Consider the following 70388-nt stretch of genomic DNA (forward strand, 5'->3'; position numbering starts at 1 on the left):
CAAGGGAGAGACTCAAGACTGATGCACAGGACTCTTAGTCTAGGACCCTTCTACTTCCCTCCTGGCTTCTCCCTCACTGTGAAGTAAAAGCAGGAAGCCTTTTTTTGGCCGGGGCGGTGTCCCTCATCTTTGAGCCATATGTGAGCCCACCCTCCCCTCCCCTGCACCATTGGCTTTTCATGTCCTGTAAGTCTTGGGCCTCAGTGGCCACAAAGAACATATGCTTTCCTCCCAACCAGGGAGAGGGAGGAAGGAGGTAAGAAGATCCTCTTCATCTCTCCCCACTGAAAAGAGTAAAAGAGCTAAATTCCCAGCATGGGCAGTGACCAGGAGCTTTTGAGAGAGCCTGTGCATGTGCCCCTGTCCCTGGTGCTGAAAGATGTCTGGCCCCTGCGTGGTGGTCCCTCAACCCCAGACCTGGCTGGAAGGACCGCTGCAGAATCTCCTAAGGAGAGTCCATCAGTACTGTGACCCCCAGGCCTTTCATCTCACCTGCTCACTCAGAATCTCCTGAGATAAGTACCTAGCTTCCTCATGTTTGGAAATCTTCCGAGGGGTGGCTTGGGACCCCACTACCTTGGGGAGCATTTGTGTATCCCAACCCCAGTCTGCTTCTCCCACGGATCATTGTTTTTCAGTGATATTATTTCCTGAAAACAATTTGTGATTTTGATACTCTCACAGGAAATATAAATCATTTTATATGTTTTGTATCAATGGAGCAGATTTTATGGGTGGTTGGCAGTTCTATTATTTTTACAGCAGTAGCGATTTTTTTCCACTGTTGGAGCTTGAGAGTGGATAGTCCCTCCTGATTCCATATTTGCACTGCTCTGAAGTCCACTCCATTCTTTCCCTCAGCCTGCAGGCCTGGCAATTTAGGGCGCTAGAGCAGTTTTAATTATGTTTCTGTGTTCTCTGTCCCCATGTTGTAATGCTCCAGGCATCGATGAGATGCCTCTGTTGCTGTATTTACTCTTTTCAAATCTTTCTCTTTCCCTCTGGGACCCCAAGGATAATCCTCAGTGGAGAAGCAGGTGCAGTGGACATTCTACCCAGAAAGATGCAGGCAGGGGCCAGATAGCTTCACCAGCCTCTGATGACACCCTTGGGCTCTAATGCTGGTGGGGAGTTTGGATCTGACCCTTGAAGCCTCATCACCTCTGATTTCCCTGATGCCAGAGCAGCTAGTGGTCACAATTACAGGCTTTGGAGTCGGATCTGGATTCAAAGTCTGGTTCTGTCTTTGGCTAGCCATGTGATCTGGGACAAGTTGCTTCCATTTCCTGGGCCTCAGTTGCCTAATGTGTGAAATGTAGACAGTGCTACCCATGTCCCAGCAGGTTGGTGTAGAGATATGGGAGAAAATGGACATCAAAGTGTCATCCTTTACATCACCATAAGTTATTCTCATCATACATACGAATCTCTATCCAGGTGATGGCAGCAATTTTAAGGAGGGCTTTTGTATGTTAACACGATATTCTTGGTGTCCTGCAAACTTCCACTTCCGTCCCCTCCCCTGGAAATCAAGTTCTAAGAATGAAGTTGAAAGTAGATGTTTAGGGGCGCCTGGGTGGCGCAGCCGGTTAAGCGTCCGACTTCAGCCAGGTCACGATCTCGCGGTCCGTGAGTTCGAGCCCCGCGTCGGGCTCTGGGCTGATGGCTCAGAGCCTGGAGCCTGTTTCCAATTCTGTGTCTCCCTCTCTCTCTGCCCCTCCCCCATTCATGCTCTGTCTCTCTCTGTCCCAAAAATAAATAAACATTGAAAAAAAAATTAAAAAAAAAAAAAAGAAAGTAGATGTTTGGGGTCATGGAAGGGTGGGGGTGTGCGTCCAGAGCAGAGTATTGCTCACTGTCCCCTCTAAGGCATCTTCTCAGGGTGCATCTACAGGGCAGTCCAATCCAGAGGAAGAAAAGAAGCTGTCCCAGGGGTTGGAGAAGGTCACTGAGTCTTCCCAGGTCCCAGGTGTGGAAGCCTTGGGCCAGTGTGGGCTTGGAGCTGCTCAGGTCTTAGGGTTGGGCTCAGGGGAGAGAACCAAAAGTCATAAACTGGGGGCCCCTTTACCCCCCTTGCACAAATGGGAAAATGGAGGCCCAAAGGCAACAAGCAGCTTGCTCAGGGCCACAGGGTTAGTTGGCAGCAGAACCAATGGAAAGAAGCTGGTGTCCTTTTCATTACCCCACGTGGCCTCCTGGACACAGCACGGAGTGCAGCCGCTGAGTCTGTGTAGAGTAAAAAAGACAAGACTCCCGAAGTCCTGGGTTGGTTTCTGGGGAGGTGGGTTGGATTGGCTCTGTGTGACCTCAGGGAGAATCAGTAAATTTAGGTGCTGGGAACATAGATTTTGGCATCAGACAGACTGAAATGTGAACTCAGGCTCTGCTGTCCTCCACTTCTGTGAGCTTGGCCTCTGAGAGACCCAGTCTGTTCACCTGTGCAGTGGGACTAAAGGGAAATACTACATTAGTGATGTTGTGAGTCAATAAAACAGCCAGTGGCAATGCGTGTGATGATGCGCTTTGCTCCTTTTCCAAATGATACTTGAGTTCTCTGTCTGTGCATATGCTAAGATGCTGCGTGCAAGTGAAGAGGTTATGGTGTGGTCAGAAACAGCTGAAATTGTGTGTGTGGCCGTCCAAAGATGGAAGGAGCTGCCTCATCACTGGAGGTGAGCAAGCCCCTGGTGGGGATACCACCGAGACGATTCAGGCATCTGCTAGAGAAACGAACCAGCGCCTCTGATGTTCTGTGATGCCCACTCTCCCCCTTCTCAATTCCCTGGCTCCTGCTCACCAGGGGCCTCTGTTTTCCAAAGCAGCAAGCAGCCTGCATGGTAATTACTTTTGGACTTATTAAGCATAATTATCCCCTAATCGCATACAACCAGTAATTACTGTGGCTGTTACCAGGGGCCTACCCAGGCAGTACCGCCCGCAGCCCTGGGGTCCAACACCCAGCTGGGGCTTGAGGTGGTGCCGGTGCCCCCTGCCACAGGGTCTGGGGGGGGGACCTTGCCTGCCACAGGGCTGCTACACCCCCCACTGGGTGCTCCTTCAGCCTGGGCACCAGGCTGGTGAAGAGTTGCTCACGTCCGACAGCCCTCGGACCACTCCAAGCTCCAGCCTGGCCAAGTGCTCCCCACCCTGTTTCGCTTGTCTGATGCCACCCTGCCTCCGCCATGCTGTTCCCTCCTCCAGGGGCTCTCTTTTCCCCGTGCACTCCTCTTCCTTCCCTCCAACCACCCACCCTCTCTTCTTCCCTTCCTTCAAATATTTTTGAGTCTCTTTTATTCTTGGTACTAAAGATACAGCAGCAGTGTTGGGGGCGGGGGACAAAACCCATGCTTTCATGGAGCTTACTATTTGGGAGAGAGAGAGAGACAAAGAAGAAAATGGGTAAGTCATGTTATTAGAAGAGGTTGAGCACTGGAGGTTGAAGGAATAGAAAGCAGAATGATGACGATGTAGAGGAGGGAGGGGTTAGAGAAATTCATAGCTTTAATAGGATGGCCCTGGGTTGGCCTCATGGAGAATGGGACACTTGAACAAAGACTTGAAGTAGGTGATGGGTTCACCTATGATGATGTGTGGGGAGAGAATGTTCTAGGAAGACGGAGCAGCTAGTGTGAAAACTCAAAGGTGGGAACAGCCGAGGGGTGTAGGGTGGCTAGAGCAGGGGATGGGGGGGCGGAGCAGGTCAGCGCCAAAAGGGAACAGTGGCCGGTAGGGTCTGGTGGGCCCTTTAAGGATGTTGGTTTTCCTCTGCATGAAATATCTGAGCAGAGGAGGGGCTTAATGTGACTAGTATTTCTGTGTCTCTACTCTGTCCATAGAGAGACAATGGGGAGCCCAGTAAGCCTGAGCTGTTGCAGCAGCCCAGGTGGGAAATGGCTTGGCCATGGAGCTGGGAGGAGTGGAAGGATTCCAGAGATGTTTTCAAGGCCGAGAGGACAGGATTTCCTAATAGGAGGGGAGAGAGGCATCAATGATGCAGGTTTTTGGCCTCAACAACTGGAAGGAGGGAGTTGCCACTTACCAAACGGGAAACAGGAGGGTGAAGCAGGTTTGGGAGGAGGGCGGGTGCTGGGCTGGGGGCACGTTAAGGTCTTGGATGCCCGAGAGAGGTGCTAGTCTGTGGTTCAGAGGAGGCAGGTCTGGCTGGAGCGCACATGAGGGAGCCTTCCACACAGGGACAACATGTAAAGCATCTAGAGTGAAGGCACTCATCTAGTGAGCCAGTGGGGACAGGTAAGGAGAGGCCCATGTCCCAGCCCTGGGGTCTCCCAGGGTTAAGGGATGGGGGGAGGTGAAGAGCGGGCAAAGAAGCAGAGACACCGGAGGAGAAACCCAGGAGGAAGTGTGTCAGCAGGAGGGAGGGAGCTCTCTCCTGTGTTATCCTGGGACACCAGATTCTGCCTCTTCTACTGTCCTCACTCCGCTCTTCGGATTTATCCCTCTCCTTCCCAGCCCCCCACTCACGTTTTCTCTCTCCCCGCGGCCTTTTTTGTCTTCCTCCCAGTCTCTCTCCCTTGGGCTCCTTCTCTGGGCCTCAGCTTCCAGGCCCAGCCCCGCCGCGGGTGAGGCCCCTGGGGCTCAGGGCACCTGCCAATGTCCTGGGGTCTTGGGAGCAGCTTGCGGGCCTCGGGGCTGCACCTCCTGCCCACATAAAGCGTTCTATTTATTTACATGCCGTTCAGACTATTATTTATTGAGGTAACACTGTCAGCTATGCGCGCGCTGATTGTTCTTAATGTGCCCCCACCCCCACCTCGGGTTCACAAGGCGACATCCTCGTGGCGGCAGAGCCAGCGCGGTTCGGCGCGGGGAAACCGAGGCCCGAGCGCGCAGAGGGTGCGGGGAGAGCGGGTGACCTCGGGGTGCGCGCCGGAGGCACAGAGGGTGCTGGGAGCGCGCAGTCGGAAAGGTGGGGGATGCGGGGGCGCGGGCTGGGGGTCGCGGAGCTCCCGCCAGGAGAGCGACACCGAGTCTTGGAGCGGGTGGGGGACCCCGAGCACGAGGGGGCGGTTCCGGGGGACTCGGGTGCGGCTCTCGGAACGGATGGGGGACATCAGGACGGAGGGGAGGTGCAGGGGACCCAGGTGGGGGTTTTGGAGCGGATGGGGGACCCCGAGAGCGGGGCCTGGCGGGAGTGAGGTTGGGACGCACGGCGCTGGGGCCCCGCGAGGTTCGCCTGCCTTGTGGGCGGACAGACGGACGACCGCTGGGCCCCGGGAGGGGACCGTCGCCTCCCCCCACCCCACCCGCGTAGGCGGCGGCCTCGCCTCGCCCGGTTCTCCCGACGTCAGCAGCGGCCGCGGGAGCCAGAGGGAGCGGTTTAATTGGCAGGATTTTGGGTTAAGGACAGATGTGGCTTCGCCGGGTTTGGAGGCAGGGCGCGCGGGGGCGGGGAGGGTGCTGGGCGGATGGGGGGGAGGGGAGCGGGGAAAACAGATTGAGAGAGACCCAGGCTAGGCGCCCCTAGAAAGAGGGGACAAAGGCAGAGTTGAGGGGGTGTGGGAAACAGTGGGAGCGAGAAGCGGATGAAGGCGTGCGACAAATACAGCTGGGGAAGAACAGAGGCGACACGGAGGCCGCAGAGACCGCCAGGAGAGGGCGCTGGCGGGCTGGCTTCTAACGCCCGCCCCGCTTCTTGCCTGGGACCACCCCCTCCCTGTATTAGCCCAGGCCCATCCCAGGCAGCTTGGGACATTTATTCATTTAATTTTATTACTGGTATTGTGGGTACAGGGCCTGCCAACTCCCAAGCCTTGTTGGTGTCACCCTGAAAGTTCTCTCCGGGCTGGGAATCGCAGCTTAAGAAAACCAAGGGAACTGTGCCCTGCGCCTCCCGCCCTTCTCCCCCCCCCTTCTCCCCCCCACCCCCCAACTCTGTAAAAGCTGACTTGGGGTGGACTGCGCAGGGGCCCCTGGGTCCCCCTTCCGAGCCGCACAGGGACAAGCACGTTTCTTCCTGCCAACACCGTGGAGGGAAGGATGGTGATTTTCCAGATAGGCACACCGGGGCTGGGAGAGGTGAGGTGAATCGCCCAGCCAGTGACAGGAGACAGGCTGGCTGGAGAGGCCGGCCCAGAAACTCACACTTTTTCCACTACTCGGGGCCAAACCTTTCATTGATGGTGGTTGTAATTTCATCGGGCCTCCGGCCCTGAGGGACAGTGTTGTGGTGGCCTGGAACTGCACCCAGTGGGTCTGCGGGGTTGGTGGCTGTTCTGCACATTCTCTGGGTTCCCAGAGCGCGTGTCTCCACCCCTGAGCCAGGCGTGGTGGCACAGGACTCTGCCACCTGCATGCTGGGGCCTTGTGGCCCGAGGGAAGAGTCCTTGTCTCCAGGAGAGCTGACAACCTCTGGGCAATCCCCACACCCCTCTCATCCTGGAATGTTCTGAAGCCTGGAACCAGGATGGTAAAGTCACCAGCCTCAGAGTCGGAGGGAACCTTGTCCAGTCTTCCTCCCTCATTCCCTGAATGAGGAAACTGAGGCCCAGAGTCTGTGTGCTTGGCGTGACCTGGGCCTTCACAGCAGGACTTTTGGGGTGTGTGAACCGTGCCCCCCATCTCCTTATTTCAGCATGGGGGGGGGGCTGGGTTTCACCACAAAGTGGGGGAGGGCAGCAAGATTTGTTTTGTGTGCTCCAGCCTTCTTTCCAGCTCTTGTTCCCGGTCACCTAGTGCTCTCTGCTGCCCCAGGACTCGAACTGCCCTGGGATAGTAGCCTTCTGCCCACCCTGGAGCTCCCCTTTCCCTAATAACGCTTCATTTTTCTGCCTTATCACCTTTTGCCTTAATGTATATTTACTTGATTTTGTGTTTCTTGTCTGTCTCTCTCCACTAGAACATCAGCCCCACGAGTGTAGCATTATGGGTGAAATTGTGTCCCTCCACCCAAATCCATTTGTTGAACTCTTAACCCCCAGGACTCAGAATGTGACCGTATTTGGAGATAGGATCTTTCCAGAGGCAATCAAGTTAAAATGAGGTCATTGTGGAGGGCCCTGATCCACCAATATGACTGAGGTCCTTATTAAAGGGAAATTTGGAAGGGTGCCTGGGTGGCTCAGTCGGTTAGGCATCTGACTCTTGATTTTGGCTTAGGTCATGATCTCACAGTCGTGGGATCGAGCCGCACCTGGGGCTCCATGGAGCCTGTTTAAGATTCTCTCTTCCTCTCTCTCTGCCTCCCCCTCTTATGCTCTGTCTCAAAATAAATAAATAAATGTTAAAAAAAAGGGGGGGGAATTTGAAGACAGACACATCACAGGGAGACGGCCATGTGAAGATAGGTTCTAGGGCCACAAGCCAAGGAAGCACCAGAAGCCGGGAGAGGAGCCTGGAATAGACCCTTTCCTTGTAGTCCTCAGAAGGAGCCAGCCCTGCCAGCACCTTGAACTTGGACTTCCAGCCTCCAAAACAGGAGACATGAAATGTTCTGGTCAGTGCCTGTGGATACAGGCAGAGGCTACTGGGCTCACTATGTGGCCCCGGGCTGGAACGAGTTACCCTGGCTTGTGACACGCAGTGATGAGGGCCAAATTCTGGGTGACCGCACAGACGGAACGGGGGACCCCTCAGAGGCAGAGCCGACATGTGGTACAAACAGGGAGTCTGGTGTCTTCAATCCTTTCCAATCTCACCTGCCTGCTTTCTGTTCTTTTCCCGAATAGTATCTTTCCTCTGATCAAACCCATCTTTCTCCCACCCAGTGTGCAAAGCTCTCTGATCTCCCCTTAGGGGAGGAGGGAGGAGGGCTGTCTTCAGACTGATGATTGCCTGGGGACAGAGACTTAAGACAGGTGTCACTGGAGGTGCACAAGAGTTACCTCAGAGAGTGAAGGGTCTGATGGGGGAGACAACCCCTGGTCAGATGGAGGACGTAAGGCCTGTGGCCTCAAAGACCCTCCAGTCTGATGGGAGCTACACAGCCTTGCCCCGGAAGAGATCTGCAAATATGGTTGGGAGCCCCCGGTCTGATGGGGGAGACAGAACACACATATGTATACACTAGTAAATATCCCGTAAGAAGCTGCTGCTGTGGGAAGACCTGGGAAGGCTTCCCGAAGGAGGTGGGTTCTCGCGGAGTCTGCAAAAGGAGGGGTGCTAATATGGCGGACAGGAGGAACAATGGGCAGAGCAAGGAAGCCCAAGTGGTCCCCTTTCCAGTTCCCGGGAGCTGGCCCAGCGTCTGGACTCACGGGTGAGTACGTGACCGGCGCAGCCTTTCAGTGGGCTTCCTAGCTATCACGAATCACCCATTTTTAGCAGGGAAAAGAGGCTGTTGACAGGGGACGGGAATAGCTTCTGAAGCCTCTCTCCATCCCTGCCCCTGCTGCCCCTCCTCTCCCGGAATGTTTCTGCGGGGCCCGGGTCTGGAAGGCAGGGCACGCCCACAGCGCCCTCTGCTGGAAGGCACCTGAACAGCTCTGCAGGCTCCGCGCGCCGAGGCGTTTGTGCCAACAGCCCGGGGTCCCTGCTCTGCGGCAGCCCCAGATTCCAAAGCCAGGAGTGAAGGATAGGACCTCGGTTAGTGCCTGGGAGGGTCCATATCTGCGACCTGGAAGATCTTGGAGTTTAAGAGTAGTGGAGGGGTGGTCAGTTCTGCTTGGAGTGGCCGAGGGAGCGATGGTAGACAACTCCCCCCACCCACCCCAGATCACACCGGGAGGCTCAGGAGCTCTGAGTATCTAGGGACCCTCCTCCCCCCAGGCTAGGAGAGGGCCATCGCCCAACAGATTACCCATGTCTCATTATATCAAAGAGGATGTGTCCCTTTCTTTCTCCAACCGCGGGTGTGGGGTGGCTAGACTTTGGGTGGGTGGTCTTTGGGAGATTCTAGGTGAGGCTGAGAATGAGGGTGGCTGGTGCTGGGGGGCAGAACAAGAGAGCTTGGCAGAGCTAGGCCGGGACTCACCGTGATGTGTTCTCCCCATTTCAGGCCAGGATTAAGACTAATCAAGCCTAATGGAGCTCAAGTTTCCCAGGGGGTCAGTAGTGCCTTGGAGAGGACTGGCAGCTACAGGACAGAGGACCTAGGGGGCCGAGGGACCTGAACCACTGGGCTCTCTTCATTGTCTCCGTCCACCGAGTTCCTGGAGAGAACCCAGGGGTCCTGAGTTTCTGCTTTCTTGAGTATGTTTTTCATAGCATGAGGAGTTAGGAGACCCTTACTGCCATCCCAGCAGGACACACATACACACACACACACTGGCTTTTACAGAATGCACAACCGGAGAAGAAAGCAAAGAAGCAAGTTTCATACAAAATGGAGTAGTGCCTGCTCACATATTAGTGAGATGCTAAAGGAACCTCAGGTCGAAGCTGCTGGGGGCTCAGAGAAAGGGCTTGTCTATGTCAGCGAAGGCCCATTACTCATCTGAAAGTCATCCAAGAGGGCCATGCTTGTGAGCAGTATTTCTGTTAGCTTTTGTAGTCTCAGCCTGTTGGCTTCTCAGATTGTTCCTATTAGGGGCTGTTAGCATGTCACGGCCATGTTTCCGGCCCCTTAGGAATTCCTGTTTTAATCAACCGTCCTCCCTGGAGGCTGCAAAGGCATGACCGATGCAAGGATACGATGTAAGCTGCTAACGGATTTCCAGATGACTCAGGTTGGCTTTGGGGGTCCGTTTGTATGGGCTCTCAGGCAAGACGGTGGCTGGCGATGATTTTCGAAGAAATATATTTGTGATCGCTAATTGCTTCTGGGGAAAATCCGAAACGTGGACGTCAGCTGTGCAGAACGACTGTAGCAGGTGCTGTCAGCACCTTGCATTGTATCCCCATGGCTGGTTTTCAGCTCCGGGGCACGGGGGCTAGACACGTGCCAATACCTGTACTTCTTTGACTGGAGGCTTTCTCTAGTTGCAGAAGTGAGCCCAGCTCGGCCACCCATGGCAGGCCAGACGTGCCAAGGAAAGAATGCCTGGGAGTGACCCTCAACCAGTGACCGAGTGGAGCTGGAGCCTGCGCTCACGCCTTCCTTCTCTGTGAGCTTTGAGATGGGCATGTACTTTGGTTTCCAGAGCCCTGTGGGATGAAAGCCCACACTCATAGTAGTAACCTGCTCACAGCATTCCCTTTGTCGGTGTTTTGTGTTGCGATTTCACTTCCTCACTTGCCTAAGGGTGTGTTTCCCGGGATCATACGATTACCCTATTTGCACTGAATCCTTATCTCAGGCTCCTCTTCTGGCTGAACTACTGTGACCAACTTGTCCCGATTTCCCCGGGGTTGTCCCAGTTTTAAAAGTGAAAGCCCCACATCCTGAGACTGCCCCACACTTCAGTTCCAGGCAAACAGGGACACTTGATCAAGGGGGATCCCAAACCAAGACAGATGTGACCACACTAAGCAAGGCAGACAGAGCACTGAACCACGAGTTTGAAAGCCCAGTATCGGTTTCGAGAACAAAAGAACAGACACGAGTATAATTTTGCCATGTCGTCGGGTTCATTAGTTTTTATGAGCTAAATGCCTATAAGAGAACAGTAGCCACCATTTACAAATAAGCCATTCCTTTGAAGACAGACACGGTCATACAGCCCGAGAGCGTGGTTTGCTAATTATTGGTGGACATAAGACGGCTGACATCCAGGACTCCCACAGTGTTGACATGACCGGCTACTGGGAAAAAGGCAACGTGTATTCCGAGGACAAGAAGTATCACAGGCACCGTGGGGACATTACAGATGAGCAGGCAAGGGGATGGGGCAGCACGGTGTAGGCACTTAAGGCTCCGAGGGGGACAAGCACCGGCCATGCCACTTGAGCCAAAGCCACCTGGGCAAATAGTGAAACTACACGGCGTGTGTCACCACATTCGACCACATTGAGGCAAGGCGCTTTGCCTCGGGAAGCGGCTGTAAGCTCAAGGCAGCTGGCTCCGAGCCAAGGAGGTTTGCAGCATGAACAGGAGAAATCCCACTTTGGCGGGTAACCTGGGAGGCAGTGCTGTTGAGAGGCCAAAGTCAACAGGCTGGGGGCCGGGTGAACACGCAGGTCAGGGGGCTCCACCGGAGGGGGGCTGGGAGCCTGGCTGGGAGATGCAGCCAAGCTCCTGACCTTAGGACAGATCTCTGAAGATCAGATTATCCAGCTGCAAAATGCCACACACGCCCCTGCCCTGGTTATTTTTGTACTGGAGCTGTGGCGCGTGCTCCGGCTGAGGAATGCGCCCGTTTGGTTGGGGGGGGGGGTTGTTGATTTCCCTGGTCCCTGCTAGTTGGTGGCAAGAAGAAAAAGATCTCCCACGGGTCATGAACACAACCCATTCCTGGTAGCAATGCCCTTCTCTTTCCCTTCCCAAAGCCCTAGGATACAGGATGCGTTTGTGTCTGGGGGCCACTTGGGGATGCTCCAGGACGCAAGTAGGGGACAGCAGCATTTGGACCCTGCAACAGCAGGTGCTGTGTCACAGGCTCTAGTGGGCCAGGTGAACGGGGTGGCCGGTCACACAGATCAGGGGAGACCCATTTCCTCGCTTCCTTTCACCGGGAGTCCCTGCCAAGAAAGAGAGAAGGTTCCCCTCCTAGAGAGCAGGTGAAACCCCCACCCCCACCCCACCCCCACCCCCAGCAGGTAGCTTTGGAACTAGCTACTCCATTCATCCATCACAGCACCACAGGCCAGTAGATGTCGTTTGTCCACAGGCAGGGGAAGGACTGGGCAACCGCAAATGTGTTGTTGGCTGGAAACCAATGCTTCTTCTCAAATCCAGTGCAGGTCTGCCTAAGTGCGGGGCCCAGTTTTCCCCAGGATCCGGAGTTGATCTCCTCTGCGGAGGGAGGACTCTGGGTGTGGCGGGAGGTTGGCTCCTCGGGACACTTTTGTGGCGGGGACTTCCCTGCTCCACCTGGCCAAGGAGGCTCACTGCAGGTGCTCCCGCGAGAGTGCCACGCTGCCTCCATTCTGGCTACACCATACACGCGCTGCTGCGGGCAGCTCTATCGTGCCATCCGTGTCAGAAAGCTCAGGGGCTGGCCTTCGGTGCAAATGATGCCCAGACAGCACAGTCTGAGGCCACACCTGCACATGACAGAACCACAGGCCGGGGATGTCGCAGCTCAGGCAGCTTAAGACACAGCGTCCCCCAGGGGTGGGGAAATGGTTCACGGAGGAGACATTCTTCAAATACTTCTCGCCAAGCTCCAAAAGCACAGGACTACCGCCCGACATGTTCACTATGCCGCCCGGGGTGCCTGGCATCCAGAAGGATATCTTTGAATATCAGTGTCTGCAAACCCCTGAGGGAGATCTCCACCAGAATGTTCCCAGCTGAATAACCCAGGGGACAGCAACCTTCCAAATCACCTCATTGGAGCCTGACAATACATATTTACATATTCATGACTCTGAGTCGGTCTTGACCTAAAGAGATCTGTTTTCCTAGTGTTTCCCCAACATATTTGCCTGCCCTGACAGTTTCTCATGAATTGCTAATTCACATATCCACCAAGGGATAGTGTTGGAAATGCTGATGGAGCGTGACCTCCTCATTCTACAACAGACGAAACAGGGCCCAGAGAAAGCAAGCAACTTGCCGGAAGTCACACAGCACACTGGTGGAGTTTAGACCAGCACTGAAATCCCCCACTCTCCCTCAGCGTTCTCCCCACTGAAGCGTCCAGCCTTCGCTGGTCAGTACCACTAGGCATTTGTCGTCTCCTGATTCCCCAGCCAGGCAGGGCATAAACGTTTCTTTCCGTGACCTAGAATGCAAGGGTTAGTTTAACAAAGGATCCAGGTTAATCCAAGTTAATCCCAAGTGCAGGGATGATGTTTCCCTCCTTGAGAATTTCTGGAACCGTCTTAGCTTCAGCACCTGTGCTAATTACCTAACGTTCTTAACTTTTCCTTAAAGCGAGTCCCTTCGGTTCTCTGCTTGGCAATCCTAGGGGCAGATTCTAGAGAAACATGCCATCTCAATACCTCTGAAGGTTTTAAAAAAAATGTCTTATCCAGATGTCCCTCAGAGCCCTTGGGTTATTTGCAATCAATGAGAGTTTGTCCCTCTGCACCTTTGGGTGCTGGGCAGGAGAGCCAGGGGGTCAGAGGTCAGCAATTTGCTTATGCATCAAAATTGCCTGCAGCCCTAGCAGCCGCTGGAGGAGCAGGAACTGAGGACATTCCCTGGAGAAGGGGGTGGTCCACCCACCACCTTGCTGGGTGCTCGGTTACCCCTTTCAGTTCCACACTGGGCCACCTCGAACCTGTTCATTGTCCACACTGAGCCTGGAGGCCCAGAATCAGGTGACTCACGAGGCCAGACAGCCCAGTCCAACCTCACTGTGTAAGAGGAGAGAGGAGGCCCAGGAAGCCCACGCCACTGGCTCAAAATCACACAGATAATGAGAGCAAGTCCACGGTCGCTAAGAGGGAAACATCTCAGAGGCAGAAAATCTGGGAACGTCCGAGCACGGGGGAGCCTCCCAGCTCCAGGGCACCCAGCACGGGGAAGCTGTTGCCCAAACCGGTGCCAGGAGTTCGCACTCTCAGCCTGACTGTTGTTTCCATTCATGGTGAGCCAAAGGGGGATGTCACACTCCTCTCTCCTGACCCTGAAGCTGGGCTGCTGGCTGCCGGCTGAAGAACCACTACTTTTGGGCGGGGGTGTGTGTAGGGAGATAACACTGTCCTTACACCTGCTTGAGGCCTTGGGCACGAGAGCCTAAGACCCTTGTCCCTCTCAGTGGCACTGATTTTAAGCCAACACCCCAGACGGTCACCCTGCCCCAGCTGGGGTCGTGGTGGCCACGGTGTTGGTGACTGCCCAGCTTGGTTCCCCCCCAGAGGGTGATTCGGAAGCAGAACAGTGGGCCAGGCAGCAGGTGGGACTTTATATGAAGCCTCCAGCCCCCTCCCTCCCCTGGGGATAGATCCATTGCCTGCTTTTTGGAGCCTCAGCAGAAGGCCAGGGCAGAGCTCTGCTCAAGGGCGGGCTGCACAAGGGGCACATCCAGTGGGAACTCCTCTTCTCCATGCCCGAAGGGCATTCCGCTGGACACCCTCTCTCCCTCAGCCCCTGCTGCAGACCGGGTGTTTCTGGAGGCTTTGTGAGGCCGGGACTTGTGCCAGAGCCCATGGCTCCTTTCCTCCACAGGTCAGTTTGCTCCGTGGGGACCTCCAGACCTCCCTGAGGGGGCTTTGTGCCGGGGCCATGGGGCCTGAAGGGACGGCTGATGGAGACATTAAGGCCTTAGGGAGGGGGGCCTGTGGGTTCAGCCTGGGGTCTCAAGCTGGTAGACTTCCAAGGGAGTCTTCGGGGCAGAGATGACGGGGACCAGCCCCCAGGGAACCTGAGGCGGCCACAGGCCCGCCACCACATGGTGTCACAGGTGGGCCCAAGACAGGGAAGTCCCCAGGGGCTGTCTGCTTTACAATTCAAGCCTTCCCTGTCTTTGAATTAATCTCCCCTCCCCGCTGGAGCTGCTGGCCCCAAAGGCATGGCAGCTGAGCACTGGTTCTCTGTGCAAAGGGGGCTCCTCTCCCCCACAGTGGTGTGGCTGGAAAGGGTCCCCACTGCCCCCCAGTGCAGCCAACACGGGGGTCCCTCTAGCCCCTCAGGGCAAGCTGAGTCCGCCTTGCACAATTCTGGAAAGTGTGCAAATGACTTCAGGGGTCGCCTGGTTTCTCCTCTGACTTCTGCCAGCATGTCTATTCTTTTGGGACTATTTTTGCCCACAATGAAGCTTCGTTTCAACACGTCAGCTCATAGGGGGTCTCCCCTTATCTTCCCCGCCTCCTCTCCTTAGATAGGAAGTCACAGTAAATCTGCAAACTAAAAAAGACCAAGGGCTTCCTAGCCCAGGGAAAAGGCCCCGGACGGACTCTTTTGTAACGTGTTGGGAAGGATGGTTCTCCGGTCGGTTTGTAGGTGGGATTTTGGGATTTAGGGGTCCTGGACCGTCACTGTGGAGCGAGCAGAGGTGGTCTCCTCGTGCCTAGGTGAGGCTCGCAGTTCTGGTTACTGGCAGCCTTTGGGTTCACTCATCCACCCTTTTATTTGGGGGGGGGGTTTGCCCACGTGACTCTCCTCCAGGAGAACTTGGGTTTAAACTGTATTTTCTCTCTCCCCACCCACGGCTCCCTGGATGTCCAGCAGAAAGGAACCTCCAGAGCTTCTAGAGATCTAGTCCACCTCCCTCACCTCACACGCTTATTTTACAGGTGGGGAAACTGAGGCCCAGACAGGGGGTAGGGGCCGGCCTAAAGTTGCACAGCTAGGTGGTAGCAAAGTTGGGATTGAACTCAGACCTCCCGGCTGCCAGTCCAGGGCTCTTTCTAGCAGCCAATATATTGGCTGTAGCTTCAAAATCTCCCCCCCACCCAGGCCCAAATGGTCCCCTCCCTCTCCTCCCACCCCCCCACCCCCCACTACACATAATTCGGGTTATAGCAAAGCATATCGAACTCCAGATTCTCGTCCCAATGCCGCAGGAGCACGAACAGCTGGCGGGCGGCCGCCTTGAGCGTGCCCCGCGTGCGGCCCTCGGGCACCTCCTGCTGTTCCAGCCACGAGTTGGCTTTGGCGGCCACCAGCTCCCACTCTACAAAGTAGGAGGCCGAGCTGTGCTCCAGCCACGCCAGCGCCACCACCGTAGCCCAAAGCTTCCCTGTGTGTTCGATCGCAGCCCTGGTCTCCCAGCCTGGCTTGCCTCCCGCCGGAGGCTCTGGGGAGAAGCCATCACAGGAGGGGTGCCGGGCCGAGGGGCCGGCAGTGCACAGCTGGGGACTTGGGGTCTTGGGCTCGGGCTGGCGGGTGAGGGGCACTCGGTGGCAGGTGAAGGGTGAGGTCCACTTGAGCTTCTCCATGGGGACGTGGATGGCCTCGCAGAAGGCTTGGTTGAGCAGGAAGGCTCCGGAGGCCAGCTGCAGAGACACCTGTGTGGGGGGGAGCCCCTCAGTGGGCCTCAAACTTTTCAGCCTGTGCAGCCCCGGGCCGGGCAAAAGCCTGGGTCCACACCGCCCACCCGTTCATCCCCCCCAGCCTGCCCCTCCTGCCTGGGAGACCTGAGGGGTACCCAGGCCAATTAAGCCTCTCAGGATTGCCTGGTTCCTGGTCTGTGTCCCCACAAGACACTTAGTGCCATGAACTTAGGGACTCTGTTCATCCAGTTCAAGGTTGTCTCCCGGGGTCTAGCACTGTGCCTGGCTCAACAAACAAATACCGTAAGCACAGTGCTGTGCTGCTCAGGATATTTGGAAATTCAAAGTGACACTATGCCTCGGGAGTGTAGGGACTGGGGCTGTGCGGTGAAAAGCTCACACCGCGTCCGTCTCCCAGCACCCTCTGATCCCCAGATGTGCTGGCACCAGGCCCCTTTGTTCCTCAATTCAGAGACGCCCCCGCCAGACCTGGGCACCTCACCCTGCCCGCAGCACGCCGGGCTGTCTGCAGAGCCGCTTACTAAACACACCGCGTGTCCCTGGGGTGTTAATGTTACTCACTTGTGAGCTATTCCAAGGCTTATTTTTATGTCTTGAAAAATAAACACACATAGGTGGTGGAGTAGAATGCAAAATTCCTGTGAATTTTTAAAGCAAAGACAGCGGATTGCAAAGAATGTTCACGATGTTGGTGCTGGATTCGAGCGACACTCTGAGGCCCCAGGCTCTTTCCCTGTTGGCTACTTGGGTGGGAAGGTGTAGGTCTTCTTCCCTTTGTGAAGAGGGAGGGGTGGGCAGGAGGCTCACAGGAAGGCCCCTCGGGGAGTGTGGGGGGCTGAGGTCTGGGGTCTGGGGTCACTCACCAGCGGAATGTAGTCGAAGTTCTGGCTCCCTGGGGTTGGCTCCGGAGCCTTGGTCAGTGGCTTGCTCAGGAAGCCCTTGGCTGCTCGAGTCAGCAGCCTGGACTTGTGCAGATTCAGCCTGTGTGGGGGGAACCGGGGACAGGTGGCCGTAGCTGCCCCCATGGTGTCCCTGGGAATCTCCCCCCTCCCCCCGTGCTCACTCAGCAGCTTCTGAAAGTCAGGGCCAGAGAGAATGTGACAGATGGCTTCCTCCGACCTCCTCATTTGACAGCTGGGGAAACTGAGGCCCAGGGAGGGAGGTTTGCATTTCCCGAGACATTCAGTGAGTTAGCGGCAGCCTGGACGAGGAACGTCCCATATTCTTTTTCTGACCCTCTTCTGATCATGTATTCCTTTCAGCCCCGGGGGTCAGAGAGTCTTGGGGCAGCCCTCCCAGGGGATTTGCACCTGCACAGAGACCATGGACGTGTGGGGGCTTCTGCTGTGTGGTGATGGGAAGATGGTGATATTTCTGGATAGGGAGCCTCCTGGATCCCTTTCGGATTGTTCGTTTTTGTCTAAATGTCAGGCTGGGCCTGCTTTCTGCCTTTCACGCTAGGGGTGGCCCCAGGGCAGCTGATCCCACGTACCTGGATCCAAAGAGACTCTCTGAGGCCTTCAAGGAAGACAGGGTATTGGTGGCCAGACTGCGCAGGGGACCTGGAGAGCCACAGAATGACAGTTGGGGCCTGACAGATGACCCTGTCCAATGGCTCACTCCCCAGCTGGGAAACAGCAACCCAGAACGGGGCAGGGTCCTGCCTAGGTCCCTAGGGATCCAAGCTGATCATTAGGCTGTTTTTATTTATTAAAAAAATTTTTTTTTAATGTTTATCTTTATTTTTGAGACAGAGAGAGACAGAGCATGAGCGGGGGAGAGGCAGAGAGAGAGGGAGACACAGAATCTGAAGCAGGCTCCAGGCTCTGAGCTGTCAGCACAGAGCCTGATGCGGGGCTTGAACTCACAGACCACGAGATCATGACCTGAGCTGAAGTCGGACGCTCAAACGACTGAGCCACCCAGGCACCCCTCATTAGGCTGTTTTTGACCCAGGTGGTGTGGGGAAGGGTGAAACGTGTGTCCACATATAAGAAATAGGCCTCCAAGTTTCCTTGGCTGGCGGCCACTGGTATCTTCTGGAAGGTTACCCGTGGGGGCAGTGACAGTTTCTCATCAGCCCCCCTCACCCACGAGTGGGGATACTGAGCTTCCTTCCCTGGAATATTGCTGGAGGATTCTAAGCAGAGTTAGGTGCTAGAATGCTCCCTCCGCTGGGAATTGGGAGGTCTGATTCCAGGCCTCGTGTTGTCACTAACTTGCTGTGTGACCTTGGGGAAGTCACTTCCCCTCTCTGAATCTTAGTTTCCATGTCTTTCAATTAAGGATACTCCTATTTATCTCACACAGGGGCATTTTGAGGAATAAATAAACCACCAAAGACTTTGTTGGGCTAACACTCTCCTGGCTCAAGGATCAATCACTCCACTCTCTTAATGAAAGAGTCAGCTGACTGCCTACTCACCTTCCGAAGCAGCATGCTTCTCGCGGCCCAGGGATGTGGTCTCTCTGAAGGGCGCACTGGGGCTTTCCTCCACATCTACAACAGAGGAACCAGTGAGGCCTGAGCCCCCTGGGCCCTCCCTTTCCCCACCTCTCCTGCCCCCCAAGGAAAGCGAGGGCAAGAATTCACAGTCCCTGGGGGGTAAGTTGGACGAGCAAGGCCAGGGTTTCCATCCCTGTTTTACGGTCCTTCGTCTTCCAAAGATAACACCATTGCTCCACCGTAAGAGTCAGAGAAGCCTGGGTTCAAATCCCAACTCACCCATTGACTAGCTGTGTGACCTTGGGAAAGTTACTTCCTTTATAAACTGAGGTCGCAAATTGAGGATAATAGTATCTACCTCGCAGTGTTGTCTTAGGGATTAAGGGAGACAATACACAGATGACGGTGCCGGGTGCTTGGCCCACGGTAAGTGCTCAATAAAGCCCTGAACTCAGACCCAGCAGAGAAATGCAAGCAGGCCGGGGGCCTGAGGGTGGGAGGGCGAGGTGGGCATTCGCTCACCAGGTCTGTGCCTCACTGAGAAGGGGCTCCTGCCAGCTCTCCAGGAGGCACGAGAACATGGCACTAACTTGGCAGAGGGCTCTGAGCCTCCGTTTCCCCATCTGTAAAATGGGGATAATAATCGAACATAGCTGGTTCAAAATGCATACTCACGGTGCTTATTCTTATGATTGTTTCAAGGGCTGGACAGCGATGGGCAATATACCATAAGGGAATTTCCAAAATATGGAAAAAGCTTCATGCATAAATGTTTATCAAAGCCTCTATGTCCCCTAGGAGGCCATTAGTGGCTCTGTGAGGGCCAGGAAGAACCGTTTATCGCTGGGGGTGCGGGAATAGCACAACAGTGCACCAGTGACTGAACGCCTGAGTGACGGAGGCAACACGGCAGTTAGCCTCATGGCTCTGGAGCCAGACGCTGCCTGGGTTCAAGTCCCGGCTCTACCAGCTGTGTGACATTGAGTAAGTCACTCAACTCCTCTGAGCCTCAGTCTCCTCATTTCTCAATGAGGAACAGAAACTGTGTCAGATAATTAGAACCGTGGCCAGCACACAGAAAGTTCTCAGGAAATGTCAGCCATTGGCATCCTTGGGGAGGGAAAGGGCTTGGGATAGAGTCAGAGTGTAGAAGTTATAGACACTTGGGTGTGAATCAGAGGTCAACTGAAAAGAAGGTATTTGTGGGGCGCCTGATGGCTCAGCCAGTTAAGCGTCTGATTCTGGATTTTGGCTCCAGTCACGATCTCCCAGTTCATGGGATCGAGCCCCACATCCAGCTCTGTGCTGACAGCATGGAGCCTGCTTGGGAGTGTCTCTCTCTCTCTCTCTCTCTCTCTCTCTCTCTCCCCCCCTGCCCCTCTCCTGCTCACGCTCTGTCTCTCTCTCTCTCAGAAATAAACTTAAAAACATATAAAATTAAAAAAAAAAAGAGAAAAGAAGGGATCTGTGATTTTGAAGGAAGCCGTGGGCCACCAAGAACTGAGCTACGGAGAAATGAAAAGGTAGACAGAAATTTCCTCTAGACTGGAAGCCCGGCTTGGTTCAGGGGTTACAGCATGCTCCCCCCAGTTTTGGAGGCAATGTCTGTAAGGACTTTCTAGTCTCTCAGGTAAAAAACAATCAGGATCTGGGTGCCTGGCCTAGTGGTCAGGAGGGACTTCTGACGTCCTTCCCATGCACAGAAGAAGGCAGGAGATCCTCACTGAACGTGAGAGGGCACGAAGGAAAGGGTTAGGACCAGTGCAGCAGTTAGGCTGTCTTTGGAGGGACCAAAGGACGCACGTACATTCAAGACACGCAGGGTGAAAGCGATCCCGTGAATTAGTGCAAGGTCACAAAAGGGTCGAATCATGAGTGTTTAAGGACCCAAGCTGTAGGCACAAGGAAATCAGGCGAAGGCGGAAAGGAAGCTTTGGGAATCCTGACAGAAGCAGATGGTAGGACCCAACCAGATGAAACTGCCTCTTTGTTCCTGGCTTTCCCCCTGGTTTGTTAGCTGTCTTGGCATTTGCTGCCTGGGAGGACTCGGGAGACTGGAGTCAGAGAACAGCCACCGGCTTGGCAAACCGTGAAGGGGGAGACGTGGAGGGATGGCGCGGGCATGCAGGTGCCCCGCAGCTCGCTCCGCGAGGCTGTGTTGATGGTGGCATGCTTGGGCCATGCTGAGCCTCGGGGAGCCCGGGAGACCTGGCCTCACCCAGGCCCTGTGAGGACCCAGAGTGCAGACTCAGAGACTGGCCTCCGCGGCCTTGGACACGGGGCCCAGGCTTCAGAGCACGCCTGAGGCAGCTCTTACTCAGGTTCTGGAATTTGCCATCTCCTGCTGCCGAGTATTCCCCGAGGAGGGTCTGGGACCGTCTGAAGCCGGCAGAGGTTCCCCTCCACTGTCGGGTCAGGACCTGAGAGCTGACCATCCGCCATGCAGCACCTTCACAAGGACAAGGAGAAGGGGGTCAGATGGGTGCCGTTGTGTCAGTCCTTGGCCTCTCCCCCGAGGCTAGCGGGAATGATTCTGGCTTCAGTCTGTCACTTATCCAAAGGCAGAGAGACATTTTACAAGGCAAGACCGTGAGCTTTGGAGCCAGAATGACCTGGATTTGAACCTCAGCCCCATCTCTTAGCAGCTGGATGGGGTGCTCACCACTCTGTGCCTCAGTTTTCTTATCTAGAAAATGGGGATAATAACCTTGCTGGGTACATGCTATTGCTGAGCTAGCGTTCAGAAAGCAGCAATGTTTTCTAGTTAGTTAAAAGGCTGGTTTTCTCAGGAACACCCCATTTTCCTTCTCTCTTAGTTTACTGTCCCAGAGACTGAGGTCCCAGTTCCCCTCCCACAGGGAAGGCCCCTGAAGTCCTAGGGCCCCACCAACGGGGGATGGGTAGAAGACAGATGAAACTATAGCACCCTCGAGTATGTTTTGGGGAACCCCACTTTTGGAGAACACTGGTCTGTAAATTATGTCTTAAAAAATACCAAGGAGTTTTTTGGGGAGGTAAATTTAGAAGATGCAAACTGCAGTCCATTCTCTGAGCCTCCTGATGTAGATTAACGTACTAAAAAAGGCTCTGACAAGTTCTGCAATCAAAAGTTCCGAGCTTAATCCAGTGGTTCCTAAATGTAGTTCCTAACTAGTACTTCCTAGTTTTGTGCTGAATGGCCATGAACGGCACATGGAACTAGGGTACTGATTTCCTGGAGCACACTTTGGGAGGTACTGATCCAGGTCTTAAGGGGCTGGGGGACTTGGGTTAAGACGTGGGCCAGGTCCCCAAACCTTACAGGCTGTGGGCTACAGACACTAGGAGGACAGTCTGAGATGGGAGGGGAGGGAGAGACATCCTGAATGTCATCCAGGATGACAAAAGCCCGGTGAATGAGAATGCCCAGTGGAGGAACAGCCTGGGCTTCTGGCCAGAACCTGAAATGAGACATCTGAAAGAGGGAACGGGTCATTGATTATTTTGGTACCACAGATGAAAAACAGCAGGGGGAGTAGGGTGGGGGGGGGGTGCACAGGAGAAATGAGGAGAGGCACATTTTGTTTTCAAACATTCTTTCAGGAGGTTTGCTAAAGGAAACAAAAAAGAAAGAAAAAAAGAAAATGGAGGTGCAGCGGACGGGAAAATGAAATATAGGAAAGAAAAAGTACATATGGTTTATGCCCCTATGGAGAGTAACTCACCAAAAAAAAAAAAAAACAAAAAAACAAAAAAACAAAAACCAAAAACCAAAAAACCTAGAATAATTCCCCGAAGAGAGAATCTTTCCTTGTCTATGAGCCTGGCAGCGTTGGGGAAGGGAGATTTCTGAACAACCTCTGGGCAGGGTCAGTTTTGCACAATACGTCACAGTTTTCAACGGGCAGAACTTTGGATGTGCACTCTTACTTCTGAGAGTTAATTGGCCCCAAGGAGATAACCAGACAGGGGCATAAAGATGTTTTTTGCACCGTAATTTACAATAATCAAAAGGGGGTTAAACTGAAGGTCTAATAACACAGGGCTGGTGAAATAGGTTCTGATAAACCTTAAGAGGCGGCGGAGAGGAGCAGGAGGGAACACACGCTGGAGGCAGATCGCTGGGATTCAAAGCCTGGCTCTGCCCCTCCCTGCTGTGTGACCTTGGGCAAGTAACTTAACTCCCTCTGCCTCTGTCTTCCCATCTGTAAAGTGGGGGGGGGGGCTCATAACAGCATCTGGTTTGCAGCGCTGTTTTGAGAATTAAGTCATTTGCTGTAAAGTGCTTTGGGACGCTGTCTAACTGGCTGTTACAATGATGAAAGTAGAAAACCCTGCAGGTATTAAAATGGTGATATAGATTCAGCTTCGTGGAAAGATATTTTCTACACCCATAGTTTGGAAAATGTAGCGCATATTGGTATGATCCAATTCATGAAAAAATTATCTGTCTTTTGATTTCTCTACATGTAGATATTCATAGAAGTCTGGAAGGATGGTCACACCAAGGAAGTAATTAGTACTCATTTCTGGAGGACTGTCAGTTCCAAGCACTTTTATTTATTTTAGGTCTTTCTGTATTTTGGAACTTTCTCCAGTGAGCACACATTGTTCCAGTTGGAAAAATACAATAAAATCATATTCACTTGGTGGGAAAAAGGGAGTGGGGTGGTTTCATGGCCTTCTGCAGAGCAGTGGGAAGGGGGCTCATGCGCCTCCCACCCTATGGTGACCAAGTCATCTGCCAGGGGCCCCTTTTGCTTCTAGGTCATTCCTTGTACTCCTCTCGGTAGGCCTATGCTCCTTTGTGTCTCAGTTCCCCTCTGCCAGCCAAGGGGGGCACTGCTTGTTCCTCAGGCATGCCCCAGCTACCCATCCACCTTACCAGAGTTGGGGTACCCCACCACGGTGGGCAGGTACCGGCTCTCGCTCACGTCCACAGGAACAAAGGCCGTGTATTTGCTGATGATGTTGCAGGCCTTGCTGGTGTGCACAGCGTTTACCTGGTAGCGGCGGCTGGACCCTGCAGAGGGAGAAGTTGGGGGTCAATGTGCAGGCTCGGAAAGTCCCCCTTGACCCAGAAGTTCTGGAAGCTAAAAGAAGGGCTAGACCAGTGGTCCTCATCTTTGGGATTAAATACGCCTTTAAGGGGTGCCTGGGTGGCTCAGTTGGTTAAGCGTCTGACTCTTGATCTCAGCTCAGGTCATGATCTCAACGGCTGCGTGGGTTTGAGCCCCTCATCGGGCTCTGTGCTGGCAGCGTGGAGTCTGCTTGGGATTCTCCCCCTCTCCTCGCTCTCTGCCCCTCCCCCACTCGGACTGCTTCTCTCAAAATAAATAAGTAAACTTTAAATAAATGAATAAATAAATAAGCCCTTAAAATTGAGGGGATGCCTTGACCTTAGCCCCCACCCCAGATTATTAACCTCTGTCATCATTTCCTAAAAGGACATTTTAATGTCAAAGAGCTAAGACGTCTTAAGACAAAAAAGATAGTTACACTCCTTAAATAATTTCAGCATTATTAAAAAAATCCTCTAGGGGCTCCTGTCTGGTTTGGTCTACTGAGCATGTGACTCTTGATCTTCGGGTTGTGAGTTCAAGCCCCACGTTGGGTGTAGGGATTACTTAAAAATAAAATCTCAAAAAAAAACCCAAAACCTTTCAGTTGTCTGTATTTTCCATTTTCATTTTGCAGCTATCTGGTAAAAACTTTGTAGCAGGACTCTTTGCAGGTTCCCTGACTGGGTGGGGACCCCTGGTCTGGCCCATTGGGACAATCTTGCCAAGAAGAATGAAAACCAGAGAGGGAGAGGGGCGAACACAGGGTCACACAGCGAGTTAGTGATGGATCTGAATCCAAGATGGTCTGACCCCAAAGCCCCAAGCCCTTTCCATGGAACAGGTGAGCAGTCTCTGGCTTGCTGCCTCCAGAGGGCTGTCTGTGTGAGGATCCAAGGAGATAAAAGGAGTACAAGTGGTTCGTAAACTGTAAGGTGAGGTGCTCATGGAAAGAAAACGATGATATATATTAAACGAAAGTACAAATAATATAAAATATAAGCAATACATTACTGTATAAACAAAGCATGAACCTATAAACAAGTACTATTCTCTATATCTATATCTATCTATTCTCTTAAGTGTGCACCACCCTGATCCCAGGAGTCACCATCTTAGGAAAGTTTGTCCCACTTCCTGAGCTAAATTAGCTCCCCTCCCATCCCGTTATAGGATTTCTTGGATCCCTGTATTTCTTAATAGCACTTAGGACAAATGCACTCAATTAATTGTGTGTATAATTATTTGATTGATGTCGGCTTCCTGGCTAGTCCTTGTCAATCAAGCACTCGTAAGTAAGGGTAGGAATTGTGGTGGTCATCGCACTGTTCAGCTTCGAGCCTGGCCCCCCGCTGATCCAAAATCAATAAAATGGCCTTGATGAGTGAGGGAGTGGACCGACTGGGTTTGGGGGGGGGGGGTTTCCCTAAGAAGGTGCGTCCCAGGGGAGCGGGTCAGGTGGGACAGGGCTGGCTCCATCGTTCTGTCTCTGGAGCCCTACAGGGGGCGCTGTAAGGGGAAGCCGTGGGGAGTGAGAGGGAATGCGGGACCTGTAGTACAGGGGAAGAAGGAAAGAGAGGAAAGGACGGATCACCGGAGGGGGTGAGAGGGGTGGAGGAGTCCCTGGGGAGGAGAAGGTGGCTGGGGGATGGGGGCTGATCAGGAGAGGATGGAACACCTGGCTGTGTGTGTGGGCGGGGGGAGGTGGAGGGAGGGCTGGGGGGTTGGGGGAGAGGAGAGGCACTTGGAGGCTGCAGTGTAGGGAGAAGAGGTGGAGCATAGACAATGGCAGCTGTGGGAAGATGGAAAGAGCTGAAGCCAGGGGAAGGGAGCAATCTCCGGGTGGGTGGGCCGGGAGGGCGACGGGGCATTGGGCGGGGCTGTGGGGAGGGGGCCGAACGCGGCAGCTGGGAGGGGGAGGATCATGGTGGGAAGCGTGGGATGGGCATTGGGCGGGGCTGCGGGGAGGGGGCGGATCATGGTGGGAGGAGTGGGATGGGCATTGGGCGGGGCTGCGGGGAGGGGGCGGATCATGGTGGGAGGAGTGGGATGGGCATTGGGCGGGGCTGCGGGGAGGGGGCGGATCATAGTGGGAAGAGTGGGATGGGCATTGGGCGGGGCTGAGAGGAGGGGCTCCGGGAGGGCAATAGGAGTACGCAGGCCGTGGGGCTCACCTTGCTCGATCTCGTTCTCGCGCTCCGCCAGCTGCTCGAAGTCGCGGATGATGGCGCGGGCCGCCAGGTGGTGGAAGGTCTCGCTCCACAGGTCGGCCTCGTGTGCCCCTCCCCTCTCCGGGCCGGGGGGCCCCAGCTCAAAGCTCACTTCCCACTGCAAACGTTGGCTGTCGCGCAGGCCCTTGACCACGGCCTTGCCCAGCACCGGGCCTGGGGTAGGGGGCCTGCTGGGACTGACCCGATCCTCGGACTCGGCCAGGGGTTCCCAGTCCGAGGACGTCTCGGTCTCGAAGGTGGAAGGGTGATGGGACGGTTCTGCGAGTGGAGGGACAAGCAGGTGGTGCTCTGGGCTGGGGCACGGAGGGTCAATCCCTAGGGACATCATTCCTCCCCAGGGCGCAGACATCCCTAAGCAAGTACTGTCTTCCCCCGACCCTCCCCACCTCAAGGAACACAGGATTCCTTCCCTAGGACAGCTGGAGGGTATGGCTTCTCCCCAAAATGGGGCAGACCCACCTCCCAGGAATCCAGTACTTGAGGTGGCCAGATAGAATGGTGTGGGGACACTTGGGCGCAAGAATGCAGCCTCAGGGACATCTGGGATCCTCACAGCCAGCCCAAGGGCTAGGTTGATTGGGAGAGTGGAGGTTCTCTGGCAGGGATGGGCAATAAGGGATCCTTCTCCCTCAAGAGCACAGAGGAAGGCATTTGCCATCAGTCCTATCATCTGAAGGTGAAGGATTCCTTCCTGTCCCCAGTCAGGTCCTGGACCCTGCAGGCACTTACCCAGGTCCCCAGGGCTACGGCTGTCTGAAGCAGGCTTCAGGTTAAACCCAAGATCGGGCTCTTTCATGGGGCTCCAGGTCTGGGTCTCCTGGCTGGAGGGCAGGCTGGGCTGGCAGCCTTGGGGCAGCAGAGACGGCCTGCGGGCACCTGGGCCGCGGAGTTTGGGGCCCTGGCTCAGGTCTGGACCGCTGTTGAGCAAGGGCTAGGAGTGCAAGAGGGAAGGGAGGAGGCTGAGCTCCGGGTGGCTGCCCTCTTCCCTCCACCCCTAGCCACAGCTCTTTCCCTGGGCACTTCAGCTCCTGCGGTTCCCAAGGACACATAACCTACTCTCTACTACCCATGAGGAACCATCAACACAAACAATCCCAAAGCATGGATAAAGCCCAAAGCATGGAAAACCATGGAAAATCACATACCATGGATAATATTCTAAATCCACTTTTTTTTTTTTTTTTGCCACAAAGTTTAAAACTTTGTGTGTGTGTTGGGAGGAGGCTAAAATTATCAGCGTTTTCCTTATGTCTTCTCATATGTCATGCTTAAAAGGTCTTTCCCACTCAAAAAAACTCTTCTGGAATTTTTATGATTTATTTTTGTTTGCTTAAATCTTTGATTCACATGAAATTTATTTTGGTGTCAAGAAATAGAAACCAGCCTTTTCCTTGATTTTCTGAGTAGTACAGATCTCAACACTGCTTCCTGAATATGGTCCATTCATTCAGTTTCTAGGGTTTATCAGTTCCCTGCCTCTCTCCTGTCAAAGCTCTCATGTACATTTGGTTTTATTTCTGGACTTTCTCTTCTGTTTTGTGCGTTTAATCTGTCTGTTCTTGTGCTGGTACAAAAAAAAAACATCAAAAGGCAAGGGATAAACTGGGAAATATATTTGCAACATGCATGACAAAGATCATTTTCAAGAAAAAGCGCTTGTAAATCACTGGGGCAGGAGGGCAGAGGTAGAATGTGGGTTCAGGGTATCTACAGGCAATTCAAAATGTGTCAAATAAACCCATGAAGAAATTTTCTGCTTCATGAGCATTGCTCTAAATTAAAATAAGTTATGATTTTTTTCCGTTTTCCAGATTGGCAAATACTTAAACATTTGATGACACACATTGTGGCTAATTGGGGAGACAGGGTAGGGTCTCTCTCTTGGACTGTCGATGTGGGCGTAAGCTGGTGCACGCCTGTGGGAGGAACCTTTAGCAGTGTGCTATCAACATGAAATGTGCACAGGCTCCTTTGACCCAACAATTCCATTTTCAGAAATTTAATTCTGTGGAATACACAAGGATGCAGATATCTACGTGCACGTACTGTAGATTTGTTGCAGTATTGTTTGTAAAAGTGAAAAATCTGGACCCTGCAAAAACGTGCATCAATAGGGGTTGACAAATAAGTTATTATGGTAGATCCATACAACGGAACGCCACACAACCCAGAAATCAAAGTGGCAGATCTCTTCCTACCAACGTGGGAAGCTGTCCGAGATCAAACATATTTTAAAAAAGTAACTTGCAACTGTTTGGTATTTTGATTGTGGAGATAGTTACAGGACTATGCGTTTGTCAAAAGTCACAGAACAATTCACCAAGAAGAGGAATTTTACTGTATACAGAAAAGTGAATTAAAAAGGGGCACCTGGATGGCTCCTCCAGTTAAACGCCCGACTTCGGCTTGACTCATGATTTCACTGCTCCTAAGTTTAAGCACCATGTTGGGCTCTCTGCTGTCAGCACAGAGCCCGCTTCAGATCCTCTGTCCCCACCCCCTCTCCTCCACTCGTTCTCTCTCTCTTTCTGCCTCAAAATAAATAAATAAACTTAAAAAAAAAGACATTAGCAAAGTAAATCAGAGATTTATTTATGGACTTTGGAGAGATCCAATAATAGTTGGATAGATTGGAGATTTATAATGTGATTCTTCAAAACGTGTGTGTGTGTGTGTGTGTGTGTGTGTGTGTGTGTGTGTGTCTTTGTAGTATTTCTGAAAGGAAACACTGAAAATCCAGTGGGTTTGGGCACAGGGAAGGGGTGATGTTAGTTTTACTTTATACCTGACTGCACTGTTTGAGGGTTTTTATTGTAAACTCTGAATGTGTAGTACTTCTGTAATTAAAGAGTATTAATTAAAAATGAATTTTGTGCCTCCGGGAAACTTGCTATGCTTGGTAGGGGGAGCGGATTGGGAGGGGCCAAAGGCACTTACAAGGTGAAATAGAGAAAGTGCCTCTTAGGTTTTAAGGTCAACAGTTAACCATGGAATCTTCCTCATCTCTATCAAGTATTTACTGAGAAGAGGACTGTGCCTCTCCATTAGATGGGGACTCCTTAGGGCAGGGGCCGGGGTCCTCCTTCCCATCTCCTCTGGGGCTGGGGACAGTACAAAGGTGTGGGAGAAGGAAAAGACCGTCGTCATTGTTAGGATGTCCCTGATGGGAGCTGGTACCCAGCCAGGGCTGCTGGGTCCCAAGGGATCCTTAGTCCCCCTCTCCCATGACAGACTGGGATTCCCCTCACCCCTGCCCCAACATCACAGCCACAGCAAGAAACAGACGCTGCTACAGCTTCCATGGTAACAGATTGGTCTAAGATGCAGTCCTTCACCCAGCCAGAGGCTGCAGGGAGTATGTACTTGTGTGTGCTTGCATATGCATGTGTGTGCGTTTGTACCAGCGTGTTGGGGAGAGTCAGACTGGAGAAGCCAAGCAGGGGCTCAGGGAGAGACGAGCAAAGATGGGCCAGAAGCAAGCAGGAGGGAGCAGATGCTAAGCTGCCCAGAGCTCTCACCAGGTAGAGGTGCATCTAAGGGACACCTACTGCATACCAGCTGCTGCTCCAGGGCACTTCATCTCTTATCAGCCGTTGCCTGCAAGAGCCTTCCACTACAGTTGGCTCTCAAAAAAAATCTGTTGATGACTGTTATTAGCTCAATCATCTGCACAAGCGATTCTCCCCATTTCACAGAAGGGAAAATCAGGGCTCAGAGAGGGTAAGCAACATGCTTAAGGAGCAGAATCTGCCTGAGTCCAAGAGTAGTGTCTTCCAACTGGCTAAGCACAGAGAAGGGCCTAGGTGGCCGAGTCTCTGCCCCGGGGGGGAGGGCAGGAGCTTACGGAAGGGCGGGGATGGAGGGGGCAGTGGGTGGCATGGGAGAAGTTAACGGCTGCTTTTATGGAACCAGGACCTAATGATGACAAAGCTACATGAAACCCATTCCTAAGAAAATGGGAGAAAGGCATGCAGATAATAAGAAACCCCAATCTGGTTTAGGACAGTGTTTCTCTGGTGACTCTACCCTCTTCCCCAGGGGGATTTGGCAGTGACTGCTTTTGGTTATGGTGATTGGGGGTGCATTGCAGTTGGTAGAGGCCAGGGCTGCTGCCAAACATTCTACAAAACACAGGACAGCGCCTGCCACAAAGAATTATCGTGTCACAGTGCTGAGGCGGAGACACACTGGTCTAGCTGAATGGCGGGCGACTGGTCCTGCTCTGGCTCTAACTCTGCGATGATCTCTGCCAGGGGTAAATGTGCAAACCTTGGGATTTGCAGAAGGTGCAGTGCGATGGAGGGAGGGAAGCAGGGGCTTTGTAGGGAGAGGGTCCTGGGTCGCAGTCCCCCGATTGCCTATGTGACCCTGGATAAGTCACTTTACCTTTCTGGCCCTCAATTTCCACATCTGTACAGAGTGGGGGCGGTCAGCTCCCCCACCCGCTTCGATGCTCCCTGCTGGCTGGGAGGTGTTTGTGTGCATGGAATGAGTGATGTCACTGGCCAATGGGTACCATTATTAGAAAGGGGGTCAGGCAGGTGAAGATCCAGAAAAATGAAGAGGAAGTGACTTGTTTGGCAGAATAGGATGTGGCAGAAAAGGCCCCATCCTTGTGGCTGAAGCAGGACACACAGCTCTCTCCCCATCTATGGTCTCCCCCAGCTCCAACTTGCCCTGCTCGGTACCTGCAGATCAATCTGCCACCACGAGGCCTCTGTGCTGGTCTGGTTGGTGAGGTCCTGCGGCTTGGCTTTCCGCAGCGGGTATCTCCTGGCAGGCACTGTGGGGTCGCTGGCTGTGGTGGCCCTTGGGGAAGGCTTGTGGTTGGTGATCTGGTTGGTGCTATATGCCCGCCGTCGCTGGGAGAAGTCCAGACCTGGGTAGGGTGGTGACAGGGGAGCCATCAGGGTGGAGAACAGTGGGGAAGGAGAGAGGGGCTTGTATGCTCCTTTCCTGCTTGGAAACGTCTTGCATTTTCTACCTCTTGCCTGGTGAAAGATTTGCAGGTGTCTCGGCTCACCTGGCATTTAAAGCCTTGCCTAATCTGGTCCCAATCCATCTACCCAGCTGTCCTTTCTGCTCCTTTTTCAATGTATTATGTGCTCCAAATATACCAGATGAGCAATCAGTTGTGTATGTGTTTTCTAGGTGTCACACTTCCACATCTCAGGTCCATTTCTGCTGCCTGGAATCTTCTCTCTTCCCGTTTCTAAGAATCAGTGCCCTCATTATGTCTTTGTTGATATCCTCTACCGATGTGTCTTTCCTTGGGACCCTCACAGCTTGTTAAACTTTCCTGTGGTCCCTGTCACTCTGCTTCTATCAGAGTTAGGGCCAATTGTATCTGTTTCACTAGGCAGAGAGCTTCTGAAGGACAGGAGTCCGCATCTGGGGTATCTTTGCTTCCCAGATCTGTGTTGGGTAGCCTAGCCTTGGTAGGTGATCCCTTCTCTTTCTCTGCCCCTCGTGTGATTCTCTCTCTCTCCACCCTTGCTCACTTGAGCCCCCCCACCAAAGTAAGTAAGTAAGTAAATAAATAAATACCTAGGACCAGAAATTAACACCATAAAGAAGCTTTGGGTCCAGACAGCTCTCAGACCCTTTGTCTGTACCCTCCCCCTCTTTCAAGTTTCATGATTTGGCCAAATTGCTTAAAGTCGCCAAGCCTCCGTTTCATCATCTGCAGATAGGGAGAGCAGTACTCATCTGCACAGCTGCAGTGAGATTGTTTGTATAAAACAGCTTAGCACATAGTAACTGCTCAGTAAAATGTAGCAACCATGGCCTCCCTGGAAGAGAGAGTGGAGCACAGTCTAACCAAGATTGGCGATGGAGTCTCCGGTGGATGGCTGGGCATCTTTGGGCTGCCTTGGGCTGCAGGGTGCACCCATGCCCCTGACACAGTCCCTGCTGTCTGGGCTGGGCCCCTCGTCCTGTGAGTGGTAGAAGACAGAGCTGCTGGACTCTTGAGAGTGCAACATGCTGTATCGTCTCCTTTTGTCCTGGAGGGAGGGAGAGAGAAGAGGGCAGAGAGTGAGACTAGGTGTCGGAAAGAACATGTGCAGGGCAGCAAGCATGTGACAGGAGGTGACAGACATTCAATCTTTGAAGATCTGGAATAACAGGAAAGCTTTTTGCTTGCTTGATTTGTTTAGGCAGACTTCTGTTTAAGAGATGGTGAATGGCATTGACTCTCCATATCATTTATACTATTTATATTTTTAATTATCTTATTTATTGAAACATGTTTAAAAATGTCGTTCTAAATGCCACTGCTGTCTCCAAATAGGTCATCAAAATTAACAGAATGAACCATCTGTTCCTTCCATTCCATTCTCCATGACATAAATATATATATAAAACATAAGGGCTTTGGAGGGTTACTTTTATTCTACCAAAGCTGGACTGTATTACTTACATTTATCAGTATCTTGAATTTTGCACTTAAAACATTTTGGAAATCCTGCATATCAACTATTCTTTTTAACAATTGACTGAATAAATATTCTCCCACCCCTTATTTTTAAGCATTCACTTTGTGGCCATTTATTTTTGCCGCCATAAAAAATTGCTACGGTGAATCCTTGGGCACGAATCCATTACATCACTTTTATTTCTATGTGTTAGATTCTTAGGAGGGATTTCTGGGCTGAAAAGTTATGTATTTCAAATTTCATTAGTTATTTCTAGATTGCTTTCCAGGGGGAAAAGTCATGTTTCCACCACGATATACAAGGGTACCCTTACCCAACAGCCTTGGTAAGAGTGGGAGAAAACTTTGCCATTCTCATGAGTAAGGAAAGGGAAGGGATTTGATGGTCCCTTCTAGTGGTAGGGTCTGCTGGTGATCTGCTGCCTGCAGACCTCCGAGAAGGGTCTATACTGTTCAAAGACTGACCAACTTCTCCCTGCATTTGAATGCCCTGCTCTCCACAACACATTAACCATTACCCTGACCACGATTCTTAGGAGATTCTATAACATTCTAAAATCTGGAAATTGTACATAAAATTCTAACTTCTCTTGTAAGACTGAAAACACATTTAACACAGAGCCCACATTCCTGCATGGGAACAGTTTGTTAGAACTGGGTAGGGACCATCCAATTTAGATGGGTGCATGCTGTCCAATTTGCCATATTCCTTATCACTCCTTATAGCCTTTCTATGGACTCAGTGATCACTGCTATCCTTCATGGCATTTTCCCTTTTATTTTTATAAGTTAATTTCAATCATTTTATACCTGCACAATCCCTCTAGGCAATGAGTTTGTGACTCCTGCTTAAAAATAAAACAAGAGGACAAATCCTTCAAGCAGGAGAGGAGAGACTCACTAAAGAGGGAAGATGGATGGGGAAATAGCTTCTCGGGCAATCTCCCACGTTTTAACATGAACTCCACCTTCCTTATAGACATTCCTCACTTTTATCTCACATCTGTCACCACATACAAGAGAATTATCCATGTAAATAAAACACAAACTCATCTGAGGAGACATGACCTGAATAGAGTGTTTGGGGAAAGAAACCTGAACGCAGTTATTCTGAAATGAATTGTTTATCAAAATCACCTTGAGGAGATTATATAAAATATAGGTTCCTAGGCCTTACCCTCAAAGACTTCGATTCAGTAGGCCCAGGTTGGAGGTTGGAGTCTGCATTTTAAGCACGTTACCCCAAGTTTTCTGCTGCAGGGGATCTTAAGAACCACGTATCGCGATGATAGCACTTAGCCAAGCAATGTCATCATGACCACATGCCCTTGGCCTGGCCACCATGCCCCACAACTGTAAACATCAGATCCAATTAGTTCCTAGTTCCCAGTAGTCTTTCCAGCTAAGGATGGCTTTGTGGGCAAGGTTCTGGAATGTCTAAGATACTTACATATCTGGGATGGGAGATGTATAAGGAGGCATCACACACAATGCCATACCCCACCAGCCGCTCTCCAGGGAAGAGGCAGCTGGTGCTGACAGGCGAGATTAGGACCTCGGTGGTCTCAGGGAAGACCCACTCCACAGTTACATCACTCAGGACTGGGGCCATAGCCTTCTTCAGGGATTTGATCATCTGTTGGGCAGAGTCAGAACACAGGTTGGAGGCATGCGTGAGCGGGGACATGCACATAGGAGGAACACCCACAAGATCGTGTGGGTATGAACACGAGAGGGTGTGAGCAGAGAAGACACAGTGGGCTTTGGGGTGGCTTGTCCAACAGTGAGCATGCCTCTGAGCTTCTTAAACTACCAGAATGCTCCTCTAAGCCTAGCATATTATAATGGGAAAACCCAAGACCCAAAGTAAGGTTGTGACTAGCCCAGGGCCCACAGGAAGCTTGTGTCAAAGCGTGGACTGGAGAGTGATCTTGAGCAAGTTAATTTGCCTCCCTGGGCCTCAGTTTCCCCACTGGTAAAGTGAGTTAGTAATTTTCAACTCTCAACGTCATTGGGAGGATTAGCCGAGATACTGGATTTGAAGTAGCTGCCTCATGATAAATGTTCAATACATGTCATCTGTGGGGGTGGCCTGGGTGACTCAGTCAGTTGAACATCTGCCTTCAGCTCAGGTCATGATCTTGCAGTTTGTAAGTTCGAGCCCTGTGTTGAGCTCAGAGCCTGGAGCCTGCTTTGGAATCTGGGATTCCCTCTCTCTTTGCCCCTCCCTCACTCACACTTTGTATCTCTCTGTCTCTCAAAAAGTAAATAAATGTTAAAAAAAATTTTTTTTAAATGGAAAAAGTTTCCATGCTCCCGGATAGGAAGAACAAATATTGTTAAAACGTCGATACTATCCAAAGCAATCTATATATTCAATGCAATCCCTATCAAAATAACACCGGCATTCTTCACAGAGCTAGAACAAATAATCCTAAAATTTGTATGGAACCAGAAAAGACCCCGAATAGCCAAAGCAGTCTTGAAAAAGAAAACCAAAGCAGGAGGCATCACAATCCCAGACTTCAAGCTATACTACAAAGCTGTAACCATCAAGACAGCATGGTACTGGCATAAGAACAGACACTCAGATCATTGGAACAGAATAGAGAACCCAGAAATGGACCCACAAACATACGACCTACTAATCTTTGACAAAGCAGGAAAGAATATCCATTGGAGTAAAGACAGTCTCTTCAGCAAATGGTGCTGGGAAAACTGGACAGCGACATGCAGAAGAATGAACCTGGACCACTTTCTTACGCCAGACACAAAAATAAACTCAAAATGGATGAAAGACCTAAACGTAAGACAGGAAGCCATCAAAATCCACGAGGAGAAAGCAGGCAAAAACGTCTTTGATCTTGGCCGCAGCAACTTCTTACTCAACACGTCTCCGGAGGCAAGGGAAACAAAAGCAAAAATGAACTACTGGGACCTCATCAAAATAAAAAGCTTCTGCACAGCGAAGGAAACAATCAGCAAAACTAAAAGGCAACCGACAGAATGGGAGAAGATATTTGCAAATGACATGTGAGATAAAGGGTTAGTATCCAAAATCTATAAAGAACTTATCAAACTCAGCACCCCAAAAACAAATAATCCAGTGAAGAAATGGGCAAAAGACATGAATAGACACTTCTCCAAGGAAGACATCCAGATGGCCAACCGACACATGAAAAAATGCTCAACATCACTCATCATCAGGGAAATACAAATCAAAACCACAATGAGATACCACCTTACACCTGTCAGAATGGCTAACATTCACAACTCGGGCAACAACAGATGTTGGCGAGGATGCGGAGAGAGAGGATCTCTTTTGCATTGTTGGTGGCAATGCAAGCTGGTGCAGCCACTCTGGAAAACAGTATGGAGATTCCTCAAAAAACTAAAAATAGAACTACCCTACGACCCAGCAATTGCACTACTAGGCATTTATCCAAGGGATACAGGTGTGCTGTTTCGAAGGGACACATGTACCCCCGTGTTTATAGCAGCACTATCAACAATAGCCAAAGTATGGAAAGAGCCCAAATGTCCATTGATGGATGAATGGATAAAGAAAATGTGGTATATATATACAATGGAGTATTACTCGGCAATCAAAAAGAATGAAAAGTTGCCATTTGCAACTAGGTGGATGGAACTGGAGGGGATTACGCTAAGTGAAATTAGTCAGAGACAGACAAAAATCATATGACTTCACTCATATGAGGACTTTAAGAGACAAAACAGATGAACATAAGGGAAGGGAAACAAAAATAGTATAAAAATGGGGAGGGGGACAAAACAGAAGAGACTCATAAATATGGAGAACAAACAGAGGGTTGCTGGAGGAGTTGTGGGAGGGGGGAAGGGCTAAATGGGTAAGGGGCACTAAGGAATCTACTTCTGAAATCATTGTTGCACTATATGCTCACTAATTTGGATGTAAATTAAAAAAAATTAAAAAACAAACAAACAAAAACGACAGCTGTGGTTTAGCACCAGCTAGGCTGATTTCTTCAAAGGTACTGCAAAGCTGGAGAAAAATGATTTGGGGATTGTGGCAGCCAAAAAGGTGCACTCCCAGATCTCCCTCGGAGGAAGACTGTGTTCTTTGCAGCAAGGCATGCAGTTAGGTGATAGTCTCCAGATGTAATGCTCCAGCTTCTGAGCCAAGACCACACTTCTGCCTGGAAGCCCCGAGGCAATGGCTGAGCAGGGCGGACCTGATGTTTCAGCCTAATCTGACTACCTAATGGGAGATCTTTGCTCCAGAGCTCTCCATTGGGTCCTTGCTGAGACCTTGCCAGACCTGCAGTCAGGCTCTCCCTTCTCCATGCTGCTTCCCTTCCCCCCTTTCACAGGCATGCAAATGCATCATGGGCTGAAGAGTGCTCCTTCCTGCTTCTTCCTCTTTCCTCTTTCATAGATATTATCCCCCAGTGAACCTCTTGCACTCTTAACTCCAGAGCTGTCCCTGGTTCCTGGAGGACCTGGGCTGACACAGGGTTTTTCTAAGGGTTGAGTTATTTGTGCCTACTGTGCAGAAAATGGAGAGAAGACTATAATCCCCTTGATTTCTGGGTCCTTTAGATTTTTTCTGAGCCACCATTTGTCACCATCAGGAATGTGGTCAGAAATGACCCCAAAGACAACTCGTAACCATAGAGGCAGTGACTCTTTCAGAAGCCCCTCTCCTGCTCAGCCAGGGGACGGAGCACGTAGATCCGGTGACTGGAGACCAGTGGATCTAGTGTCCTGGACTAGCTCCAGAAGGTGCCTGCTCTGTGGCCTCCACCTCTCTGATCCTCACTGGGGCATAGTGTGGCCTAGCGGGGAGCTCAGACCTGGATGAAATGAAGTTCCAGCTCCACCCCTGAGGTACCAGCACCAGAAGAGACTGAGCCCCTGTCGCCCACCTTGGGTTGCAGCCGTTCTCCCTCCATCAGAAACTCAGCACTGCCCTTGGACACAGTTGCCAACCCTTTCACCAGTCTGTGGCACACGTTGGGTCCAATTCCAAAGCTATAGCACCTGGGAGAAGGGGAGGAGAGAGGCTGCTACTTCTGGTCCTCTGTGCCACCTTTGTCCCTTTGGTGGGGAAAGGGACAGAGCATGAGCCGGCAGAGCTATCTCAGAGCTGGTCCTAACATCAGGCAGAGGGTGAAGGTGAAGGAAGAGGGCCAGCAGCAGGCACTCACATTCACAATAGCCCATCAACCCCCACCCCAGGACAGAGTCAAAGCAGCAGGAAGGACTTCCTCTGACGAAGCTGCCCTTTGGAAGCAGAGGTGTGGGCGTCTCATTCCATCTGAACTCTTGAGGCAAAAAGGCAAACTCTGAAGTCAGCTACACCACCCTGGACGCAAAGCACTGTAGGAATTGGGAGTTCTCTCCTCCCCTTCTGGCACTTTCCATGATGCCCTGGTTCAGCCACCCCCAGCCCAGGGCCACCCAGGATAACCAAGCCCTAGACCTTCAGCCTGTGCCCACCTGGTGGAGAAGGCATGGTTTCGCACCAGTTCTAGCACCTTCCCGGTGTTGTTGATGGCACCGTCCGTGATCAGGAAGAGAATCCGTGGGTGGCCTCGGTGCACTGGCTGCCGGATGATCCACTTGAGCGGGGAGAGGATATTGGTGCCACCCATGTCGGCCCGCATTCTCTGGATGTTATCACAGGCCATGGCCACGCTCTCCTGCAGGGAAGTGCCACAGGCAGGGAAGGTAGTCCCCAGGATCACCATATGGCTCTGAGACTCCAAGCCCCCTGGAGGATAAGCCCTTTGTTTCCCTAGATCTTAGTTGGGTCTCGCTGGATTGACTCATATTCCCAATTTCAACCCTGTCTGTGCACAGGAGGAATAGATGGCGACTCATTTGGGGTGATTCTGCCCAATAACACCCCCTACCAGTGCCCTAATGCTGTTGATGGTGTGTTCACTTACCTTTGTCTTTTCTTTGTTCCTCATTAAAAATATAAACACCCCTTAAAAGGTAGCACATCAAGCTCCAACTGCTCAGCACACATGAGGTGTCCTTTTCTGATGAACAAGGCAGGAGGTGTAGTGATATAAGAACATTACACTAGAAATCTCAAGACTTGAGTCCTGGCCTGCCTGGGATGCTAACTCCCTATGGTGCTTTGAGGAAATCAAAGTACCCCGATGTGGGCTTCAGATCCCCCTTCCCCTGGATCAATACTGTGAAACTCAACTGGCCAAGGACTGCTGTACCAGATGGATGTCACTGCAGCAGGAACAGATTCTCACTGGACATCAGATGTCCTGCTCCCGATTCACGAAGATGCTCTTTCAACTCCCATGATTGGGGTAACAGCATATAGCAAAAGTCTTGAAATGTATATGTCCCTTTTGAGCCAACAGAACTAAGGATTTATCCTAAGGGAATCATTAAGGATGGGTACAGAGTCTTTGCTACAAAGATGACTGAGTAGAAAAATAAATGGAAGCAATTTAAATGCCCAACTGTAGGGATATAGTTAAGTAAGTCCCGATTTACCTGTGTAGTGAAATACTAGGCAGCCATTTACATTATGCTGCAGATTAATATTTACTGGCACGGAAATATGCTTATGATAGGCTGTTGTGTTGTGGCAGGTCTAATCCTATCTTTATTAAAAATGTGTGTAAATACATAGAACAAGGTCTGGAAGGCTTTATACTAAGCCTATAACAGTGGACTTTCTTTCTTCTTTTTTTTTTGTGATGTGATCATGGGAGATTTAAATTTTTTTCTTTTTGATTATCCAGATTTAGAAATTGTGGGACAATCAATATATAACTTTTAAAAAATATTTTAAAAACCCATAAAGTTATTTTTCACTGAAAAATGTTCTTCCTTCCTCTCTCCTCTCCCTCCCTTACTTTCTTCCTGTTCCTAGGTCTGGATAGGATATGCTCCAATTTTGAACATACTGCTGGGGCCCCAGCCCTCTTGTTCTAAATTGTAGTTTGAACCTTGTGAGTTCTATTCTTAGCCCACCTCCCCACCTATTCACTCCACAGTCCCCTTTCCATTCCCTCCTTTAGCTCAACCTTGCATGGGTCCATCGTTCTCTTGAAACAGAGGCTTCAGTGAGTGGCAGGCCTAGGATATATCTTATCTCCACCCCTTCCTTGTATCCCCTCTTTGTGCACACCTACACTTTGCCTAAAACATTCCTTATTCTAAAGAGGAGACAGGGCGCCTGGGTGGCTCAGTCAGTTGAGGGTCCAGCTCTTGATTTTGGCTCAGGTCATCTCAGGTCATGATCTCATGGTTGTGGGATTGAGCCCAGCATGGAGCTTGCTTGGGATTCTCTCTCTCTCTCATTCTTTCTCTCTCTCTGCCCCTCTCCCACTCATGCACATGTGTGCATGATCTCTCTCTCTCTCTCTCTCTCTTAAAATAAATAAACTAAAAAAAAAAAAAAAGAGATGTTAGAAACTGGCCTACCCAGAGATAGCCTCCCTGGTTCTCTGCTTGTGGGCATCACTGAGGTGCCACGTGAGGGATGGCTTCTGAGGCTGGCCTCAGGGTTACCTGCTCCTTCTTTTTCTTCTTTTCCTCTGCTCCTCACCACCCATCCACTCCTGGACCCAGCCCTTCCCCCTCCTTACCTCACTGTAGGTCTGGCTGGAAGGGAAGAGGGTCTTAAATGTGGATCCAAACCCAATGACGTTGAAGAGGCAGGCCGGCATGAGGCTCTTAAGAGCCACCAGCATGGCATCCTGGCAGGCAAGAAAGGGATGTTCAGAATTCAGAAAGGAGCTACGACCTTTGCCACCACACACCAGTGTTCTCATCCCAGCCAGAAGCGGCCTCCAGGCAGGCCTTCCACCCCCCCGCCTGCACCCAACATTGCCTTCTCCCTCAGATCTAGAAATTTGCTGACAGGGAGACCAGAGGCTGGACCAAAGCCATCATCATAAAACTTCTCACCCGTGTAGCAAGCCTGACTTCTCAAAGTCCTTCTATTATATTTGCCAGTTCCCTTTCACCTCCTGCTGACCCTGAGAGTTGGGGAGAGCAGAGAATATCCATTCCCTTCTGCAAAAACAAAATCGATGTCTAAGGGAGGCACGTGGCTGGGTCCAGGGCACACTGTTGATGGAACAGGCTTCTGGCTTTCATCCAGGGCCTTCTGCATCAGATGGGCCCCCTCCCCACTGTTAACTAGGGACAAGTCTCTTAGGGACAGTCTCTTCAGTTCATATTTGTTAAATGCCAGGAGATACTTAACACACATTACTGTATGTAATCTTTGCAATAACCCTTTAGGCAGGCACAACATTATTCCCCTTTTACACAAGAGAAAATTGAGGCACAGAGGGGTGCGATAAGTCATTGGTGAGCATTCTGACAATAGTGGAGTCAAAACCTCAAACATGTGTCACCTTGCCTCTGAAGTTTGTGAACAGTAGAGTCCTAACCTGCTTAACTAGACAACACCAGGAGACCTTGAGGAAGGTCTGTTGAAATAAATAATGACAAAGAGGAAAGGTGGAGAGATGGTGGGGGCAGGGGATGATGATGATGATGATGATGTTGATAATGATGATGATGATAGAACAGTGCAGTGGTAAATATCAAGCAATTACTATGTGCCAAATCCTGTGCTAAGCACTTTCTATTAATTATCTCATTTAATCTCTTTAACATACATTACAGCACAGTGGTTAAGAAGATACATTTTGAAGTTAGATGTACGTTGGTTTAAATCTCACTTTTGCCCCATTACTAACTTGACCTTGGGTTAGTTATGTCCCTCCTCTAAGCCTCAGCCTGGCACTTAGTAAACATTCAGTAAATGGTTATTATTACCACCCCAATGAGAAACATATTAATAGCAATGCCTCTGTTTTACAGGTAAGAAAACTGAGGCTCAGGGGCACATGGGTGGCTCAGTCATTTAAGCGTCCAACTTTGGCTCAGGTCATGATCTCACAGTTCGTGAGTTTGAGCCCCACGTCAGGCTCTGTGCTGACAGTTCAGAGCCTGGAGCCTGCTTCGGATTCTGTGTCTCCTTCTCTCTCGGCCCCTCCCCCCACTCTCTCTTCCTCTTTTTCTCAAAAAGAAAAACATTAAAAAGAAAACTGAGGCTCAGAGGGTTAAGAAGTTGCTCTGGATTGCAAAACCTAAGACAGCTTTTATTTTATTATTTATTTTTTTTAATTTTTTTTCAACGTTTATTTATTTTTTTGGGGACAGAGAGAGACAGAGCATGAACGGGGGAGGGGCAAAGAGAGAGGGAGACACAGAATCGGAAACAGGCTCCAGGCTCTGAGCCATCAGCCCAGAGCCTGACGCGGGGCTCGAACTCACGGACCGCGAGATCGTGACCTGGCTGAAGTCGGACGCTTAACCGACTGCGCCACCCAGGCGCCCCATACAGCTTTTAAAACATAGCTCTGAGAGATCCTTATTCATGTTGGCTCTGCCTTGGCACAGAGCTCAGAAATGAGGGGCTCTCTGTCACCCTCAAGGAGTTTATTGATGGCACCCCAGGGATCTCAGCTGACTTCACAGAGAGACAAACTGTTATATTCCAGAATCCAGAAGGAAGCACTTGCAAGTCTGTCTTGGCAACGTCCACAGCAATACAGCCTTGCAGGCTCCACAGACCTGCAGCCCCTCTCCCATCCCCCTCCACAAACATCAAACATTTACATCAACCTTCACCGTTCTCTCCGTCTCTTTTTGTTGCCTGTGTCAATACATTTTGTTTCTCTACAAAAGAAGTCAATATCTGCTTATTTTTTCATTAGCCACTAATGTATATTCCCGCTAGCGGGAGACTCTGCTGATCCATACAGATTGTCTCTGCTCACACCTATTAGAATTTTTAAAGCCATGTTTTTGGCATCGAGTGGCAGCTGAAGAATGAGACCAGCTGCAGGAAATTAAATTGGCTGAACTTTCCCCCTTGGTGTGGCTGTTTGGATTTCTATTCTCTCCCACCTTCCTGAGCCTAGTTTTCCCTAAAATGTCTACCTAATGGCACACAATTAATGCCCCAAGCAACCCCCCTATGGCCTCGTTGTCAGTGGGGAAAGGAGCGTGTGCCTGAGTGATTTCTGTACCTTTTTCTAAAAGGGGCATGTGTAGCAGAATGGATTGTGCCAATGCAAAGCCATTTGTGGAGAGATGACCTTGAGCTCAGTGAGCTGAACTGGAAAAGAGAGCAGGGGAGACTCCAAAGGGGGAAAGGACTGAGAGGAGAGTCAGAGGAAGTCATTGTCTGAAAATTCTAGAGGGTAAAGTTTGGAAAGGTCTTTAGTTCAGGAAATAGATTTCCACTCATAAACTGACTCCATTTAACTGGTAGTAACAGCCTGGACCACTGAGATGACAAGGGTGTAGAGAATGAGTCCAGGCTCAGCGTGAGAAAAAAATGCCATGGTCAATTATTGATGTCTGTCTGGCCTTAGGAGAGAGGAACAAAGGGACGTGTGACATATGTTTGCCCTCCCTGAATTAATCGTTCTTGCTCATTTTGCAGAAAGGATAAATGAATCCCAGAGTTGAGAAGCCACTTGTCCAAAGCCACATAGCAGGTCAGTGGCAGAACTGATCCCAAAACCCAAGCATTGCTCTTTCTATTAAGCCATGCAACAGAAATGACATAGAGAAGAGAGCTTTTCTCAGTAAAAGAGTATTCTAATACCCTACCAGCAACCTAAGGAAAATGAGCCCTGATCCAAGATATGGGAGGCTTTGACTTCCTCATTAGCCCTGTGGTGCTGGGGAGAACACCTAGCTTCTTGGGGACTCAGTTTCTTTACCTGGAAAATGGCAGGAAAAATGACTTAAATGCTAAGAGCTATCATAAGATCCCATGATACTTAAGAATAACTGAAGAGATGTCTTAAAAACTGATACAGCTATGGAATGAAATACACATGGCCACACAGTCCTGGAGCATACTTCAGCAGAACTATGGACAGCTCCCCATTCTAATTCTTGCTTTTGATGGCAGACAAAGGTGGGGAGAAGGTGACAACTAGTCCTGTACCTCAGCGTCTAGAGGCCTCAAACAGGAGCTTGGGTCTCATACATGATTGCTCAGGCATACTTCAAGATTAAACCTAGTCATGGCAAGCCTGAGGAGATACCTGGCATCACAGATCCCATCTAACCCCTCTCCTCCTTGCCAATCCTGTTGCCCTGGGAACAAGAGTTTGCTCCAGAGACAAACTAGGGGGAGGGATGACATTTCAGGTGACAGCAGCAGAACTGTCTCTCTTCCTGTTCCCGCATCCTTCATTTCCTTGAACTATGAGCCTTTACCCAGTTCAATAAACAGCAACTGGGGGCTTTTTATGGGTAAGTACAGAGCGAGGCTCCATGGGGAGAGATAGATGAGAAAGATCTGGTCCTTTCCCTTAATGAGTTCATAACTCCAGCAGAGGAGACATACCTCTCCACAATGAAAAATACAAAGGAGAGTTAGATAATGCCATAATCGAGGTGAATAATCTCCTGAAGGAGAGGAAACACTTCTGGATATGTGTGTGGGGGGGAAAGTTTATCACTCTTCTGTACTCCTTCAGAACTTCCCACTGCAGTGGGACCATGCTCCCAGCTATGACTGGTTAGCAGGGCTGCTCCCTCACTCGACTGTGAACGCCTTGAGGCCAGGAACTACATTTACAACCTGTTGTCTTTCCAGATGGCCAAGCACTGGGCTTTGCACATATTAGGCACTTGAAAAAAAAAAGAATGAACCAAATATTTTCTAGTGGATTGTACACAGTCCTTAATGGCTGAGGCCATGTGCAATGAATCTCTGATGTCAGGTGGTAGGAACAGACAGACATGAGTTTGATCTTAGACCACACTAGCTGTGTGACTTTGGGTAGGTTACTGAAATTTTCAGGATTGGCTTTCCCATTTGGAGAATGGTGACAAGAGGGCCAACCTCACGGGATTATTGTCTGGATTCAACACCACGCTGTGCATTAAGTGGCTGGTATTGTATCTGGCACATAAACCTGATGCTATGTGAGTTCCCTCCTCTCTTCTCTGTGCCTCTCTCCACTCAGTACCTGGTGAGATGTCTCAGCCCAAGCAGGCACTCAACAAAGGTTTGCAGAGTGCCAAGGAAAGCTATTGATGATGACTTTATCCCTTGGTAAATGGGCAACAGTTCTACCTCTGCTCATCCATTTCAGGGTTTTATTTGGGGAACAAGTTGAGTTTGGGTGTCTGTGTTCAAATGGATTTTAGAAAGTTGAGTTGTTCCTTTTAGTCCTGGAGTAGTTTAGGAAAGTAGTTCAGGTGTGGAAGGAGGGCTGCTTGGAACAGAGAGTGCTGAGGAAGTGCTGAAGCCCTAAATCCCGGGGCATGGGTCCTCTTATAAGTACCTTGACACGGTGGATGTTGGTCCCACTCATGCTGCCACTCCGGTCAATGAGGAAGATAAACTCCCCATGGGTCTTTCTCAGGTTCGGCTGGACTGACTGGAGGTCAGGGCAGAAGTTGAGCATGATGACCGAATGGTGGAGGATGTCCTTGTGGAGACGCTTCCGGATGATTTCTGTCTGGAGAAGAAAGGAAAACTCTCTCACTTGAGCACTCAAGGCGTCCAGAGCTGCTCCTGGGGGCTCACGCTGGTCCCCCGTTACTCACCAGGTTTTGTCAAGATCCCACTCATGCTCCGCACGAGAGACACTTCCAGGTCGACAATACCCGGTTCTTCCGTTTGCTAGACTTTCACAGTGGCAACAAACAGCAAGCATAGACTTTGGAGTCAGAAAGACCGGGGTTTAAATCCCAGCTCTCACCGTCCAGCTGTGTGATCTTGGGCACGTCCCTCCTCTGGGTCTGTTTCTTCATTTATAAAATGGGGCAAGTAGCACCCCCTTCTCAGGGTGGTTATGGGATGGACACGTGCAGGACCTCAGCTAAGAAGTGTGTCTCTGGCTTTCATCCCCAGCGTCTAAGCCACTCCCTCCGGCTCATCTTGGCTGTGAACTTGGTTTCCCTGGGTTTACCGCTTCTCTCCCTCTGATAACTTCCTACTCCGTCTTCAGATTTTACCTCTTTAGAATGCCTGCCCGCGTCTTCAGGGTGAACTGACTATTGCTTAATTTCCTCACGCATGGAACGAAGACAAGAGTACTGACCTCACGGAGTTATATGGACTAAGTGCAATGTCCGTGAAGCCTGCCGCCTGGCGCAGAGCAAGTGTCTCTACACGGGAGCCACCGTCACTGTATCTGCTGCTGTTTGTTGTGGGGACCCAGGCGCTTCTCACATTGCGATGTTTCTGCTTACATGGCTGCCTCCTCCTAGCTTGTACGCTACTTGCAGGCAAGCCATACCTGAGTCTCTTTCCATCTTACCAGGGCTCACCTCAGAGCCCGGTAGAAAGATGGACTCATAAACATCAAAGGCGGGACAGCACCACACTTCTTTATCTTTCTGTGTGTTCTCTTCACTTGCCCTGGCACGCTGCTGCTGAACCCTGCTTCCAGACTCACCACGCACGCTGCGCCGAATCTCATTTCCTCCATCCTCGCCCTACCTCTCTCTCTCTCCTCACCCCCATTTCCTCTGTCTGCCTCTTCGTCTGACTGCGTCTGCGTGCGCGTGCCTCTTTGTGTCTGTTTCTCAGTGTTTTCATTTCAGCCCCTTCCCCAACTCGGTAGGTGACATCATCACCCACCCAGGTGTGTTCACACCCAAGACCTAGGGCTTGTCCTTGGTTCCTCTCTTATCCTCCTCCCCCCGCCCCCACGGCTCGTCGTTCAGCAAAGCATTGTCAGCTCTGTCGCTGAGATGCACTCTGAACTTGTCTTCTTGTCTCTGTCTCTACCCCCCACCCCCAGCCCAGTTTGGGACCGTACTGTCTCTAGTCTGGACCTTTAATGCCTCTGTCAACCACTCTTACCTCCCTGTGGTCTGTTCTCTACATAGAGCAGGGAGTGTGATCATCCTTGTCGTTCTGCTGCTTACACCACAGCTTCCCCCATGCCTTGCACATGGTTATGAAGCCCCCTAGTGCCTGACCCCTGTCTACCTGTCCCGCCATCTTTGCCCACTACATTTCGGCAACGCTGGCCACCTGTTTCCCAGACGCGTCGCCCTTATTCTGCTTTCAGTTCTGTGCACGGTCTTCCGTTGTTCACCACTCACCAGGCCTCATTCTCAGACAGGCTTTCTCTAAACACCAGGCTAAGCAGCGCCCATGCTTATCACGCATTATATCCTATCGTTCTGCCGTATTTCTTTCTTGGTTCCCCAGCCCTCTCTGCCCCTGAACTTGCTCATTCGTTTACTTCTAGTCTGTGCTAGAATGTAAGCTCCATGAGAACAAGGACATGTCGTTTTTAGTGTCCTCCCAGTGCCTAGAACAGAGCCTGACATCTCCTGGGGGACATAGTGTTTGTTGAATAAATAAATGAGAAATGAATCTGTGTGGGCACCTATGTGTGCATCTCTGAGTTGCTTTTTTTCCTTTCTTCCAGTCTCTGTCTCTACTTGTCTCTGCTTCTCTCTGCATCTGTCTCTTGTATGTGGCATCTTCCTCTGTGTCATTTGCCCCCTCTTTGCTAAATCACAGCCTCTGACGGCTTGTCATACCCACTCTTCATGATTGATGTTCACCTTCTGGATGCCTGCCTCCCTCCTCCGTGAGGGATCACGCTCTCCCTCCCACGTGGAGCTCCTTTGCCAAAGGCCACTGCCCAGCCTGGCTTTCCGGAAGACAGAGCCCAAGGCAGCAACAGCCTCATCTGCCAGTGACAGGAGCCCCTTCTGGGAACCTGAGTTTTGCCTCTTAGCGAGGTGGCGTGGGGACCCCGGCTCAGGATTCACCAATGTCTCCTCCCGCTGCCTTTATCCAATTGCAATAAACTCATCACTTCTTAGTGGCTCTGGGTGATCCCCTGTCATCCCCGGAGCTCACAAGAATACAGGGTACTTGCATAACCAACCCAAGGTGGCAAATCCTCATTTGCTTCCACCCTCCCGGGGCTAATTGATTTAATCTTGGCAGGCAGAGGAGCTCCGGGCCTGGGAGACCCCCTGCCCCCACTGCTGCCCACATGCTACAGTCCTCAGAGCTCGGGGACACCCCCACTCTGAGAACCTGGCCCCAGCCTCTTTTCCGAACTGATTCATCTGGGTGAGGGAGCCCCTCTGGGAAGGCAGATGTTCCCAGTGGGGTCCCTAACATGCGACGACAGGGGCAGTGAGCTACTGACCCTTTCCTTTTGCCATCCCTCCTGCCCCCCACCAAGCAGGCCCTGCCAGGGTGATGTCTGCTGAAGGGGTTGGCACGAGCAGGGAAGGGTCTACATATTCCCATGCCCTCCCCCTCTGCCATGGTCCTCTGCCAGTCAGGGAGGGGCTCTTAGATCCAGCCAAGCTGCCCCCACAGGGTTGACTCTGAGTCCTTAACCTCATGTCACCAAAGCCAACGGTCTTCCCTTCCTCTCAGCTGAGTGGTTCTTCTTGGGTGCTAAACCTCAGCGTTCTCGTCTAAAATGGGGATACCAGAAAAAGAAGCATGCCATCGTCCTTGCACCTGCCTTGGCATTCAGGGCCCGGCTTGGTGTGCAGAGCCACGAACAGGAGAGGCTGCCGGCTCAGCCTCCTACCAGCCTTCTCCAGCCGCCCCCCCCACCCCCTGCTGAGGCCTTCTCACACTGACACTTCATGGGGGGAGGGGGCGGGCCAAGAAAGGGTCTCCTTCCGGCTTTCTCTGCTCTGCCTTTATTCTTTAGGTAATAGTTGCAAGGATCTCAGAGGAAGGAAGAGCAGGAGACCCATTCAGCAGATGGGAAAATGGAGGCCCAGGGGTAAAGGTGGGACTGAGAGGGCACCTGGGGGCTCCTTGGGATGAAGCGACCTGGAGAAGACCAAGGTTGTTTCTGCCACCAGCCTAGAACGTCGCCTGGTTTAGGCACCTCGGTGGCATTAGGAGAAGGTGGGCTGGCAGGAGGCAGGAGGACAGGGTGCCTGCCGGGTGACGGGGAGACAGAGTGACGGCTGCATTTGGACATCCATGTCCCAGCAGCGCCCCAGCCACAGACGGAAACAGTGATCAGGATGTGCCAGCAGTGTGCTGAGGGAGGGACCCGGGCAAGCCACCCTCTTCCCCTGCTCAGCATCCTCATGGGTCCCCTGATGACCGAGCCCCCGATGTCACCCCAGTTCTGCCGCCGCTGACTCGGCTCCAGCCACACGCACCTGTCTCTCTGCACTGCTGTCCTTCTTCATCCCTTTAATGAAATCCGTTCTTCCCTTCAAGTGCTGCTCAAACTCTCCCAGGGTCATGTCCCCTTTCTCCATCAGGACGTGCGGCATGTGGGGCTCTGCAGAGATGAGATCAACTCTTGGCACTTGTCCGAGCGGGAGGGCAAGGTCGGGGGCCTTGGTTTAGGAGGAAGATCTTCATGGAGTGGGGAGGACTCCCAATGTGGGGAGGGGGAGGGAACCCCTGGCTGCCTAGAGTGGCGTGGGGTCTCGGGAAGACTCCTTCTCTGTCAGGCAGGGGAGACTAGTGGCCATGGAGAACTCACACCCTTCTCTGGGCCTCAGTTTACCCATCTGTCAATGGGGGTGAGACTGGGCTCTGATCTTTTCAGATCCTGACATTTTATGAAGCCTTCAAGAGACAAAGGAATTGTTCTCTGAGGGTTCAGAGCTGCGAGGGTCTCCCTGAGCTTGGGATTTCAAAGGTTACCTGCTCAGCTGGCCTGGAGGCCAAGTTCCCCATTGGGTAGATGAGACCCCCAGGGCCTCTGGAGCTAGAATCCGGGCAGGAGGAACTCAATTCCGCCAACTAGAGTCAGGTTTCCAGGGGCCACTATTGCTGGTTTCCTCTCTGCTGCCCCCCCCCCCCCCGCTGTCTCCCGGGCTGGCCGCGTATCTCTGCCACACAGGATCAGCACCTCCTCCCTCCTACAGGCCTCCCAGGGGCCCCGCCTGGCGCGTAGTACCACTGGGGTGGATGAGGATCTCCACCGGCCGGTCGAAGGTGTGCCTGTTGGCCAAGGTGATAATGATGCTCTTGGCCGAGCGTGCAGATGGGGCAGCATCAGCTCGGATCTCGTGGGTGGGACTCTCCACCCCTGAGTGGCACAGAAACATGGAATAAGCTCAGGAGTCTCAGGAGACATAGGGGCTCCGTTGGGGACAGGAAGACCCGTGTCAGAGATGAGGGGCTCCTGACCTGCTGTGCAACCATGGACAGGCCTCCTCAATTCCCCCATCTGCAAAATGGGGGCTTAGACTGGCGATGTCTGTGGCCCTTCCTGCCCTGACCTCAGGGTCCACTGGGGTCAAAGGGTGGCTTCCTCATAGTGCACATAAAGAAAGCAAGAGCTCAAGGCTCGATAGCTGGGCACTCTGTAAATGCCATCACGCTGCTCTGGGAGAACACTCATTGACAAGAAACTGCGTCCTCGTGTCCCTTTAAAACCTTGAGTGGGTTGGGGAGGGGAGCCATCAGAACAATAGTCCCCAACTCTGGTTGCATGTTAGAATCATCTGGGAGCTCTTAAATATTCCAGTGTTCAGGACACAGCCCAGACCACTGTCATCAGCAGCTCTGGGTGGGATCTGGGTGGTGGGATCTGAAAACCCCCCAGCCGATTTGACTATGCAAGGGAGCCATTGAGGTGGGCATGGGGGCAGCCTTGAAGCCTGTCGTTGGGAGAGGCTCATCTTTGGGCCACACGTTGGGGAGCAGGAAGTGGGGGTCCACGAAGCTCCATGTGCTTCTGGGCGGGTCAGCTTCCCTGCCCTCCCCCTCTTCTCTATCCCTGGCAGCTTTCTGCTGGAAGCCCTCCCCGCCTCCGGGCCTCAGGTCTTTCCAGCCCCTATTCAGGTCTGGGTGGCCCTCTCTCACCTGCGAGCAGGCACGGCCCGCGAATCTCCAGCTGGAAGTTGAACTCGTATTCCATGGGGTTGGACACATCGGTGTCCAGGAGAGTTGCCAGGCACAGCTTGTTCCAGGAGTCCAGGGCCCGGGTGCCGAAGCAATGCTTGTCTTTGCTGGGGAGGTGGCCGAGAGGAGGAGGAGGTGGCAGGAAGGAAGGAAGGAAGGAAGGAAGGAAGGAAGCGGCAGGAAGATGGAAGAAGACGGTGAGTCCCAAGCGGCCTCGGCATTCCCTGCAGCCCAGCCCGAAAGGGGGCTGAGGAGCCTCCTCCCACCCCACGCCCTTACTCGGCCACGGGACCTGACCCCAGGGAGAGCCTGGACTCCGACATGAGGCCCAATGACTCACAGTGGATGGGCCAGGCACCAGGCCTGGTGCCCCAAAGCATTGGCACCTGTCGTTCTCACCACCTCCCGTAGAAGAGGCATCAGGTCCCCCAGGGCCCCCATTTCCCATATGGGAAAACAGAGGTTCAGCAAGATGTAGCGGCTAGCCTAAGCTCCCACAACTAGCACTTGGCAGAGAGCGTGTCCTCGCCGGGTGAGTCTGGCTCCACGCTGAGGACGTTCACACAACGTCACACCATGTCTTGGATCCCTGCTCTTCCTTGTGAGCCGGGGGTGCCTTGCCCAAGCTGCTTCTCCAAGTCTGGGTTTTCCATCCATTAAATGCGGATAATAATGACAGTGAGTTGCTCAGTGAGTCACCTGCTGAAGGCTCAAGTTCCCAGGCTCTCTTTCTGGGTCATCCCCCACCCTGTCTTTGACCCTACTGTATCCCCCACCCCTCAGGGTCACACCCTCTAAGGTCTTTGTTCTACATGCTTAATCTGCAGGTCTCCTTGTAAAGCACCCTGTGGGGTGTGTGTGTGTGTGTGTGGCCCATCACTTCCCTTGTTTTGCTCACTGCTGTTTTTTTAAGCTCTGTCCAGGTGCGCTGTGCAAACCAGTCTTTGCTGGGACGCGTGTCACCTGGGGGCATCTGTTATATTGTACTTCTTCTCCCTGCCTCCCTGGGTTAACAGATAACATGGCAGGTCTGCATCCCTTTTGTGGACTTAGGAAACAATGTCTCTGGGGTTCGTGGGTCAAAGGACAGCCGCTGTGTTTCACCAGATTGCTTTCCAGGCTGCAAAGTTTCCATTTCTGCCAGCAATGGACAGGAGTCTCCTCCTCTCGGCACCCTCACTAACCCTTGGTATTATTATCTGTTATTCTTATTTTTTCTCGTGTCACTCTGTGTGCACAGCTCCGAGGTTCCTGGGGATTTGACACAGGCTGCTCCTGAGAGCGTGTTTTACTCTGCCTGCTGGAACGGGCAGGGATAAGCTTCTCAGGGCCTCCTGGGCCCCTTGTTCTTCCATCCACCGAGGTCTTGAGTGTCCCCAGCTCTGGTAGGCCCCGTGTCTCAAACAGAGAAGACTTGGGGCCGATGTCAGCACGTACAAAGACAGCACACAAGCTGGTGTTCCTGGTCTGAGACTGGCTGGTGCCTCAAGTTTCTGTGCTGTGACAACAGGTGTCCTCACTTAGGCTTCAAGACCTTATACAGTCTGACTCTCCATCATCCCTCTGACCTGTCTCGCACTCTGCTAGATGTTTTAGACTTCCGGCCACTCCTCCAACACACCATGCCCGCTGCTGCCTCAGGGCCTTTGCACTTACCCCTCCCGCTGCCCTCTGCACAGAATGTTCTTCCTCCAGCATATCTCCACCCTCCCTTTCTTCAGATCACGCTTCAAATGTTGCCTAAGCTGTCCTTTCTAGCTAAAATAGCACCCAGTCTATCCTCCCTAGCCTCTACAGCATTTAGCTTCATAGAACTTGCCTAACATATTACATGTTATGGGCTTATTTCTTTATTAACCGTCTGCCCCCGCCCTTCTGCTGTCAGAATGCCAGCCCCATGAGGACAGCGACCTTGTCTGTCTGGTTTACTGCTGTATATTCCCCGCACGCAGAACGGTGCCTGGCACACAGTAGGTGTTTAATTACTGTTCATGTAGTGACTGAAAATTGCACTCGAGGCTCACTCCACACGGGAAGCTGCCGTAACCCTCCCCCCGGCTCAGCCTGAGGTCGGCGGCATCTAGACATTTGCTGACACTGCTGTCTGTGTCCCGATGGGCACGTGTTCCCGGCTGTCCCGGAGTCCTACCAGGGTGTGTATGAAAGTCCTGGATGGATATGGTACATCTTCACGGATTTCAACTTGGCCCAAAGGTTTGAGACAAGACTTGGGGGTGGGGGGGAGTTAAGCAGTTCAGCTGGTCATTAGTTGTAAGTGTTATTTTTATGCCAGAGTGGCACAAAGACGCTATGGCATAGATTTTAAAAATTCACATGTGAATGATAAAATGCGAGACCTCCAAAGACATCTGAATGCTGCAGGCTCCTTGGCTGCTTGACCGTGGCCTCCTCTCTCCCTGCATGGGAAATGCTCACCCGCCTCAGTCCCCACGGGGTGGGGGGGAAGGGAGGAGCCCCAATTTCAGCAGCAGGTGCCTCAGGCTGTGACACACCTTTTCTTGTTGGGGGGGGCACGGCAGAGCACAGAGAAACCCTCTTGTCCTGGGCTTGTAGTTTTCCCAGTCCCACCTTCCTAAAACCCCTATTACTGGCTTTTTGTTGCTTTTGGAAGAATTCTAAAGTCAGCCAGGTCTACAGGGTGTCCTAAGTGTCTATAGCCTCATTTCGTGTCACCCGTGCTTCAGTTCTCTGGGGTCTGTCCTTGCTACCTCAGGGCCTTTGCCCCTGCTGTTCTCACCTACAGGAACTCTCCTCTCAGTGCCCACCTCCCTCTCATCGCTCAGCTCCCAGCTGAAATATTGGTCTCGGGTCCCTGGAGAAGCCTGGCCTGGCCCCTGGCCTTCCAGGGCGGGTTCCTCTTTCATACTGTCAGCCCTGTCATTGCACTTTTCACATCATTAATTATGCATGCAATACAAAAGCAATTACCTACGCATCAGTTACGTTATTAGTTGGATAATGATCTCTCCCCCTAAGTCCCAAAAAGGAAGGAGCCATGTTGGTTGGGCGCCCTCTGCATCCCTAACACCGTCTGTCTAGCACTACTAGGGTGCTAAGAAAATGCCTCGAGTGCATTAAAAAATAAAGCCTGGAAATTCGAATCCCAAGCTGTCCAAATACCTGAGCTTCCGGCCAGTAGCAGCACGGGGCATTTCAGGGAGATTATTTAAAAAAAAATTTTTTTTTAATGTTTATTTATTTTTGAGAGAGAGAGAGAGAGTGTGAGTGGGGGAGGGGCAGAGAGAGAGGGAGACACAGAATCCCAAGCAGGCTCCAGGCTCCGAGCTGTCGGCACAGGGCCCGTCGCGGGGCTCGAACTCACGGACCGCGAGATCGTGACCTGAGCCGAAGTCGGACGCTCCACCCACTGAGCCACCCAGGCCCCCCTCAGGGAGATTCTTAAGCGAGCAGAAGGGAGCAATTACTCGGGTGGTGGCTACTGTACCACCAAGCCTTGTCTTCTCTCCTCTCTCCCCGGCCCCACACTCCCCTGCCTTCATCCGCGGCCTCCCTGCTGCCACCCGAGACTCCGCCCTGGGCTGGGCAGGGCTCCTTACCCTTGGGCCTGTTGGCTGGAGGGGCCAGCGCTCTCGGTGCAGAACTGAGGCACGGTCGGGGCACAGACAGCAGGCAGCAGGACTCGCACAGCCCCACTGGGCAGCGTGGGGAGCTCCGAGGACGTGCTGACGAAGATGGTGACGTTCTCCATGGGGACAATGGTCCCCAAGTTGACCACGAACAGGACCCGCTCCAAATCCTCATCCAAAGCCACCTTCCCCGGCGTGCAGGAATGAGGGATGACGGAAACCCCCTCTTGCAGAGTGGTCCCTAAGTGACAGGCCTGGAGTCAGCAGCTATGCACGTATTATCTCTAGTCCCCTCGAAGTGGGGTAGGTTTGAGAGCCCATTTTGCTGATGGGAATATTGAAGCTTAGCGGCAGGTGTGGGGATGGGGGTGGGAGGGGTGCAACTCGCCCAAGTTACTAGGCAAATAACTAACTCGTTGCCCCGGGATCTGAACCCACGTGGGTCCGAGGCCAGGCTGGAGTATTTCCCACTGGCACCCTGCTGGGAGTGGGGGGCTGGGACCCACACAACCCGGACAGAGGCCACGCCCCCATCCGCAGACCCTGCTTCCCCTCAAAGAACCACATTTCAGCATCCCCCCACCTTTGGGGCAGATGCCTTTGTTCATGTCTATTGCTGTTGTCTGGGAGGCCCGTTCCCTCGCCCCTACTTGGCCAGCCTCACGCAGCCACCAGCCCCTCCACGAAAGCCTCTCTGGTCCCCGGTCGGACCCTCCTTCCCTCCTCTGACGTTACGCAGACCCCTTCTGGCACAGCTGCCTTCCACCTCCTGTCACGGCTCCCCCGACGCGTGTACAGCTTTTCTTCCAGACTGCGAGCAGCCCTAACAACTTGGAGGCAGCTTGGTGTCTTGCCCACAGTGGGTGCTCATTCGAAGATTCTTGACTGTCTTAATGATCAGGTGAACAAATGTCACTTTGATCACAGATCCAATGGTAAGAGTCTCTTATGTCACATGATCCTTGGTCTGACTTCAAATCCTGACTTGTCACTAACATGCTGTGTGAACTTGGGCTGGTCACTCGCCCTCTCTGTGCCTCAGTATCCTCAATAGCAGGCATCCGCAGCCATGATTTGGGTACTTACTCTGTACCAGAGACTGCCATCTCCACAATCACGTCTCTGTTCGGCTTTGGATGCGTACGATTATTTGTTCCATTTTACGGATGAAGTGTAATTTTTTCTTTAAGCCCATACCATTTGCAACAGGATGGGGAGTCAAACCCTGGTGTGATTCATTCCACAACCTCTGAGCTTAATGGACACGCTGTTCTGCTCTATAGAGGCAACTTAGCAACGCTTTTGTCGCCTCCTTTGATCCTCACCCTGCTTTTGAGGTGAGAGAACAGGAATGAGGTTCAGAGAAGTAAATTATTAGCCTGAGGGCACACAGGATTCCTGACTCCTAGTTTAGTGCTCTCTCTACCCTATCCCACTGTTGTCCTTTCAGACTGCTTGAGACCCCAGCCAGACCCAGGCCCTGCCACGGCCCTTCCGTCCTCCTCACCTGTGACATTTGTGGCTCGGATGCGGGTGCCATCAAAGTGGCTGCTCTCCATCTTGGCTTTGTCCTTGATCTGTACTGTCACGACACGGTCAGCAATGACTGCCTCAAAGCCGATCACTGTGGTGTATTCATCCAGTGGGTACACAAAGAGGCCTGCCAGGGAAGGGCCCAGCATCACGGAGGGTCCCCACCCCACCCTGCATCGGCATCACGGAGGTTCCCAGCCCCGCCCTGCATCGGCATCACGGAGGGTCCCAGCCCCGCCCTGCATCGGCACCACGGAGGGTCCCAGCCCCGCCCTGCATCAGCATCACCCAAGCCTTTGACCTGCCGGATCGATGGTTGGTTCTCACTGTCACAGAGAGGGTGCCAGAGGGCTCTGGCTGGGACCTTGTGGTTCTGGAGCCAGCAGGCAAGTGCAGCAGAGGAACTGTGGGAACAGTGGGGCGACTGGAAAAGGGACACCTGCTCCCCTGTCCCAGCTGACTGTGCAGGCACATGAGACCCATGTGGCCAGGGCTTTTGAGTTTTCAAGACACAGTGGAAATCTGGATTTTTATGTGACCTATTCTGCATGCTGGGACATTGGAGGAAGAAGAACCTTAGAACTAAGGTTCTAATCCAGTCCCTACCACCTCTCCTCGCCTGGTGATTTTAACGTTTATTTATTTTTGGGACAGAGAGAGACAGAGCATGAACGGGGGAGGGGCAGAGAGAGAGGGAGACACAGAATCGGAAACAGGCTCCAGGCTCTGAGCCATCGGCCCAGAGCCCGACGCGGGGCTCGAACTCACGGACCGCGAGATCGTGACCTGGCTGAAGTCGGACGCTTAACCGACTGCGCCACCCAGGCGCCCCTCGCCTGGTGATTTTAGATAAGACACTTAGCTTCTCTAAGCCTCCCAGCCCCATCTGTAAAATGGGCTCAGTAGAGCCAAACTCATGAGGTCGTCATGCAAATGGAAAAAGTAGCCACCATTTATTGAGCTATGTGCCCCAGAGTGTGTGCCCCGTGTGTTTAGACCTTAGTGCCTCCCAGACTCTAAGAGCACATGAGTCACCCTGGGGGTCTTGTTAAAAGGCAGATTCTGGTTCAGTAGAGGGATCAAGGCTATATCTCATTTAACGTGGCCACGAACACCAGGGCGGCGCAATGCCTGGCTGATGGTGAGCCCACCCCGGCTCCCATCCCTCTGAGCCTCAGTTTCCTCATCTACGAAATGGGCAGAGGCTGGTTCTTCCCGCACGTGGCATGCCAAAGGACCATCCTGACATTGGCCTGTTGTTTAGTCTCCTGGGTCCCCAGCAAGTTCTGTTTTGTCACCCTCTGGAGATTTTCCTAAACAGATGACCAGGGTGGCTCCCTGAGAAAGTTGGGTCTGGCCACTTGATGCGGGTGGGCACGCCCGTGTGGGACACAGGCAGTCCTGGGACAGCTGGTGGGGGCTGAGCCCAAAGCCCGAGATTTGCTACTGGCTCTGAGGCCTCTGGGGGCAGAAATGCCATTCTTATTTCTCAGATGGGGAAACCGAGACTCGGAGAAGTTACACGACTTGCCCTACGTCCATCCGCTTGTGTGTGTCAAAATGAGGAAAAAACGTTGAGAGCAGGGTGGCCCTGGGGCAGCCGTAACAGGGGTCCTCACCTTGAAAGGGCTGGGCTTCCAGGTTGCCATAGGTGAGAGAGGCCGTCAGCCCCAGGGCGTAGCCACTGACGAAGGAGGTGACATCGGAGGCGGTGAGGGGCAGGGCTGCCCCTGTGAGCTGGTTCAGCAGCCCAGGCATCCCGTTGGCTACTCAGCCTTCAGACCCTGCAAGAGAGACAGGAAGGACAGGAAGTGGGGAAACCCCACCCCCATCCCTTCCCAAACCAGTTCTCCACTTCAGCCCCCATAGGCAGCCAGCACACTGTTCTCTCCATGTTCCCCACACGCCTCCCAGGTAGTGACCCCTGCTATCTCTCAAGCACCCCTGAGAGAAGTGGGAATTTCATTTCCCTCCATGTCACAGCAGGGAAACTGAGGCCTGAAGACAGGTGACCCGCTTGGGCTTACTCAGCGAGATGGGGCACAATCGGGGCTGGAGTCCAAGCAGGCTCACGGCCAAGCTGGAATCCTCCCCGGCAGACGGTGCTCCCCTAACTCTGGATGGGAGTCCGGGGCCTTGGGCTCTGACCCCATCCCTATGTCAGTCCCATAATCTCTGAGCTGAGGCTGCTTCCTGTGCAGCATGAGGGAACTGAAATCGCTCACCGCATCCTTCCTTCTCTGATTTCAGGGGGCGTCTGAAATGAATCTGCCCACCACCAGCAGCCCGGGGTTGTGAGGGGAGTGAGGAGCACCCCCAAAAGAGGCTCAGGTGAAAGGGGCCACCCTCCCTCCAGGTGTGCAGGTCAAAAGCCTGGGAGTGATTCCTGGCACCTCTTTTTCAGCACCCCCCATCCCCAGGCCATGGCCAAGGCTTGTGATTTACCTCTGGAAAAGCGGCGGCATCCATCGTGCCTTCGCCTCCCTGACACCTGCACCCTCATTCCAGCCACCACCGCGTCTGTCTGGACCGAGGTGCCCCATTGGCCTCTTGAATCTACTGTCACCGCCCCCTCCAGCCATTTCTCTACTCAGTGGCCACGCCCCCATAGCAAAGCACCAGTTGGTTTGGTCTCTTTCCCCCACCACCCTGCTCCTGGGGCAGAGACCGAAACCCTTAAGCCCGCCTAGGACCGCTAGTCAGTCACCACGTCCGCACCCAGCCTTTGGGACTCTCCCAGGCTTCCAGTCCATTCCTCAGAGGTATCCTGTGACCTCCCACCTTTGTTCTGCTGTTCACCCCCTGGAAGGTTCACCCCACCACCCACTTTAAACTGGTAACCTCCTGGGGCACTTGGGTGGCTCAGTCAGTTAAGCCTCTGACTTCGGCTCGGGTCAAGATCTTGCGGTCTGTGGGTTTGAGCCCCGCCTTGGGCTTGGAGCCTGGAGCCTGCTTGGAATTTTGTCTCCCTCTCTCTCTGCCCCTCTTCCGCTTGTGCTCTCTCTCTCTCAAAAATAAATAAACACAAAAAAATTAAAAAAAAAACTAGTCACCTCCTTCTTGTCCTTCAGTGTCAACGGAGGGTTTTGCCCCGCAGGGAAGTGACACCACCTGTGCCCAGCGTCCTTCATTCGTCTGCCTCCGCAGAGACAAGTCTCTTTCCCCGAGAGCAAATGTATCCATTTGCAGGGATACATTTTGTTGTGTGAGGTTATTTTGTTGCTGTCTGTCATCCCATTTACAGTGTGTGCTCCTGGAGGGATAGGCCGTGTCTCTTTGTGCTTCCTATTGTACCCTCAGTGCTGATTAAACCGATATGAGAACGGATGACTGTCGTCACTCCATCGCGAAGGACCTAGCACTTCACGGGGCAATGATGTGTCCATTATCTACTGGGCTCCCAGGACCCTCCTGGGTAATCCCTGGGCTTGAAGGGTGGGGTGGGAACGGGAAGTGCCAGAAGCCGAGCTCTCCAACCAGCCTGACGGCAGGGCCCGGGCGGTGGACGGATCGGGACTGCACGGTGGCCCGCTGACAGTGAAGCTTCTTGTCCTCCCGCTTTTATGTAATTTGGCCTTAAATAAAAGAACCTGGGGAATTGTCTGTTGGGGAATTGCCCTCGACAGGCCCCCTGGGAAAAGAACTACTGGGGAAAGAAAATAAGGTTCCACAAGGAAATTGCGCGGCCCTACATTTAACCCTTGCCACCCCCTGTAAAGACTCCTCTACCTAAAGGAAGGATAGCCCCATATATCTCCCAGCCAAGGAGAGACAAATGGAGTTGAAAGCCCCACTCCGGCAACAAAGGAGCGTATCTATGGGCACAAGTTACTCCAACCCCTAGGCCCACTTGGCCCCCAGGAGGCATTCCAGATGATGATTGAACCTAGTTGGTTAAGGTGCAGAATGGTTCATAAGTTCCTAGGTGCATGGTCTCTCTGAGAATGCCTGAGGCGTGGGTTCCTAAGGCCCTCTTGGCCCCCTCCTGGCACCTCAGACCGAGGCGAACACTTTTGTTCCTCAAACCACAAGTGGTTCAGGGAAACAACTAAGAGGTCATGTCCCTGTAACTGTCCCACTTGAGATGTTGACAGATAGATGACCTTTCATGAAAACAGCAAAGCAAAGGCTTTATAGATTACAGATAAATGTAGATACGTCATGAAAATAATGTAAGAAATTAATCAATAAGCAAAGGGCAGGAGGGAGCGTTATGAGAAAATAACCATGTTATTCCTTAAAGGGTGATTACACACAGGAACATTTTAGAATTAGGTAAAGCCCAGAAAACATAGATGACGCACGCTACAAGGAAATTGCTAGCAAACATAATGCCACGTTTGCCACGATAAAGCGGCCAGTCCAACACACTGCTGTGGTCTGTGTCCACTTTTATTTTTGTTTTATTTTATTTTCACTTTTTCGCCGACGCCGTTCATCCTTCGGGAACCCCTGGACCCGCAGGAACTGGGCTCCAGCAGGGAAGCAAAGTCAAAGGGTGGGGAATACAAATTTGAGGTCAAGTTCAAGGCAGGTTTTCCTCCCTGTGGAGCGCGAGCCAAGCAAAGCCCGATCAATGCGTGCTACTGCGCTGCCTTTTCCCAAGGAAGGGAAGTCTTCCCCTGCAAGCCTTCCTCATGGCCCTGCGTGGAGGTGGCTCCTCCGGGGCTCCCGCCCTCTCTGCCCCACAGCAGCGTCTTTATAATTATGTTCTCTCTTGTGGTTCCGGCCCAGACGCCTCTCAGCCCTGCCTTATCGAGGCAGGCTGACTGACGGCAGGAGGCAGATAAGGAGCCAGGAGGGGGGCCACCCTCTCTCAGGAATGTTCTCTGTCCTGGTGGCCTGAGCAAAGCCTCGCCGCTCCCAGGGGTAGAACAAGGTGGTGGAGTTCATTTCCTGAGCCGTCTCAGCTGCCACCCACACTCCCTCCCTCCTCCTCCTCAGCCCGGTTCCCTCCTGGCCAGAATACTTGGACTTCAGCTTCAGTCCATCCTGGGGTGGAGTTTGGCCAAAGACATCTTCCCATACAGTCCCTGGTGCCCGTCACGGGGGCACCTTGCCCTGGAAGGGAGGCTTGGATGACAGTGATGGTGATAACAGGGGGCAGACTCACTCAGAACTCACCCCTTTAACAATATCAATACCTTCTCTTCTCAGGAAGAGTGAACTTGAGATTCCTTGGGGCCTAAACAATGTGTATTTTTCATGAATTCATCCAGCATTAATAAGCACTTGTTGTATTCAAGGCCCCGAATTAGCCACTGGGGGCACATGAGACACAGCTCTGTCCTTAAGGAGCTTAGATTCCCACGATTCAGCGCTTATGATACAACACCCAGGGTTCGTCCCAACAAGTGGAAACTACTCCCGAAGCCAAGAGCACACTGTATACACCGTATGTTAGCTAAACTTGATGATAAATTATATTAAGAAAAAAACAAAATAAAAAATGATTACAATTGTGAAAAAAAAGGAGCTTAGAATCTCGTGGCGGGGAGATCTGTCGAACATCGAAATTGCTGGGCACGTACATCATTCAATCCTCAGAGCCATGTAGGAGGTACATTGCTGTTCTGCAGATGAGGACACTGTGGCCTGAAGAGAGATGTGCTTGCTTCTGCACATGAGTTGGGGGGGTGCTGGAGAGGCAATCCTCCCAATCTGGGTCTCGAGTGACCACCAGATCATAGGACACATCCGGGGTATGGGAGGTTCCCGGTGTGATGGTTGAACACCAAGACTGTTTCTTGGTGGTCTAGAACCTGTAAATCTCCAGTGATCCCTGTCCTTCGGGCAGGCCTCTCTGGAGCCAGACAAGTCTAGACGTGACTCCTGGTGCATAACCGACTGCTACCCTGCCCCAGTGGGTGCCTTTTATTCCCTGGATGCCAGCTCCCTCATCTGCAAAACCAGGCGAGCAGAGGGGCCCCTGGCTGGCACCTCACCAGCACCATGAAGATTACGTTGAGTAATGTATGAAAAGTACCCAGTACCATGCCTGGCACATACTAGGTGCTCAATAAATATTTACGCAGGGAAATGAATGAATGAACGTCGGCTGCTTCCCAAGGACACGAACTTTCAGTGATCACCCAGGTGCTGGGGAGACCGTGGGAGACAAGGCAGGTGTGAGACATAAATTAATGGGAGAGACACATATTAAATAAAGCTGCCTCACAATCTGACCCCTTCTTGTCACCTTCCCCTGCTGCCACCTTCTCGTAGTCCAATAGTCTATCCCCAGCGGAGCAGACAGAGTGATGCCTTGAAGCCGTGATCCAGTCACGTGACTCGATGGCACAGCCCTCTTGACGGCTCCCCGCATGCCTCCAGGCCCCCCAGGCCTGCTTCCTTCTTCCCATTGAAGACATGACATCCTTCCAGCTCTTCTCCTGGCTTTGCTCTTTTGCAACGGCTGTTCCACACCCAGGAATGCTTTCCCTTAGACATTCTCGTGGCTCGTTCCTTCGCTCTTTCAAGTCTTTGCTCAAAGGGGACTTGTTCGTGGAAGCTTACCCTTAGACTGGCGACCTGTTCGTCCGTCTTCATGTTCAATCCCTCAACCTACGTTTCATTTATATTTCCCGTAGCATGCACCACTATAATATGATGTAATACAATCTGTGCATTACGTTTGCTGCTTATAATCTACTTTCCCTGCACAAAGGCAAGGATTGGGGTCTGTTTTTCTCACTGATATATCCCAAGTGTCTTGAATAGTGCTTGCACCAATGGTAGGTGGTGAATAAATATTTGTTGAATGGATCAATCAACACGTAGTCATAATGTCAGGCTGGCCATTTCGGGGTTCCTCAGCTCTCCCAGCTGAGGGAGAGATGTCTTCTGACCACCAGGCCCAGAGCAGCACCTCAGAGAAGATATTGATGCTAAATCCATTAGACTCTCATCTCAGTGTTTATATCAGGGCCCCAGATACAACCTCGTTGGTGGCACCAAGGTCCCACCATCTTGGAGCTCACCCATCGGTCCATAGTGGATGCTGCTATCCTGTGTCCCTGAGCCAGCCTCTGGCCACCTCCCATCCCTCAAGCCCAACACAGTGCCTTCTGCGGCTACCAGTCTGGAGCCAGCAGGCCCCCTGTATTCTGGGGCTCTCCTGGGATTTTCTCAGAGTCCTTGGCCAAGGACCTGGCTTCCCCTGCAGCCCTAGACGGGAAGGACTGCCTACTCCTTGTCACCCCTCAGTGTCAAGGGTGGGACGGTGGCCTTCTTGGCCTCAGCCGCTGCTCCAAAACCACCATTTTGCTTCTGCCTATAAAACCCCTTCTCCGTGGTGGTGGTTGGGGGCACTGTTGCCTTTTGACTCTGTATCCGCCCATTGCTTGCCATTCCCAAGGTCCTGATTACTCCCTTCTTTTAGCAAACACTTGGCACCTGGCTCCCATCTTCCTCTGCTCCCCAAACCCTGCCATCAACCAGGTGACTTTAACATCCACAGGTGTGGTGCATCTCCCGGCCCTTTTATCTCCTGACCCCTGCACCTCAGTAACCTTTGCTTCTGCTCCAGCTCAGCTGGTGACTTCCACTCCCACACCTTGAGCTTGACATACCACCCATGTGTGCCCCATCTCCAAAACCACGCAGGCAGCCACACAGGTTGTTCTAAAAACCTCCAAATCTTGGCACGTCTGAGCCCTCTTTTCCTTGCGTTCTCCTTAGCACTTATCACCATACTGTATATTCTTCTTATTAATAGTCTCGTTCGACATGTCTCCCCAGCTCTCCAGGGTGTAATCCCCAATGAGGGCGAAGGTTTTGTTTCAGTCCGTTCACTGCTGCATCCACGACCAAGAGAATAATGCCTGGGTATCGTAGATGCTCAATAAATATATTTGTTTTTGAATGAATGAAACATCACTCCATGGACTTTTTATATAAAATTTGGCAACAGCCCTCAGCGGTAGGTATACGCTTAGTATCCCCATTTTATAGATGAAAACACCAATCTCAGAGAAACGAGGTAGACTGTCCAGGGCCACACAGCCAGAAGGTAAGGGGGCTGAGAGCTGAACCCAGGCAGAAGGACCGCAGAGCCATGCGCTTAGCCTCGCGGCTGCACTGCCTCCTGCTTAACCTTCTCCTGGGCTGGGCCATCTCTCTCCATGCGTCTCTTGCCAGCCTCCTCTCCCCTCCATTTCTACTGCTGCTGCTTCCTTATTCTGCCCTGGACCATCTCTACCCTCCCTTCCAGTTCACTCTGTCACCTCGGGTGCATACACACACACACACACACACACACACACACATACACACACCAGCCTTCTTTTCCCCTGGGCTTAATGGCTCCCCGTTGCTCTCGTCTGATAGGGCGGGTTAAACTCTTAGCCTTGCGCCCGGGGCTCTTCCCCATTTGGGTCCCCACCTCTGTCCAGTGTCACCTCCTGCCGAGTTCTCCATCACTGTGTCTCAACCACGCCAACCTTCTCACGGTGCCCTGAACCGGCCAGGTTCTTTCTCACCCTTGGGCCTTTCCCCGGAATGATGGTTGCTTTCTTTTCGCCTTTCAAAGTCCTGTTCAGCATTCAAAGCCCTGTTTCACTGTCACCTCCTCTCTGAAGCCCCCCACCCCAACATCCCGGCCCATCAGACACGCCCTTCTCAGCCTCTGAGCACTTGTCTGGCACATCTCTCATCTGGACGGACCGGAACTGCTCATCGGTAATGCTTGTTGACCCCAAGCGCTGTACGAACAGGGCGCACCTCCTTCTCTGCCTGTGTCCTAGCTTCTTGCACAGGGCTCAGTTCAGAGCAGGGCCTCTAAATGGGGCACCTACCGGGTTCTAGTGCTTTGTAATCCTCCCTAAAGCTCACACCCACCCTCACTTTATGGGTGGGGGGAATGAGGTGCAGAGGGGAAGTCTGGAAGCATGTTGGTGAGCGGTCAGGCTAGGTGGGTGGTCAAGCAGCCTTCCACCGGCCAATGCCTGTCCTTTTCTTCTCCAGTTGCTTCCCAGTCCATGCTGAGCACAGGAGAGGCTGGCGAGGGAGGGAGGGTGAGGAGGAGGGAGCACCAGGAGCCTGGGGGACCGGGCTTCAGGACACGGGGCTTCCCCTGGCTGTGATGCCTCTCAAGCTGCTGCTGTGATCCTGACCACCATGAGCTCAGCAGGCCCCTGCATACCAGCCCCCCGCCCCAGCTGCGGGCCCCAGAAGATGCCTCTGGGGAGGCTGTGGTCCGGGCCCCAGTCGTCCCGGAATCACCTGGCGTGCAGCGTTCTAGGCTGAGAACACTCTGGGCCATCAAGAACCTGCAGCAGGTGGCGTGAGTTGGTTTACATGTGATGTGGGGACGTGTGCAGGGAAAGGAACTGGGAGAAGAGAGTGCGGGGTCCCTGCCTGTCTTCAGTCATCATGACAGGCTGGGGAACACCTGCATCAGGGTCCTGGGGTACAGGAGAGGGGCCTCCCACTCACTTGCCGGAAAGGGATTGGAAAGTGGGGGGAGCTTGCTTGTGGGGTAGCAGCCGGGTCCTAGGATCCAGAGCATTGCCTGGGTTAGTGTCCGAGATGGCCACTCCCTGGTGGCCTGGGGCCACTCAGCTGGGCTCTGCCGCTTACATATCACGTGACCTCGAGCCCCTTACTTAACCTCTTCGTGCCTTAGCTTTTGCATATATAAAATGGGACCATGATGGTGCCCACCTCCTTAGAAACTGGATGGATAAAGGAGACGATGTCTGTGAGTGGTGGGCAGGAAGCTGGCGGGTCCTGAGGAGGCTGGAGGCTTCTCTTCCAGGCCTTTTTTCCATAGAGTCTCCTTGCAAGGCCCCCTTCCTGGACTGGGTGACCTTGCACAGGCACCAAGCTCACACAGCTGGGAAGATCCCCGGGTCCTGGCCCAAGCGCCCACCTCTGGTTCTGACCTTGGAGCCAGAACGTGCCCTGTTCCCTTTCTTCCCTAGCTCATATTGTTCCAGAGACAGCATGGCAGGCCTTCTTTCTCCACCTGGAAGGCCGTTCTGGAGACCTCTCCCCTTCCCCCTGGTCAGGTGCCCCCAGATTGTGTCCACAGGGTCGGGGCTTCCCAGCTCTGTGGTCTCAGCCAGGCCTGGGCCAGGCACAGACTGTGAACCCACCAAGAAGTTCTGGCCTTGCCACCCTGCCCACTCACCTTGGGCTAGGGGTCCTCATCGTATTTCCTGTCACCAAGCTGTCTAGGAAGTCTATGCTTTCATGCCCCTGCTGGGAGCCTGTCCTCCAAGGACTGCTCCACACACAGATGAGCCCCAGTATTCCCTTCAAAGCTGGGGCAGAGTTGATGGGTTCTCAGGCCCCGCTGATTGTCCTAAGCTTCTAGAATTCTGGGGTTCTCGCAGCTGGTCTCCTTCTCTATACCTCCCCCCTTGGGCCCACACCTATGGTCCTGAACTGCCCCCCCGACTGTCTCCCCCACCGTCTGGCCCACAGTCGGTGCTCAGCGATGGCCTGAATGGATGGATGGTGTGTGCTCTATCTACCCAATGAACGAATGAATGAGTGAGCGAACGAATGAATAAATAAATAGGATAGAGTGTATCAGGGGTGGGAATAGGCCTCGGCCACGGGTTCATTTAAAGCAGCTAACAGTGAGAGAAATCCCTCTATTTCAACCCAAAGCCTGTAGGATTCCATCCCAGAGCCAGCCGTGGTCTCCCATTGGGGTGGGGAGTCGGGGCTAATCAGGACAGAGGGCGCCCCGGCCTCTCAGTGCTCGGTGTTCCCGCCCTGCCGGGAGACCTGGAGTCCCGCCAGTCCGGATGTCCAGGGCAGTCAGCCCTGCAGGTGGCTGAGGCCCAAGCCGCCCACGGCTGCAGAGGCTTCCGGCTAAGAGGCTGCGACCGGGCCTGCTGCAGGAGGGAGAAATAGACACAACTAAGCCGAAAACTGCGTGTCCCCCAAGCCCTCCATGAGGGCTGTCGGGTTTCCGAAAAGAGTCTTTGTTGTGTACCATTAAGGTGACGGTGGGAATACTTGTGAGCAGGTGCCGGATGCCCGTTTCCCGGGGGCCCCGTGAGGCTCCAGCACTGGAGTCTCTGCCCACGGAGGGCCGTTCAGACACGAGCCACCACACCGCCGGGAAAACTGGACTCCGTGTACACGGATTCGGTTTCTGCCCATCTTTCCAGGGCCGCACGTGCAAGGCGAGCCCCCTGTGCTGAGCAACCAGCATCCCTGCGGCCCACGAAAGGTACTAACCGAACGGTTGTGGCCTTGGCCTTATCCATGCCTCCCTGTTGCTAAGGGGCTCACGGAACAACCGCGGCGGGAAAGGGCCATTTTAGAATCCACCCCCCAGGCATTTCCCTTCTAGAACTGCTGTCTGGCACTGGGGGCTCCTAGGAAGTTGAAGAGGCACCCTTGGACCATGCCTCCCCCAGACACTTCTAAGGGTGGAATGACAGGCTGGGAAGCTACTTCCTGCTTCTGGAACCTGCCTTGCCTCTTCCTTTCTAAGTCTTTCCCACAGAAACTCAGTATTGCCCTCTGTATAATGGGCATGTACCGTGGCGATTTATCTCCCAGGGCTCCAGCAAGGATTACAAGTGAGACACTGCATGTAGAGGGCTCACCCCAGGGCTTCCCCTCAGTACATGTTGGGGATGGCTTTCCTTTCCTTTCCTCTCTGGGATTCCTTTCTGGTCTTACTCTCCCACCAGCTCAGACTGCATCTGGACACCTGTGTGTTTCATGTGTCTCCTTGGTGGTCATGGCCATCGATTGACCCCAGACCTGCCACCCGGCCACCCCAGGGACCCCCCTTTTCTGCACCACCCAGCCTGGGTGTTGCCTGAAGAATATATTCACGGCCTTAACTTCCTCTGAGGTCCTGGGCCATGCTGCGAGGTTACCGCACTCACGCTGTCCCCTCAGATGGCACAGGGAGGCTGTGTGGGCCGAGACAGGGTCCCCAGGCCCAGGTGCCAGTTCTGCCAACCACTCCATATGGACCCCGGACCGGGACCCTGCTATCACACATGCTGCCAGCATCCATCGCTTGGGCCCCACACACAGTACACCTAGTGGGACACAAAGATGGGTGGGTGGCTGGCTTAGTGTCTGTCTTTGCCCCACTTGCCCAGCGGTAGGGACCCAAGCTGTCTTGTTCCTTGTTCTATTCCCCAGCACATGAAAGAAGTCTTTAAAAATAATAACAGCTAATATGTACGGAGCAATTAATATCCACCAGGCGTTATTCTAAATGCTTTTCATGCGTTAGCTCAGGGAACCCTCAGGACGACCCTGTGAAGTAGGCATGACCGTTATTCCCATTCTGCAGATGATGAAACTGAGGCCCAGAGTGCTTACATCCCCTGCCCAAGTGCTACTCTCCTAAGCGGCGGAGCTGGGATTTGGACTCTTCACTTTATAGCAGAGGAAACCAAGGCCCAGAGAGGTTAAGGGAATCTCAAGGTCACACAGCACGCTAGTGGTACAGTCCGGATTTGAACCCAAGCCTTCCGGTTCCAGAACGTGGGTTCTTAACTGTGTCGTTCTGCAGCCTCCCAGTCAGATCCAGGTGCCAAGTCCCAGGGAGGGTGCCTGAGAGCCTGCTTGCTATTCCAAGCGGCCAGGTTCCATGCCACGCTGGCTCCCACCCTTCTGGGGCTCCTTCCCCAGGCTTCGAGCAGCAGTGTCGGATCCGCATCATGCCCTCCTCCTACAGAGTCGGCATATTTGAGGCAGCTCCCGCTGGGAAATCATCCGAGCTAACAGGCAAACAACACAGCGGATGCGCACAGAGGCCTCCAAATGGGTCTCAGGGGGGCGGGGAGGGGGACAGTGCGGGAGAGACTCTGGAAGGTTTGCTGTGTCCCTGTTCCTGGGAGGGCTCCAGGTGGTGAGGAGCCAGGGGAAGGCTAATAGGGAGTGGGGAGGCGGTGGAAGGAGCTGGGTCCAGGATACAGAGTCCCCCTGCCAACCAGGCTTAAGGAGATAGGATTTAGAGGCTCCCGACACTTATCACAAACTGTCCCTGAATCAGGCACTGCGCTAAGCCGTTTATGTGGATTAGCACACTGATTCCTCATGAGCCTGTAGCACTTTTTTCTTTCTTTCTTTCTTTCTTTCTTTCTTTCTTTCTTTCTTCTTTCTTTCTTTCTTTTTTTTTTTCCGCAGATGATCTGGGTGAACACAAGGGGGGTTAAGAAACTGGCCCAAGGTCACAAAGCTAGTAAGTAATAGGTCTGGGACCGGAAGTCTGGCAGTCTCTTTCTGGCACTTCTGTGTCTCTCACTGTGCCATCATGGAGTCCGTCCTAACAATATCCCTCACGTTCAGAGGCAAAGGAAAAGCCCTCTCAGACTGCCAGGTACAAAGTGGGTTGTCAGTACCAGAGATTAACCCAGATGGGGACGAGAAAGCAGGGAGAGGAGGCCAGCAGCAGAGCCCCCCACCCCGGTCAGCCAGCCTGAAGGCCAAGAGCTCAGGCTCTAGAGTCTCAACAGTTAGGCTCAAAGCCAGGCTCTGACTCGTACCTCTGAGTGACAAGGGCAGGTTTCCTCATGTCTCTGAGCCTCAGTTTTCTGATCTGTGAAAAGGGCACAGTAGCAGGTCTGCTTTCGAGTGTTGTCATGAGGCAGTGAAGCAATGTGTGTGAAACACTGAGCCCAGTGCCCGGCCCAGAGTAAGTGCTTCCTGTGTCTGCACAGGTATGTATCATGGCTGGCCCGGAGCCGTGTGAGGAAGATAGGGCTGGCTCTTGAAGGTCAGTGGGCAGCTTTGGCCTTGCGGGGGAAGATGGGGTGAGGGGCAAACCGGGTCAAGGTCAGACCTCCCGACAGGCTCTTGAAGAATCTCTTAGAAAACCTGGGGCGCCTGGGTGGCGCAGTCGGTTAAGCGTCCGACTTCAGCCAGGTCACGATCTCGCGGTCCGTGAGTTCGAGCCCCGCGTCGGGCTCTGGGCTGATGGCTCGGAGCCTGGAGCCTGTTTCCGATTCTGTGTCTCCCTCTCTCTCTGCCCCTCCCCCGCTCATGCTCTGTCTCTCTCTGTCCCAAAAATAAATAAACGTTGAAAAACAAAATTAAAAAAAAAAAAAAAAAAAAGAAAGGCATGCCCAAACTTTAAGGAATCACAAGTTCACCTTAAAAAAATCATGCCAGGATGCCTAGATGATTCAGTCGGTTAAGCATCCGACTTCAGCCCGGGTCATGAGCTCACAGTTCGTGAGTTCGAGCCCTGCGTCGGGCTCTGGGCTGATGGCTCAGAGCCTGGAGCCTGTTTCCGATTCTGTGTCTCCCTCTCTCTCTGCCCATCCCCCATTCATGCTCTGTCTCTCTCTGTCCCAAAAATAAATAAACGTTGAAAAAAAAAATTTAAGAAAACCCTTCAAGGTTCAAAGAATTGAAAATGATGGGGGCTCAGTTGGTTAAGCATCCGACTTCGGCTCAGGTCATGATCTCGCGGTCCGTGAGTTCAAGCCCTGCGTCAGGCTCTATGCTGACAGCTTGGAGCCTGGAGCCTGCTTTGGAGTCTGTGTCTCCCTCTCTCTCTGCCTGTCCCCCACTCTCTCTCTCTCTCTCAAAAATAAACATTAAAAACATTTTTAAAAGAAAATGATGGAGTTTACAGTAGTGAGGGCGTTCTAGTCTCTGACCAATTTACCCTTTTAAATCTACCATTGTGCCATAAGAGTATGAATAATGAGCATCGAGCCTTATATGGAGTGATTTATAATATACCTTCACATCTGTGAATTAAATTGGAGCTCTGTGAGTTGGGGCAAAATAAAGATTATTATACCCATTTTAAGGATCAGCGACTGAGGCTCAGAGGGGGAAGTAACACAGGGGAATTGGAGCTCCTATGGCAGAGCTTTCTCTACGCTATGGGCTGAAGGTCTGTGTCCCCGCAAACTCAAAGCCCTAATCCCCAGTGTGACGGTATTTGGAGATGAGGCACTTGGAAGGTAATTAGATGTGGATGAGGTCATGAGTGTGGAACCCCTTGATGGAATTAGATGAAAAGAGGAAGAAGCCAGAACTCTCTCTTTCTCCTCACCATGTGAGGACACAGCACAGCTGTCTGTAAACCAGGAAGAGGGCCCTTACCAAGGAGCCAACCATGCTGGCATCCTGGTCTCAGACTTCTGGCCTCCAGAACTGTGAGAAGTAAATTGCCGTTTGAGCTACGCATTCTAGGGTACCTTTGTTAAAGCAGCCTGAGCTGACTGAGACACTATGAAGGCTCTCCACCTGCTTTGCTAGGCTGGGCTTCAGGGTTGGCAGAAGATGAGTCCACTGGCCGTGAGGTATTCAGTGGCCAGGGCTGGGGGCTAAGATGCCCAAAGGGATTCAACCCAAGATAACTC

At 52.5% G+C, this 70388-nt stretch overlaps 1 protein-coding gene across 1 annotated transcript; it reads right to left on the reverse strand.

Annotated features, from left to right (window-relative positions):
• Positions 1–15387: 15387 nt before the first annotated feature.
• VWA5B1 (von Willebrand factor A domain containing 5B1) lies at positions 15388–56838 on the reverse strand. Its single transcript, XM_047082298.1, has 21 exons — positions 56700–56838; positions 55055–55207; positions 53518–53788; positions 49901–50046; positions 48990–49121; positions 48238–48362; positions 44406–44582; positions 39660–39770; positions 37534–37736; positions 36960–37074; positions 33503–33688; positions 31438–31621; positions 30305–30495; positions 26346–26547; positions 25560–25874; positions 23211–23348; positions 20682–20795; positions 18326–18400; positions 17393–17462; positions 16764–16881; positions 15388–15894 (listed from the first exon to the last, which is right to left on the reverse strand). Exons 1-21 carry the CDS (start codon positions 56836–56838, stop codon positions 15388–15390), a joined length of 3672 nt encoding a protein of 1223 aa, XP_046938254.1.
• Between the last annotated feature and the right edge of the window lie 13550 nt (positions 56839–70388).

Source organism: Lynx rufus, unplaced genomic scaffold (genome assembly GCF_022079265.1).
Source record: "Lynx rufus isolate CCGP_SWC_20201006 ecotype Redwood Valley unplaced genomic scaffold, mLynRuf1.p SCAF_2, whole genome shotgun sequence".
Taxonomy (NCBI): Eukaryota; Metazoa; Chordata; class Mammalia; order Carnivora; family Felidae; genus Lynx; species Lynx rufus.

Excerpts from the sequence above, each read along its gene's own strand:
- VWA5B1 (XM_047082298.1), bottom strand. The coding sequence starts at position 56,838 with ATGCCTGGGCTGCTGAACCAGCTCACAGGGGCAGCCCTGCCCCTCACC. Across the intron at positions 53,789-55,054 it reads CCGAGCCACAAATGTCACAG|GGACCACTCTGCAAGAGGGG; the intron begins GTGAGGAGGACG and ends CCTGTCACTTAG. Across the intron at positions 48,363-48,989 it reads GATCCTCATCCACCCCAGTG|AGCCCCACATGCCGCACGTC; the intron begins GTACTACGCGCC and ends TCATCTCTGCAG.